The following is a 72089-nucleotide window of genomic DNA, read 5'->3' on the forward strand; positions in this document are numbered from 1 at the left end:
ACAACAGTCCAGGTCCCCTTACTTCTCTTTTTTGAACACATGCACCCATTATGCATACACACATAGTAGTATAGAAGTAGATCATACATAGTATGTACATACATACATACATACATTCATACAAATGAAGTAGAACTTCCATACAGTAGAACAGCCAGTCACTGCAGCAATTATGGTAGGCTTTCAAGATAAATGGGAATGCTACAGAGAACACAATTGCAAAGGTGTCCTCTCTGCTGGCTCAGGAAAAAATAAACAGGAACATCAGAAAGCTAGGAAAGTACTGGCTATTGGAAAGGGAACTGAAAACCATAAGGCACACCAACAGAGACAGTATGTCATGTCAGGGCGAAATTCTGCTGGTTCCGCCTCACCACTTCTAACTTGGTGTATAAGAATCTCTCTCGTTCATCTTCTCTTGCCTTCCTCATTATATCCAATGGCCTCCTCCTGACCTGTGGGCCTCCAAGGCAGTGACTTCTCTTTCTTACCCTTTCTCTCCATCTTTCCTATCTCCACAACCTCCTCCCCAAGTGCCTCTTCCATTAACTCCCCCATGTCTTAATTTAAAACACTAGGGACACATTTTAAACCCGAGGGACCCATTTCTTCAGCCTACGGCATGTTCAGCACATAGCACTGAGTCTGGTATACAACCTCTGCCATGATCTGAATGTTTGTGTCCTCCCAAAATCCAAGTGTTGGAATCCTAATGCCCAGTGTGATGGTGGTAGAAGATGGAGCCTTTGGGAGGAGATTAGGTCATGAGGGTGGGGCCCTCATGAATGGGATTCTTGTTCTTACAAGAACATCCCACAGAGCTCCCTCCCCTTTCCCACTCTGTGAGGACACAGTGAAAAGGCACTGGCTATGACCCAGGAAGAGGGTCCTCACCAGAACATGACCCTGCTAATGCCTTGATCTTGGACATCCAAGCCTCTGGAACTGTGAGAAGCAGATTTCTGCTGTTGATATGCCACCCAGCCTGTGGTATTTTGGTATAGCAGTCCAAACAGACTAAGATAGCCTGTTAAGAAATATTGGTTGGATAGATGGATGGATGGTTGGATGGATGGATGGATGGATGGATGGACAGATGGTTTTAAGTGAAAGGGTACAACTTTAAAACCTACATGAGTTCTGATAGAACTTTACTATGACATTGAGGGATCATTTGCCAAAATGGTAAAAACAACCACTAAGCATAAGAAGGGAAGAAAATGTCAGAATGGAAAGATGATGGGCACTGGGCTGTGACAAACCTGAATGCAAGTCTTGACTCCACCATCTTCTAGTTGTGTGACTTTGAACAAAGTATTTTAAAAATTTCATCTATCCCATGTATAAAATGGGGATAATCATATCTACTATACAAAGTTGTTATAAGGTTAAATTAAAGAACATATTTAATTAAGAGTCTTAGCACAGTGCTTGACACATACGGGGCACAAAATATTATAATTTTTATTATATGAATATATGTATTATCATTAAGAAATCTCTGGAGAGAACCCAGGAAGTTATGGTTTACTTGTGAAATAGGCAAACTAAATACTTAAAATTAACTTAAGAGAAGGATGACAAAATGGTATCTCTCTTTTTTTTTTAAATTTGAGAGAGAGAATGAGTGGGAGGAGGAGCAGAGGGAGAAGCAGACTCCCTGCTGAACAGTGAGCCCAACACGGGGCTCCATCCCAAGACCCTGGGATCATGACCTGAGCAGAAGGCAGACAACCGACTAAGCCACCCAGGCGCACCAGACAAAATGGTATCTGTAAGGGCCTACTTAGCCAGAGCGAGCCATTTTGTTGTTTATGCAGTAAACTTAGATTGGACCTGCCCCTTCCCCCCAAGAGAAAAGCGCTTAGAAACAGAACTGGCAAAATATGACTGACCAGCCCCTGATAACGGAGCCCACATACAAGGACGAGTCTGGCCAGGTGGAAACATCCAATCAGTAAAAGTGCACCTATTACCTTCCTACCCGCCAAGGATGAACCAGGCCAGGTGGAAACGTCCAATCAAGGGAAAGCGCACGTATTACCCACCAAGGAGCGTGAGCCCCGCCTATTGGGCACCAGACAAAGGCGCCAATTCTAGCCAAGGTCATAGGCTGAGTTAGGCAACTATCATGGGGTAGAATGTAATTCAATTGGCCACCTGTGTGTGGCCAGGCTCAACCACATGGCCTTTACTCTATAAAAGTTAGTCTGTGAGACTAGGAGGGGTCGCCTCTTTGCAAGAGACAGCCCTGGCCGGTCAGCTTGATTCTCGATGCTTGGCGCGAAATAAAGCTTTGCTTGACCTTCACTTTTTATCAGTCTCGTCCTTTTGTCTACGGACCCTTTCAGTATCTTTAAAGGGAAAACTTACTAAATTAATTTACTTAATTTTTGAGGAAGTAAATCACATATAGGTAAAAGAGAACTGCTTGATATTATCTACCTGAACACCTTAAGAAAACCTTGGACAAGGGCACCTGGGTGGCTCAGTGGGTTAAAGCCTCTGCCTTTGGCTCAGGTCATGATACCAGGGTCCTGGAATCGAGCCTCGCAAGGGGTTCTCTGCTTAGCAGGGAGCCTGCTTTCTCCTCTCTCTGCCTGCTTGTGATCTCTGTCTGTCAAATAAATAAAATCTTAAAAAAAAGAAAAGAAAACCTTGGACAGATTTCCAAAGGAAAGCCTGAGATAAAAGTCCCGGAAAACTGGAATGTTTCGTGAGGCAATGAGGAACTAAGCTCAGAAACAAAAACAATGGGTGGAGCCTCCTGATTCCAGCCAGGGGAGGGAACTACAGGGCCCAAGTGACAGATGCTGGAAAGGCCTCTGATGTATGGCGGGCATAGTAGTTACATTTCTAATTCTGGCTTTCTCAAAGGAAACAGTGCAGTCTTCCTCAGGAAGGCAGAGTCCTGTGCACTGAGGGGATCTGACGTAGAGGCATCAGACAACTCTGGGATTGACATCCATGAGAGGAAGTGGGGCAGGGGCCCATTAATCTAATAGTAACCAAAGCAAGCCAGGTGCCAGTCACATTATCTCATTTATATCAACACAACCCACTGATGGCAACTGTTGTCTCCATTTTACAGAGAAGGAAACTGAAGCTCAAAGAGATCTTATAATTCAAGTTCTCTCTGCTAGTAAGGGAAGGGGCCTGTTATCAAGAACAGTGCCTGCCTAATAAGCTAAGGTCTGCTGTGGCTCTGGTTCCTCTGTTTAACAGATGCTTACTAAGCACCTGCTATGTCCCAGGCACAGAGTCAGGTGCAGGAGATAAGACCCTCCCCACCCAAGTCTCACGGAGCAGAGTCTAATAAGAGAGTTGGAAGCAGCCATTAGTCAAATAGTGCCACTAATGAAGATAAAATTACAAAGTGAGACATGAAGACACGTCATAGATGTGTCTAGACTTGGGATGGGATGGGTGCCATGGGGAAAAGTGGTTCTAGACTTCATCTAGAACTAATGAGGGTAAACAAGTGGTGAAGAAAAGCATTCCATTTAAGACTATTGCCTATTATAACTATGCCTATCATAGCTATGGTCTGAGCCCCCAAACAATGCAACTTCAGTGTGGCTACAGCTCAGAGGGGCTGAACTGAGGGTGTGGGGAAGTGTGGGCATGCGATCCGATTTCCATTCTGTAAAGTCCAAGGTATTTAAACAAAAGCCACTGGCACGCTTGGGCAGCTCCAAACCGACCTCTCTAATGGGTTCTGGGACCCCAGCTACATTCCAGCTGTATGAAGACAGTTGGAATGTCCAAACGTTGCTGCCTTAATAGACATTGGGAAGCAGAGATTGATGGACCCAAGTAAAGAGACTGACTCCTCAAGCATCTTTGCTAGCAAGGGGCCCTCTAAGATATGTATATGTGATCAGGAGGGGGCAGTGAGCAGTAAAATCTCCAACAACACTTCTATCTAGTGATGGGTTAGATCAGGGTCAGCAAACTACAGCCCACAAGCCAAATCCAGCCTGTGCCTATTTCTGGGCAGACCTAGAGCTAAGAATGGTTTCTATATTTTTAAACGATTTTATTTTTAAAGGAAAAGACAACCAATACTTTGTGACATGTGAAAAGCATATGAAATTCACATTTCAGTGCCCATAATTAAAGTCATACTCATTCATTTATCATTTGTGCTGCTTTCACAAGAGCAGAGTTGAACAAATGTGACCAGCACCAAGGTGTGCTGCAAAGCTGAAATTATTTATTATCTGGTCCTTTATAGAAGAAGTTTGCCAATCCCTGGGCTAGTCAGAAGAGCCTATAAATTTGACCATGTAGTCAGACAACTGACAAATGAGCTTTAGTGGGAATGAGTGCAAAGTAATGCACTTTGGGATAAAAATATCCTAACTATTTATAAAATGAAAACAGGGATCTGAGCTATGAGGTCACAACTCAGAAGTCAGCACAACTGGGAGGACTAAAGGCAGCAACAGTAATATTAAGTGAACTTCCTGCCCTAGATGATAAAAATCAAACACAATGGCTAGAGTTGGTTATCTGAAGACTTCACCAGATGGGGGCCTGGGGAATGATTTCAGAAAGACTAAACTGAAATTCAACTAAGAAGAAAGCTTTTTACTTTTCACTTTCACTTAGAAATTACATATAGATATTGATGAAGGAATACAGGCAAGCCAAGGACAAAGCAGAAGCTGACACCCCACAACTCTGTTCCCACCCCCATATATGTGACATTCCTTAGATATATCTGGCTTCCCTAAAGCTAAGGAAAGGAAAAACAAATAGTTAATTTATAGAGATCACAATCCTACAAGAGTTGAGTCTTCCTCCGCTTACAAAAAAGTCTTAGCAATTTACAAGAACAAAGCATCTCTATGAATAACTGAGCCGCCAGAAGGAAATGTAGACACAATGCCTTATAAACTGTGGCCCTGACAGATCCTAGGAGCGGGTGGTGTAGTGTTCCTCCAAGAAAGCTCCCAGCTATCTTCATGTTAATGCCTTGCTAGAGAGAAAACAACCTTAACTAGACAAGGGCAAGGCCTCCAGTAGCCTGTGGGTCATCTTTAGCATTTGAAAGTCCTATTGGACATTTGCTTTTTCCTTACCTCCTCCAACTCCCAAGTACTTAATCAGCCACCCCTCACAACCCCAAGCAGCACTTTTTCTGCCCCCAGGTCCTGTCCCGGTGCTTTAATATAACTACCTTTTGCACCAAAGACATCTCAAGAGTTCTTTCTCCGCCATTGGCTTCAGACCCCACCCCACCAAATCTTACCTCTATCCCCAAACCACATCAGCTATCAACAGTCTATATGTAATCTGGGGAAAATTAATAATAAGGAATTAGAATTTGTGCTGTGTATACAGGACTAATCTGGGATGGGTTATCATCTAGACTTTGTCTATTTAATTCTATAGTTCCAGTGCCTACTTTAGTGACTAGCATATGATAAACAGTATTTGTGGAAGGCAGACAGGCAGGAAACAAAGAAAGAAGGGAAGGGGGGAGGAGGGAGGAGGGAAAGGAGGAGGGAAACTGGGCAGAATCTATGGGGTTTGAAAGCTAGATACCATTTAGCCAGATACCAAGAATGAAGAAGAACATCCCAGCAGGGAACCAGGAGCACAAAAGGCCAGGAGACACCATGAGGCCTATAAATAATGTCATTAAGATCCGCAGTCACCTTTGTTCTAGCTGTAAGGTAACTTGGTTTCTCATATTCATTGGTTTTGTGAAGAGGACATCCAGGGCAATAAGAGAGTTGTAGCCCCAGGAGATTTAAGTAATCAACCTCACAGTAATTTTGTCAGTCTCCTGGGGCAGCTGGGTATACACTTATTTCCCCAGCCTCAGGCATCATTTCCATACCTGCAAAGCTACGAACTGATTTGGGGCCTCCGTGGCTCTAACAGGTTCTGGTGTCTTGGGGCCTCTGCCTGGCTGTGGCTGGTCTCTCTCTTGGACACCTCTGACCTCTTCCATTTCACTGTGACAGGAATCACACCCAGAGAATTCTGGAGAACAACCAGCCCAGTGTGCCACTGAGCCCAAAAGGAACAAGGTATCCTTCCCAAGGAAGACACTCTCCCTGCCCAGCAATATCACGGTTACAGAATCTATTCTTGCCACAAGGTAAACTCACCCCAGTACACCAAAAGTTCCGGGTCTTGGGAATCCCTTCCATCCCAAGTAAACTGGGACAGTTGGTCACCTGCCAGATGGGTTTCTCATTTACAATGGGCTTCTTGTCCTGCTCTTCCCCAGACTCCACCTGGGCCGGCTCCACTGTTTCTGCTACCATAAGCCCAGTGTAAAGTCCACTTTTAGGCAACAGGCTTGAGCAATGGAAACCTAAGTCAGGTAAAAGGGCCCACAGGGACCACCAAGCTGAATGCAAACAGGCCCATCAGGGGACCCACCTCCAAACAGCCATAAACCCTAGCTGACTTAAAGAGAATTCTATCTGTTCCCACACCTCCTCACCTTCCCCCCCATAACTACAGCCCCATACCACAGCCCCCTGGGCAGACAGTCTTTCCTTTGCTGTCCTGCCCATTTGTATTCAATGAACTTCTATCTCCTCTGTTCTGCCATGGGTGAATTCTTTCACAGCCCCCACCTCCAGCTTCCACCCAATTAGGTGGCCCCACACCCACCAATCAATATTCAGAGAGCTCCTTCTGGGTCAAGGAAGGGAAGAGTAGGGGCTGGGTGGGTCAGTGGGAACAGGATTAAGATCACAGACCTGGAGACACCGCAGAAGGGGTTCCCAAGGAACCTCGGAGATGGGGGAAACAAAGGCAGAAGGAAATGTAGGTACAATTAAATGTCCTCAGAACCTGCAACCCATTGACAAATACTTGATGAAGGGAGAGTACACGGTTCCTCCAGGAGCCTCCCAACTGTTAACGCCTCTCTAGTCGGAAAACAACCTTAATGTGACAATAGCAAGGTGCCTTCTTTAGCATATGAAAGTCCTTTTGGTTGCCTCCTCACTTTTACCTCTCCCAATCCCAAAGTCTATAATCACAATCCCAGGGTACTAGGCAGCAGCGGCTGCAGCCCTTCCCTCTTTCTGCCAAGGTTTCTGTCCCCGTGCTTTAATAAAATCACTTCTAGGGTCCGAGGGTGGCTTGGTTGGCTAAGGGATGGCCTTTGGCTCAGGTAATGATCCCAGAGGATTGAGTTCTGCATCCGGCTCCCTGCTCAGTGGGGAGTCAACTTCTCCCTTTGCCCCTCAGCCCCTCCCACGCATGCTCTCTGTCTCTCTGTCTCTCCATAAAATCTTTTTTTAAAGAAATCACTTTTTAAAATTTTTATTTTATTTTATTTATTTGAGAGAAAGACTGTATGTGAGAGAGAGCACAAGCGGGGGAGCTGCAGAGGGAGAGGGACCCCCTGCAGAGGGAGAGGGAGAAATAGTCTCTGAGCCTGCAAAATCTGAGCAGGCAGCCAGATCTTGGGGGTGGAGGGGTGGGGAGCTTGATCCCCGGACCCTGAGATCATGACCTCAGCCAAAGGCGGACGCTTAACCAACTGAGGCACCAGGCACCCCAATAAAATCACTTCTTTTGCACCAAAGATGTCTCAAGAATAATTTCTTGGAAAAAAAAAAAATCCTTCTTGGCAGTCGGCTCTGGACCTTACCTACATTCCAATACGACATCATCAGCTGCTGGAGACTTGGTCGTTAAGACTCCTGTCTTTCATCGGTGACTGTGTGTTTCTGTGCATAGAAGGAAGATTAGACTGTACCTAGTAGGAAAATCCCTCATCATTTCCAGAGTTTGGAGGTGAGGAAGACCTACTAAAGGGAAGGCTGCCTTAAACCCCATCTGTAAGTGAGCAGAATGTGAGTTAGTAAAATATAAATAACAAAAAGGAGGGTAAAACTTTGTGGGTCAGTATTAAACAGCTGTAATAATTATAGTAATTTATATCTAATTACCATGGGGCATTGTGATTAGGAGGCATTATTGTGTCATGTAAATCATACACCAAGATCTTTGTGATTAGGGTACTAAAATCTGCTCATCCATGTGTGCTCCCACGGTCAGTTTAAAACCATTAGAGGATCATCTAGGTTGGCTTAGTCATGGGGTTTTTTTGCTTCAGAGAATACAGGGAGTTAAATAGCAGGTGAATTTGCTACATTTGATTCTGGGAGGACCCATATAAGGATACTTTAAAAAAAATTAATGCCATCTTTATTTATAAAGGAGTTCTGGGAAAAACTCAAAACACTTTGCAGATTTTAATCTAATTAATCCTCACAATAACCCTAGGAGGGAGCTCTTACACAATGGCCTTCGTTGTTTAAAGTCACCAGTTGTTAGAGGCCACAGAAGAGTCACTTGTCTGCAGTTGCTTCTCTTAGTTTTAATTCATAAACGTTATAGTGTTCTTTGAAATAAGTCTTGTATAAATATAAACTGAGTATTAGTGTATTAATCATCTCCCGATCAGTATGAGACAGACTAAGCTCACCACTAAGAATTTCTTAGAAATTATAGACCAGCTTCAAGAAATAAGAATGTTTGGGCGCCTGGGTGGCTCAGTGGGTTAAGCCGCTGCCTTCGGCTCAGGTCATGATCTCAGAGTCCTGGGATCGAGTCCCGCATCGGGCTCTCTGCTCAGCAGGGAGCTTGCTTCCCTCTCTCTCTCTCTCTGCCTGCCTCTCTGCCTACTTGTGATCTCTCTCTGTCAAATAAATAAATAAAATCTTTAAAAAAAAAAAAAAAGAAATAAGAATGTTTGAGTGGAATTTAAAGTTATGAATGAACTCTCTATGATTAAGACATTTTTGCATATAAATCCACATGAATTTACAAGGCTTCTGCTCTGAGCACAATGTTAGATGCCCTGGACACAAAAACAACCTAGGATACAAATGAAGTAATAGTAACAGTAATGCGTGTGGTTGTGATCCAGAGATCTAACAAAGTCATAATATGCCCTTCACAAACCAAGGAGTTTCTGGAGTTTCACTCTCCTAGGAAGGGACAGATACCAGTGGAGGCTTCTGAACAATCAGCATTTGTCTGTACCCATGTTTTGCATTTTGGTTCAGACGGCATGGCCTTTAAGAGCTGTAAAGTAGGTAAGGTAAGGGAATGTTTTCACATGCGAAATCTCACTGGATTCTTACAGTGTTCTAGGAATTAGGTAGGACAAGTACTGTTTTCCACTTTGCAGACAGAAAGTAAGTCCTGAAACAGTATGCTGCGAGGGATCATAGTGAAAAGATGGCAAAATTAGAGATGCCGAACAAGCTTCTCTTGTCTGAGGAAGGATTCCCGAAGCACATCCAAAGTCAGCCTTCCACGCTCACACCATCAGCTCCCGGAGCTTCGCTGCCACCTCCAGGCTCCAGGGCTGGTGTGCTTATGTCTTTAACCTGTCCCAGCATCTATTCCCTCTAGTTTTAGCCAGACACGGTCAGAGAAATTCACAGGTGCATTTACTTCCAAAACTAAGGGAAGATAAAAAACAAAGGTGTGAAAACAATGAACTTGTTTAGTGTAGGTTTTGGCTCCACATGTTGGTTTGCCTGGCGGGATATATTGACTTGGCTCTCTCCTTTACGTCCTCTTTGTCCAAGAAGGAAACTTCCCTCTCCTTGGGCAATTCTCTCCAGCTTCTCTGTTACCAGAGCAATCCACAAAAAGAAGAGATTATTAGACTCCCTGTAGTTGTGTGTCACATCACCAACCCTTGTCCATATGAAGCTGACAGCTTTCATCCCCTCCTGAAAAAGATGAGGGGTCACATTCCAAAAACATCCTTTGAGAATCTCCTACAACCACCTATTCCAATGGCAAAAGGAGTTCTCAGGAAGAAGAATATGCAACATTTGAGCCTGTCAGTTAAGTGGCAACTTTCCCCATATTTTCATTAAAAAAATTTTTTTGAAGATTTAATTTGAGAAGGAGAGAGAGAGAGAGCAAAGCAGAGCAGGAAGGAGAGGCAGAGAGAGGCAGGCTCCCGGCTGAGCAGAGACACCCCCCCCCCAAAACAGAGCTTGATCCTGGAACTCTGGGATCATGACCTGAGCAGAAGGCAGATCCTTAACTGACTGAGCCACCCAGGCACCACCCTCTCATATTTCCATTTTTGAAAACTTTTCCACTCCCACCCCCTTCCTTTCCAAGAAGGATTTCACAGGGTGATGCTGAAGTCTGGAGGTGATGGCAAATCTTTGGTGTATGGAATGGGAATTTCTTCTAGCGTACTTCAAGGTGTGAAGTACATTTCTGTTGATCATTCCATTTGTGTGTGGAAACAGACTGAGAGGATAATGTAGGCTAATGGTTGACAGCATGAGTGGGGAGGAAGGGGAGAAGCAGGTTCTCTGGGATCGTGACTTGAGCCAAAGGCAGATACTTACTCAACTGAGCCACCCAGGTGTCCCTCTACTTTAAAAATATTAATAGTTGGCATTGATGGATCACTTACTATGTGCCAGGAACCATATATGCTATGTTGTTTTTTAAAAATATATTTTATTTATTTGTCAGAGAGAGAGAGTGAGAGAGTGAGCGAGCACAAGCAGGGAGAGCGGCAGGCAGAGGGAGGGGGAGAAGCAGGTTCCCTGCTGAGCAGGGAGCCTGATGCAGGACTCGATCCCAGGGCCCTGGGATCTTGACCTGAGCTGAAAGCAAACGCTTAATTGACTGAGCCACCCAGGCATTTCTGTATATGCTGTTTTACATACTTTATGTGCATGATCTCACTGAATCCTTCCGATAGCCCTGGGAAGTGGGTACTCTCATCAAGCGCCTTTTATAGGGAAGAAAATTGAAGCACAAATTGCTTAAATGGTTTGCCAGAGATTATATGACTAAATGGTGAAACCAGCATGCACACACATGCAGTCAGACTTCAAGACCCATGATTTGAATCATTAACTTCCTCATAGTGATGGTCTAAGGATTAAATGAGCCGATATAAATCACGTCTCTTGCAGAGGTGCTTGGCACATAAAAAAGCCTCAAGTAAATGTTAGATATGGTATTATTTTCAGCATTGTCATTTGTTCTGAAAAATGTCTGGGCCAGAAAACAGGTTTTGACATGGGATATTGTGGGGCTACTCTAGTTGACTGCCAGAGGTAAGTGTCTTTTAAACGTCAGACATCTACTATTACCTAAACAATTTGTGTATTATGAGTTGCCTAGTTAAGAGACGGGACAAATGGTTAGCAACTTTATCTATTTGCTCATGCAGAAAAGTTCTCCGTACTGGAAAGAACTATGAAGTCTCATAAAAGAATGGCATATTGAGCAATAGCTGAATTGTAGGCAGGACCAGATTATAAATGATTATGTTTCAAAAGTTCATTTGTCTATTGTCATAAATTCTGAATACATAGAAATAAGGTTGCCAATGGTGGTTACATGCCAAGACTATTCACAGAAGTCTATTCAGCCCATTTTAAAGTTCAATGCTAGAAATCATGCCACTAGCTCAAGGCCAAGCCTAGGAACAAGGGCCCATATGATAAAATAAAAAGTGTATTTCCTGGTACAGAGGCAAGTTGAGATTGAGTGTATTAGTTATCTATTGCTCTGTAACAAATTATCCCTAAACTTACTGCATTAAAATAATAAACAAGGGCGCCTGGGTGGCTCAGTGGATTAAGCCGCTGCCTTCGGCTCAGGTCATGATCTCAGGGTCCTGGGATCGAGTCCCGCATCCGGCTCTCTGCTCAGCAGGGAGCCTGCTTCCTCCTCTCTCTCTCTCTCTCTGCCTGCCTCTCTGCCTACTTGTGATCTCTCTCTGTCAAATAAATAAATAAAATCTTTAAAAATAATAATAATAATAATAATAAACAATATCTCACAGTCTCTGTGGGTCATCTGGGAGCAGCTTAGTTGGCTGGTTCTGTTCAGGATCTCTCTGGGGTTTCAGTCAACATCTCCTGGACTACAATCTGAAGGTTTAACTGGGGCTGGAGGATCTACTTCCAATGTGGCTCATTCACATGGCTCTTGGCAGGAGCTCTCCATTTCTCATCACCTGGGCTTTTCTTTGGGGCTGCTGAGTTCCCTGCGACGTGGTAACCCTGACTTCCTCAGCACAGCTGATCCGAGAGAGAACAAGCAGGTAGCTGCAGTGCCTTTTATGACCTAGTCTTTTAAGTCATACATTGTCACTATTGTCATATTCTATTCATTCTAGGCCACATGGTATTCATTAAGAGAAGCTCACATTCAGTGGGAGGGAGATTAAGCTCTATTTCTGGATCAGATGAGTATCAGAATTTGTGGACATACATTAAAATCACTATCCATTTTTTTATCTCCTATCACTCTGTTTAGATATCCAGTGATATAAAATAGTAAAAATAAATTGGGAAGTAGAACTGCAGCCCTTCCCAACAAGGCTTGCCATAAATATCCAAAACAATCCATGTTCTGCCTCAACTTTTCTTGAAAACGTCTATCCCCTTTCCTTGAATGGAATTTTATTTGAACAATTTATACCAAAGAAAGAGCAATCACATTCCTGACATATTTGCTTTATTTAAGTGTATTTCTCATTAGCAGAATTTCAGCCAATGAAACAAACTGAAATGAAAAATAAAAATAATTTACTCCTGAGCTGGATGGATTAAGATAGTTGGGGTTAGGAAAGCAAGGCTTAGTAAGCACTGTCCCTTCAGCTGATAATGACCTGAGCTCTCTGGTTATTGAATATCCTAGGCAAGGCTGCCCTCCTTGGTCATGGGAACCATGGCATCTCTGATCCAGGTTTCCTGATCTGACTCCCATGGCTGCAGCTCTGTAGGAGTATGGGTCGAATTAAAGACTGACGGATTGCTGGGGAGTCCAAAAACATTTGATGCTCTGGCACCCGTGGGTTGCAAGACTCTACAGTACCGTCTGAATCTTCAGAGGAAAAGGATGCTCCATGTGACTTTTTATTGTGTATTTTGTAACCTGAAACTTGGTAATCCATGTAGACTACTGTCAAAATACAACATCTATTAACACAGGGTAACTAGGAGTTTCACTACAATTCAACACCAACTGTTAGTTAGCTAGGGACTTGCTCTATGAGTTCCCCTGACAATGTTGCAGTTTTAAATCTTAAAATTTGTGTCTTAAACCCTTTTGAGAATATAAAAGCAAAGGGACTTAATTCAAGAAAATACATATAAGCCACGATATTTTGCACATGAGTTTAAGGCCTCCAGAAGCCCCTAAAACCTATCCAAGGAATCTGGATTAAGAATCTCTTAAGACTTCAAGGGAGAAGAGGAGTGGGGAGGCTTATTGCCATTCCATTTCACGATTACAGCTTAGATCTAAATCAGCAGCTACTACTCAGAACTCAGTTCTAAATTTGTAGTTGTTAATAGGACCAAAGGCCAAAACGGAAACCCTTAGATTTTGTGCTTGGGTTTAGTCCATGTTATAAATGGAGGGGAAAAAGAACATGGCAGCGAACAACACACAGGACAACACATATCTGATGAAAAGCAATCGTAAATACAAAGGAGTTAGAATTGCTGACGACCTTGAGAGAGCCCTGCCCTCTCGAAGTTGACCTGACAGTGCAGCAAATTTTGCCAACTTGCCAGAGAAGCAACAACTCGAGGAGAGAAAGCCGGTTGGTTTCTCACTTGGCGAGAAAGAGCTAAAATCGTTTTCTGCTGCGGACCCGCAACCGAGGTCCTGACCCAAGATTCCAGAGGCCCTCCTCGGGTGGAGCGAGCGAGCTCCGGCAGCAACGCCCAGCCCCGGGCGGGCGGGACCGTTCGAATCTACCCACTTTGTCCGCAGGCCCTGCTTCATCCGCTCCTGCTTCTCCGCCTGGGGAGGTGGCAAGGCTGCGCGGGAGACAGGGGTATACCTGTGAGTGCCCCTCGGGCAGAGGCAGGCGCGCGGGGCTCCGCTGCCGGGACTGGGGGGGGACGGGCGAGGGCTGCGGCGAGCGCGCCCCTGCCCCTCCCCTCGCGGGCGCCGCAACCCTGCGCAGCAGGCCTGCGTGTGCTCCTGCCGACCCCTCCTTCGCGCTCCTCGCCTGCGGCCGCTCCGGCGCACGCGCGCGGCCTCGCGCAGGGCGGGGAGAGGCGGCCGCCCCCCGCGCCCGGCCCCAAACCTGTCAGACCCGGGTAGCCGGCCTGGAGCTGCGGGCGTGGCCGGCACGAGGACGGCGCCGCTCCCCGCGCGGCCCCGACCCGAGCTGCGCGAGTCGGCCCCGCCGAGCCGGCCGGGGGCGGGGAGATGAGCGGCGGCCCCGCGGCAGCGCCCCAGGTAGACGCGCCGCCCCCTCGCGGAGCCCCGGAGCCTCCGGGCCAGCCTGCGCCCCCGCCGCCCGGGGCTTCGGAACTTGGGGGCAGTGCTGGGCGCCTTTAATTTACAACGTGTTTCGTTTTCCACAGCATGGGGAGGGACGCGCGGCTGTGCCATCGGGAACTGGCGCTCCGGTGAAGTAGGGGCCGCGGGAGCCGCCGGCCGGCCGCCTGCACCGAGCCGTTCCGTGCGGCGGCCGCTCAGCCTCTGCCATGGCCGGATCCGGCGCGTGGAAGCGCCTCAAATCTCTGCTACGGAAGGATGACGCGCCGCTGTTTCTAAATGACACCAGCGCCTTCGACTTCTCGGACGAGGTGGGGGACGAGGGGCTTCCTCGGTTTAACAAACTTCGAGTTGTGGTGGCCGACGATGGTTCTGAAATCCCAGAAAGGCCTGTTAACGGGGCGCACCCGGCCCTGCAGGCCGACGACGATTCCTTACTGGACCAGGACTTACCTTTGACCAACAGTCAGCTGAGTCTGAAGGTGGACCCCTGTGACAACTGCAGCAGACAGCGAGAGTTACTGAAGCAGAGAAAGGTGAAAACCAGATTGACCATTGCTGCCGTTCTTTACTTGCTTTTCATGATTGGAGAACTTGTAGGTGAGTTGTGTTGCCAACTCACTTTCCATTTACCTTGTCCCGAGAGTTATTGTCCAGCTTTAGTTACACATGATTTGAGGTTGAAACTTTCTTTTCGGGAAGTTTGTTATTTATCGAGATATTGATCCCGTGATAGGAGGAATCCACACAGTTCCAAAGTGCAGGTCAACATAAGTAAGACAGAAACTTTCAGAGATAACTTGGACTTTTTCATCTGGTTCTCCAAACACTGTGACATCTACTGTAAAGTTAAGGACATTAGCTTCACTGTTTATCGTGTAACTTCCTCTTTAAAAAGTTCTGATAAAACAACCAGGTTAGTTTTTGCATCGTTTAAAATAGTAAATGATCCAAGCGTAGAATCATAAAATTTTACAGTGTGAAGTGACCTTACTGAACACCTGCTCTTCCTTCTTTTTCACACATAAGGAATCTGAGGGCCCAGAAAGTTAAATAAGTTGGGAGGACACTTAGCTGGTTAGTGGAAGAGCCACATCCACAGTCTCCAGCTGCTTACTTTTTTCTCTGCATTTGACTTAAGTGGGCTCTTCATACTATTTCTTTTTGCATTTACATCCAAGAGATTTGCAAAATTAAATACTACTGACTTAAAGTTTTTCATTATAGTAAGGATCTGAAAGGAACCAGAGGGCTCCCCCAGGGTTCATGAACTTGTTTTCGCTTTTTAATTATTCAAGTAATACATTGTCACTCTAAATACATTCTTAGAGGTTAATTTCACAGTCACATTAGTGTAACTGCTAACTTCTCTTAATAACAGTTTACAAAAGTGACATTAAAACAGGGAGATAATTCTGCCTTGTTGTTTCTTAACGATGAACCATTAGAAACAGAGGTGGCAGTCCAGAATAAGATACTGGCCAGAGATTATATGTAGGAAAATTATATACATTTCCTACCTCATTTTATACGTCTCCTCCCCAGTGCGCACTTCTGCCATGCTGGCCTTTCTCCCTATGACTCACAAAGCTCTTTCCAGTCCATGAGGCCTTCAAACTGGCTGGTTCCTCCACCTCAGTGGCTTTTAAATTTTCTTGACCTAATTATAGTAAAAACTACGCTTAACATTGTGACCCGGGTAGGCATGCATACATACATATGTATGTATGGATGTACACACACATACATATATGTGTAAATATATGTATAACTAAAACAAAAGTCCGATTTCTTGTGTTGCATTCTAGTATTTTTTCGGTACGGCCCCAGCCCACTTAATTGATTTTGTGTTCCACAAGTAGATCAGAGCCTGCAGTTTGAAAAACTGCTTAACCTGGAGTGCCTTTTCCCAAATATTCTCTTGGCTGGTTTCTTGACATTCATATCTTACCCCAAAAGATACCTCTGAGAGACCTTTTCTGACGGACTGAAGTAAGTAGCTCATTTCCCCTATTCTCTCCCCAACTTTAAAATCTCTCAGCATCTTGAAATCATCTTGTTTGTATATTCACTTGTTTGATATCTGTCATCTTCCACTAAAAATAAAAGCTACATTCCCAGGAACAGAATAGACCTTCAATAAACTTTTATTGAATTAATTTTTATTGTGATAGAGAATTATAAATGCTTAAGCTATAAAGAAAGTAAAAGGCAGGCGTGAAATTGTGGCCAGGTAAGACATAGCCTCTACAGACTAAGATTCAATGACTTGCTCAAATTCACATAGCTAGAGTATTGAGTCAGTCAGACTTAGTGATTCTTTTTTTTTTTTTTAAGATTTATTTATTTGAGAGAAAGAGAGCACGTGCACACACATGAAGTAGGAGGGAGCAGAGGGAGAGGAAGAGAAGCAGACTCTCTGGTGAGCAGGGAGCCCTACCCTTGGCATCTCCATCCCACAGTGGCTGGCTGACTCACCCAGGTGCCCCAGACTTAGTAATTCTTGAAGTTAATATTTTGTATTTGAAGTTAAAAATCATATTAATCACAGTTGTCCCCCTTAAAATTAATTTACTTTATTTTACCTAAGAAAAAATTATTAAGATAAAATTGTCCCGACATACCATTTTTGAAATCTCTTATTTGGTAAATGTTGTTTTGTGAAAGCCACACTAAGTACTTTATTTAAAATATTGATTTTATTTTCAAAGATAAGAATCTTTTGTTAAATAATACAGAAAAGCTAATGGAGGCACCTGGGTGGCTCAGTCTTTAAGCCTCTCCTTTCAGCTCAGGTCATAATTCCAGGGTCCTGGATTCCAGCCCCTATATCACATCCCACTGGGCTCCCTGCTCAGCTGAAGGCCTTCTTCTCCCTCTCCTGCTCCCACTGCTTGTGTTCTTGCCTTCCCTGTCTCTCTCTCTCTCTCTCTCTCTGTCAAATAAATAAATAAAATATTTTAAACAAAATGCTAATAGGATAAGCATTAACAAATATTCAGGATGTTACATAGAATTAAATTGTATATAGTAGAGCATATATTAAAGTGTATCAAAAGCACTTAGAAAAAAGGCATCTTATGTAGAAAGTATGGAATAATTTTTAAAATGAAATAATTTAAAGATCTGAAAGGGAAGACTTGATTTTGAATCTTGGCTTTGCCACTAACTTGTTTTGAGACTTGAGATAGGTCCATTCTTTTCTTCTTTTCATTCAGCAAGTATTTTTTGTATACTTGCTCTATGCCAGGCACTATATTAAGTATTTGGGCTATAAAATTGCAGACAAAACTATTATGAAATCTACTATCTAAAGCACTTAGTTTAATGGAGGGCACAGATGTTAAACATATAGACAAATAAATTTAAAATCCCTATGGCCTTAAGTGTTATGAAACAAAAGAACAAGGTACTATAAGATAGAGTAACTAGTGGGACATAGTTTATATGTGAGCCAGATGCAATTAAACCAAAAGGTAAGAGTTACTCAAATAGAGGAGTGGAGGAGTATTCCAAGTGAAGAGAACAGCCTTTGCAAAGGTCCTTCAATTCTTTAAAAGGACCTAAAAAGAAGGCAGGTTTCACTGGAATATAATAATAAGTAAGAGGGAAAGAGCCCAGACCACCAGTCAGCCAGTTCTGATAGACCATATTATGAGTATAGTTTTTAGGTCTAAGTACAATGAATAGCCAATGAAAGCTTTTAAGTGGAGAGCGATATGATGGGATTTACCTTTTTAAAAGATTATTCTGGGCCTTTTGCGGAGATGGATTGGAGGGTGCAAGAATGGAAGCAAGTAAACTATTGCAGAGGTCTAGACAAGAAATCATGGCTTGGACTGATGTGGATGGAGAAAAATGTACTGACTGAGAAATATTCTAGAGGTAACATTAACAAAATTGACTATTGGCTTAGATGTGGGGGTTGATTCTGAAGTTTCTCACCTAAGAAACTGAGTGTATGGAAATGCATATCATCTGTTAGTCAGGGAGAAAATACAAAGCAGGATTTAGGCACGGGCTCAAGGGTTGTTTTCAACATGTTCATTATCGCATGTACATAAAATAGCCAGTAAACATGTCTCGTGAGCTTTAGATATGAGTTTATAGTTCAAAAGAAAGGTCAAGTTAAGATACAGTGTGTAGTGCTATCGGAATGGAAAAAACATCTAAAGAGTCTGTTTTAAGGAACTCCAACTTTAGAAGTCAGGCAAAAAACAAACAGGTATTCCAGAATCTAAGAAATTAAAGTATTTCCAAGTGAAAATAAATAAGTTAAAGCTGCTAAGAGGTCTAATGAGATGAGAACTAGACTATCCTTTGGATTTAGTAATAGTTATTGATTAACAATTGCATTTTTATTGGGAGTGAAAAAGCTTGAAGAATGAATGCAAACAGACTTCGTGATAAAGATGGCAAATGAGCTCCTATATCTAAATGTACTTTTTCCTGAAGCCTCTCAAACTACAATAAAGGGATTTCTAAAGGTATATATGTTTATAGCCATATATCCATCCACATATGAGTCTGTGTATGTGTATGTATGTCTGCATAGATGGGGAAAACTGGAGAGGAAATAATAACATAAATTTGGCAAACTAGAAAGGAGATAGATAAAAGAAATAACTGACTTAATAGACCTAAGAAAGCCCCCTCGTAAGCAAGTAGTTGGGAATGCCAAGAATCAACCCAGTTTACACTAATTCATCAGAAACACCTAGAGAATTTATTAAAACACACATTGTTGGGTGAGAGCTTCAAATTAAGTAAGTCTGGGATACGGCCCGAGGATTTGGGGATTTCTAAGTTCACAAGGGATGCTGATAACCAGGGACCATACTGAGAACTACTGCACTTCAGAATCCTAAGTAGGCCCAGAATTGTTTGCACCTGGTACCCCTAGAAATGTGGGTGAAGATGAAAACTAAAATAAGGAAACAAGTTAAACAGATACAATAATTACATAGTTAGTATCCACAGAAATAAGAGATATGTATCTACAAGAATAGGCTGTTTTTAAAAAAATTCAAAATAAAGAGCTTTTGAACAATAAAAACAAAAAACAATTTGAACTCCATAAAAAAGTTATAAGATGAACTAAGGTAATCTCTCAGAGTAGAGCAAAACAATAAAAATAGATAATAGGAGAAAAAACACAAGAAAATTAGCGTATCAATCTAATCTCCAGGTAATAGGAATTTGGGAAATTGAGAAAACAGAAAAAAGAAATTGTTAACAATATAGTTTAAGAAATTTCCCCAGAACTGAAGGATTTACCTTTCCAGGTAAGAAGAGTAAACAAAAACCCAGCAAAGTGGGCGAAAATAAAGCCATACTGAGGTACATCCTTGTGAAATTTCAGAATACAGGGAGCACATTGTTATCTATTGCTTCAGGCAACTGCAGTGTTAAACGTTTCCCTCTGATTGTTTTTTGACAAACATTTCTTAGGGTTTGCCTAAGGCAGATCCCCAAGTCAAGTCAAAACAGCCTTACTTGTATGATTTTCCAGGGAAGTACCAGGCAGATCAAATAATGATAGTTCTTTGGGAATGGGGCTTGTAAGGAGCTCTAACCACATTTTAACCTTGCAGTGGCTGCCAGGCTAGTTTTCACTATGGTTGCTGCTTGTTGGTTTTCAGGTCAACCACAGAGCAGGAGAGAGGGAGATGGGTCCAAGGCTACAGAATGTTCACTGTTCTGATGAAGATTCAGTTGTTTTCCTTGAGTGAATACTACCTATAACAGCCTCTGGTTAATTTCCAGAGTTCTAAAAAAGTTGATTTGGACCATTTTCCCTAGGTTCTCATTACTTCCATAGAGGAGATGATTTTCAGAGGTCCTTACTCTGCTGTTTTTTGCTGATGATTATCAAAACATGGCTCTTTAAATTTAGGTTAACTAAAATTGAATAAATCCCTCAGTTGCCTTATCCATATTTCAAATGCTGAAAAGCTACTGTGACTAGTGGTTCTTCTGGACAGCACAGATAAAATATTTCCATAATCTCAGAAACTTACTGGACAGTACAGCTGTAAGGTGTTATCTTTATTTTATAGATAAGGAAACTGAGGCTCAAAAGTATTAAGTAACTTTCTAAGAGAGTCTCAGAGAGTCCAAAACCCCATGTTATTAGTCACCAACTTACATTTTTCTCAGTGATTTCCAGCTCTTTAATGTCAAGGGAATACATTAGAAAAAAAAAACAACTGGTATTTGTATAGAGCACACTGGAGTAAATGGATGTGATTATAAGATCACTAACTCGGTCTCCTGCGCTCTTGCCTCTGCATATCATGCCATTAAAGAGGGGAACAACAACTCAGCACACTTACGTGTCATAATACCCTGGTCAGGAAGTTAATTCTAACAGTGATGCTCAAAATTACCAAGACCAGAAGCATCCACATCACCTTGGGAACATGTTAAAAATGGAAATTCTCCTTAAAAAAAAAAAAAAAAAAGTAAATTCTCAGGCCTCATCCAGCCCTCTGGAATTAGAAATTCTGGGAGTGGGGGACCTAGGGTGGCTCAGTGGGTTAAGCCTCTGCCTTCAGTTCAGGTCATGATCTCAGGGTCCTCAGATCAAGCACCGCATCAAGCTCTCTGCATAGCAGGGAGCCTGCTTCCCCCTTCTCTCTGCCTGCCTCTCTGCCTATTTGTGATCGCTCTCTCTGTCAAATACATAAAATCTTAAAAAAAAAAAAAAAAGAAATTCTGGGAGTGGGGCAAGCAATCTGGTGTGTTGAACCAGGCGATTCTGATACACATAAAGTTTTGTTATAAAAAGCTTATTCAGTGAATGGTGCTAGGACAATTGGTTAACCAATAGTAAAATGACATACACACACACACACACACACACACACATACACAAAAAGAATTTTATATATTATATATACATATAATGCCTGGAAAATCCACATTAAAAATTTTATTCTAAATACCACCTTTAATCTCTCTGAGAAACTGCTGTCTGTACCCAAGGGAATCCGTTAATCTTTATCCTTCATTTTGAACTCATGTACTTTTTTAAAATAATTTTTTAATTTTTTATTAACATATAATGTATTAGCCCCAGGGGTACAGGTCTGTGAATCACCAGGTTTACACACTTCATAGCACTCACCACAGTACATACCCTCCCCAATGTCCATAACCCATGTACATTTAAAAAATTTCTTCAATTTAATTTTGTGGTCAAACCTTCACAAACAAGTATCTACCTTCAGCCTTCTTGTAATATTTAGATATTACGGTCATTAATTTCACTAATAGTAGGATTAGTAGGTTGAGTAAAAGCTGCAGTGCTAAAACAAAATTTCTATGTGTTAGAGCCCAGTTTAATGGCTTTTAATTTTTTTCAAGATTTTATTTATTTATTGGAGAGAGAGAGAGCATGAGCTCAAGCAGGGGAGGCAGCAGAGGGAGAGGGAGAAGCAGATTACTCGCTGAGCAGGGAACCCGATAGGGGCTCGATCCCAGGACCCTGAGATCTTGTCCTGAGCTGAAGGCAGACAGTTAATCAGCTGAGCCACCCAGGTGCCCCGGTTTTTAATTTTTTTAAGGTCATCAACTCTTCAGAGAATCTGTTTATAGAAATGGACATCTTCACCACAAAAATACACACATATTTAATGTTTGGTATAAAATTTCAGGATATCTTGATTTAATTGTAATAGGATAAAGATTTAGTTAAAAGCTGATGTTTTGTAGGATGTTACATATTTTTGGTTTGCTTATGTTTATTATTTTAAACATTATTCTAATTATTCATTATTTTAACTTATTCCTTCTTCCCTCTCACCTTTACCCCAAGGTGGATACATTGCAAACAGCCTAGCAATCATGACAGATGCGCTTCATATGTTAACTGACCTAAGTGCTATCATACTGACCTTGCTTGCTTTGTGGCTTTCTTCAAAATCACCAACCAAAAGATTCACTTTTGGATTCCACCGCTTAGGTAGGTAATTGGGAGTTTCTTTCGGTTTATAAGATTTCATAGTAAAACCACAATGAACTGTAACTAGCCTCTGAGTAACTGAAGTCTTTCTGGTGATAACCTATTTGAATAAAGCAGATGAAAATAGATAAACATGATTTATTCAGATACATATACTCCAGGGTACATTCAGTCTAGTCAGCTAAACAGTTTACACATACCCAATAATACAGTAATCACTAACTGTTGTTCCCTATTTCCTGAAGATGTTAACAGAAAAAAGTTTACCTTATAGTTTATTCAACTAGGCAAAACCACATGGGTTTATGCTAATGTGTATTAGCTTCTTTCGCTACACTTTGGGTATTCCAACCAAAGCTACAGAGCCCAGATCTTAAGCAGTATTATATGTTTCACATATACTGTGTGGCTAAGCTTCATTGCTACCATTTTATCATCATAATTCTGTAAATGCTGATAAGGATTCTTTGCTTGACCAAAGTTTAGTCAGGAAACTAAACCTCCCGAGCCCATCTGTGCACTTCCTTAAATAATCCTGTTTTAGCAAGAACCCTGCTAAGTCAGTTGAACGGAACCACCACTCTCAGTATCTGGTAGGTCATCTCAGAGGTGATATCTCATTGCACTGACCTGTCTCTAGTGAAAATTCTCTTAGGTCAGTTTAGCCAGAATCCCCCTCAATCCTTATGTTTCCTCTTAGTAATTTTCCATCCACTGACTTGCCAATAGAGTATTCAGAGCTGAACCCAATCTCTCCCCACCCACTGCAGAGTTCTATTGCACTGGTCCTGTACCTTTCTTCATAGCTTCCCCTCTTGAATAAAGTCTTCTTTACCATGTGTTGACAAGTGTCATTAATTTTTTTTCTTTAACAATGTACACGTTTTTATTTTCCTATTTTGAATAAATATTTGAGAGGTTAAAATCATACATTGTTATCCATACAACTCTTTCTCTGTTACTGTGTTTTTAGATTTTTTTTTTTACTTATTTTAAAAATATGTATGAAACAATTTACTTGAACTAGTATGTGAAATGCCATATGTTCAGATGTCATTTGATTAGAATCCAGAAGTTGACATTTAGGTAGCTTTAATAAAACCTGTCTTAAGATCCAGAATTAACAACGTGCAGTTTAATTTTGTAGAGACACTGACCTTCTTGGCTAATACATGAGTAAGTTCCTCCCCTTCTTGGTTACTTTTTAGGCTCATCATAACTCAGCATCTAGGTCTTCTAAAATTTAGTCACTGGGCCTTCTATGTAAAACTCCATTGTGCCTGAAAGGCTCTATGTCAAGTAGCTATCCAGATCATCAGATTGGGACATTGTCTGGCACCCCACCTTCAGCACTCTGAGTTGCTTGCTGTACCAGAGAGCTAATGCCCTGATGTGTGTCTGTGATTTTTTTCCCACTTCACAGTGCACCCACTGCTTACCAATGTACTGTACAGTCATTTCTCACCTGATTGCGTTGGGCTTTTTGAATAAATTCAAGATTACTTTCAAACTTTAATTTCTTGTGATTTAAACACCTTCAATTTAAGATCTAACACTCAAATATAGCATCAAGGAATGGGGGTTTTACCTTCCACCACTGTTTTGAAAGAGTGTTTCATTTTGTCCTGCAGCTCTTAACCTTTTAGGTTATAGACCCCTTGGACCATTAATGAAAGTAGTAGAATTCTCCCCCCCCACCAAAGAAACATTCAATAACAGAACATAGAAAGTCCTACATATAATAAGAACACATAATCATGAAAATCCTATTAAATATCAAAGAAATACTTTATCTAGTCACTTCATTTCTTCATACACAACAAGCATTGTGAAAAGAGAGAAAATAGGACTGACTGTTCCTGTTTATCTCTGCAAGTTTCTGTAGAAAGTCAAATATACCTTTTCCCTTAGAAGTACAAAGTTTACAATTATGGATTAGATACCAGCATTTTACTCATCTCTTCTGAGAGTTCATTCAAATAAAAACAGCAGAGAGAAGCAAGTCACCAATAAACACCTTTCTGGAAGTTAGAAGATAGATGGGAGGGGGCCAACGGAAGAAACAAGCCAGGAAGTTGCAGCCCAGTGCACACTGAGCCAGGAGCTGACAGCCCCACACTTCTCCATAGAAGACTCAGGGATAGAGCTGAGCAATAGTGAGGACTGGGGCTGAAAACAAGAACAGTTAATTGAATGACTGTAAGTGGGAAACTGCTCACACTTGTCCATTCTGTTCCTACCTTCCTATCCCCACTCAGGTAGCCTGCATTTTCCCCCCCATGCAAAATGCCATATAGTTCTTGAAAGATCTTGAACAAAATGTCTGGGGAGAGCTGAGGCTTGTAGTGTGGAAGTTGATGTTCCAAAATAATTCTTTTTCATATTAGAATTCAGGGTTTTGAACATGTAATGTGTGGTTCCCCTCCTCCAAAGTAATACATTTATTTTAGTCTGCCCTGCCTTGCACCCCTTATTAGTAACCATTTTAATTAGTTTATGGCTTATCCTTCCTTATTTTCTTTTTGCAAAGAACCGTTTCCCTGTCCTTCTGCCCTAAATGTAAATGGGCAACCAACGACCTTTTAGCAATAAGAAAAACAGAAAAAATTAGCCCTAGAGGAAAGAAAGGTGACTTTAGAAGCAGAAGCAAATGTTTTATTTGTTAATTTTTTTTTTTTAAAGATTTTATTTATTTGACAGAGAGAGAGAAATCACAAGTAGGCAGAGAGGCAGGCAGAGAGAGAGGAGGAAGCAGGCTCCCTGCAGAGCAGAGAGCCTGATGTGGGGCTCGATCCCAGGACCCTGGGATCACAACCTGAGCTGAAGGCAGAGGCTTTAACCCACTGAGCCACCCAGGCGCCCCAAGAAGCAAATGTTTTAAATCATCTTATTAATATACTCAGAATAATAAGACAGTAAAATATTTTGAAAAAGAAGCATATAAGAAAAAGGTCTTTGAAATGTTACTGCTAAATTTTTTTTAAAAATTCAATACACAGACTAGAAAATATAATCGAAGTCTTAGGATATATAGAACAAAAAGATAAAAACGGGGAAAAGTTTAAAGCTTTTATAAAAGAGCAACTTAGGAGTTTCAAAGATTGTGCTTATTAAGAGCCTCAGGAAAATGTTAAAAAAAAAGAATAAAAGGGAGTGACTGCGTATAGGCTTCCCTTTGGTGTGATAAGCATGTTCTGGAATTAGAGGTGATTGTGTCGTAACCTTGTGCACTGAAACCCACTCATCGGTGGTGCGCTTTAAAATTATTAAACTGGAGAATTTTTATGTGGGTGAATTTTATCTAAATTTTTTAAAATTACCTTAAAAAGGAAGAGAGTTACTGAGATACAGGTGGGTGAGTATTTCCCAAAGCTAGGGAGGGACTCAAACCTTTACACTAGAAGGGCCTTATGGGATCTTCATTTTCTTTGTATTACAAAATTTTATGAGGATTTTGCAGATACAGAACTTACTTCACTTATTCTGCTCTTTGGGGAGGATTAGAGAGACAACAAGGATATGTAGAATTAAATAAAGCTGTAAATCACAGCAGGGGCTGTCTTGTGTTCCACAGAATATACTGCTCTGTGAGTATTCTTTTCAAGCTCTGTGAACCTCTAATACCAAGACTTGGGGATTCAGGTCCTAAAAAACGCTGCAGAAAAAATCCCCCTAAGAAACTTCTGGTGTTACTGTTGTTGGAATTTTGTTTTGACATTGTGGATTGTTGGGGGGAGGTTAGGACAGGAGTTAATTTTTTTCTTTGTTGATCTGTTTTGTAAATATGTAAAACTTATGTTGCAAGAATCAAAAATGAGTTATTAAAAGAAAGGATTTACTCAAGAAGCTTTATTTTCATTCTGTCCCCTCCAACCCATCCTCTAACCCCATTCCTTATTAGTAATGATTTTTAACTTGTTTCTGGCCTACCCTTCCAGCATTTCCTTTTGAAAGTATAAGTGAATACATACATATATACCGTACTACCTTCCTTATCCCATCCCCTGCCACCCTGTCTTATGCAAAAAGGCAGCATACTGTGTACCCAGTTCTTGACCTGGAAGTGTGTGTCTGTGGATGATAGATACTAATTGTACCATTCCTTAAATTTACTTCCTGTTTGCTTCTAACAGTTTATACATGCCTAATAGGATTTATCACATTTTATAGCTATTTTCATGAAACCGTATCTTGTTCTAGACCATGAATGAAGTAGGGATGGAAACAGATAATATTAAATAAACTTTTTATGTCTGGCAGTAATAAGTGTGCAACATGAGATTATTAGCTGAATTATTGCTTATGCAGGCTAAGTAAATAAGTATTATTATTCTGAGTAAATAAGGACTTGAAAACTATGAGGCAGATCATTTAATATAGCTCAGGAACCTCCAATCACTTGTGTTTAGGGTAAATTAAACCAGTTTCCAAACTAGGAATAGGGATATTTTTGAAATTTGAGGACTAAAATATCTGGGACTTGAGAACATTTACCTGTAGTTCTGAAACTGTGATCATATTCACAAACTACACTATAAAAAGTTATTTGATTCCTAACATAATGGGGTGGAACAGCCAGTCTTCTCGGTCCCTTCGACTAAGTAAGAAATTAGTTGGGAGTGTTTCCCCCAGATGTCAGTCAGGAACAGTCCTATTTGTTTTGGTACTTTCCACTTTTAAAGTTTTGGGAATAAGTTGTCTTTGGTTCAGATCTGAGATCTGCAGTTTTACTAGCTATATGACCTTTTAGAGATGACTTAATCTAAGTACAAGGTTTGGGGTTTTTTTGGTAAAATATGAATGATAATACTTGCATTGCAGAATTGTAAACAATACGTAATGTGGTAAGGTCTAAGTACCTGATGTGGTAGACCTGGCCCAGAATGAATTCCCAATAAAAGTTCCAATCTTGTTTTCCTTCCCTCTTTTGCCTGCCAGTATATCACTCTGCCCACACTTTTTGCATCTCTCAGATGCTACACACCCCAAAATTATATGTCTTCCCTCCCCGCTAATCAGAATTCTTCTCTGAGCATAACTGTCTCAGCTAGGTAGTGGGAGAAAAGTAAGGTGATTCACCCTGATGATTAATCAACAGTTTTAGAGCTGTGCTTTTAAACTCAGGTCTTTGGTAATATGTTTTTAAGATTTACTTATTTATTCCAGAGAGATAAAGAGGGGAGGTACAGAAGGAGAAGGAATCTCAAGCAGACTCCCCACTGCGGGTGGAGCTCCACATGGGGCTCAATCTCTCCACCCGAGCCAAAATCCAGAGCTAGACACTTAAGCTACTGAGCCACCCAGGTGCCCCTTTTGGTAACTTTTTTGGAAATGTGACTAAATTTATTTTCACACAAATCATTGAGTGAAGGTGAGAAAGGTGGTTTTAGATTTGAAGGGAGTACCAAATAGCTGCCTCAGGCGTCTGTTCCATTCTGGTAGTACATTCCTTTCCTTCACGTGAACTCACAGATTGTGTAAAGTCATTCAGGTTTTCCTTTTCTTTATTAAGTGGCAGCTCTTTTGTGGGAAAAGAGAGAGCAGGGTAGAAACCATATATGAGCTGTTTTTAAGTGCCTTGATTTATTTGACTGTGGGTATGTCCTCTTACCCTGGAAGTTAATAAAACCTAGAACTTAATGAAACACACTGTAGCAGAAATCCCACAGATCCTTAGGAGGAACAGCACTATTTCCCAGAAAAAGGGGAATTGCTATTCGAAAGAGAACAGTACAATCCCCTTGCTTTCTACTTTTATTCTCTGTAGATTATGAACTTAATTGACTTTTATTTATAAGGCTTTTCTTCCAGTTCTTGGGCTGAAGAAGCTTCAAGGATTAGATCAAGATAGAGATCATGTAAAAGTACTTAATAAAGAGTTGTTTGTATTTGAAATAAAAAAGCAGGATTTACATTTTGGTAGTGCAAATCATCAGCCTAGGTTAGCGAAGTAACAGTGCAGAGTATAATAAGCAGAGTGTAGTTCCACTCAGCAAAGACCTTGGCAGACATGGCTAGATGATGGTTCTACTCCTGTTGGTATACAGTTATAAAGCTAATTCTGTGTCATTTGCTATTTCACTCCCTGTTGCTAAAGGAGCAGAAAGTATTCAGCTAAAAAATTTCTCTTCCCCATACATGCAGCCATGGTTAGTCATTCATTTTAATAACGTCCTCCCACTCCTGACAAGGGTTATGCCAATTAATGATTCACATCTTAGTGAGAATTCATATCCCCTAAACATCTGGAAAAGAATAGAAACTCCTAGAAACTAGAGTTTTTGCTGAGACAGAAGGAAGACATGAGTGAGGTGGTCCATGCTGGATAGTCAAGAGTCCATTTGAGAGTGCTGGGCATCTTGGGTATGGGGTAGAGGGAGTGGTGAGAAGGCATTAGAGGGGCGCCTGGGTGGTTCAGGCATTAGGCATCTGCCTTTGGCTCAGGTTCATGATCCCAGGGTCCTGGGACCAAGCCCTGCATCAGGCTTCCTGCTCAGTGGGGAATCTGCTTTCCCTCTTCCACTCCCCCTGCTTGTATTCCCTCTCCTGCTAAGTCTCTCTCTGTCAAATAAATAGAACCTTTTAAAAAAAAATGGAAAAGATTATTTAGAATAGGAACTGAAAGGATCCAAACATGGCAACCTACTCTTGCCACCGGAATACTAGGCTAAACTGCAAAGTCTGCTTTGCAGTCTGCCACCTGGTATTCCGGTGGCAACAGTAGGCCACTAAAAAGTGATGTCTTTAGCCTAAGTGCATGCAGTAGGATTGTCTGTGGCTGAGCTGAAATACAAATATGAATTCAGAAATCCTAGGCAAATCCAGCACAGCCCACTGATTTTCCTTCTTTTTCCTTCCTATCTTTTACTGGAAGTAGGTAGAAAAGAGAAATAACATAAAAGGAAGTACAGGAGAGACTGTGTCTCCGCTCTCCTTCCCTATTCATTTTTTTAAACCTCTGAAACCTATTTTTAGATGTTTGCTCTAGTTTTTGAGACAGCAGAAAGACAAGCATTATGGAATTTAAAGGAAATATACTCATTATTGGCATCCTAGCATTAGCAAAGTTAACACTTATGATAGGCCATACATTTAGGCAGCACTCCTGAAAAACAGTATGTTTGGGCTGAGTGTGGTTTATGTAATTGAAGCAAAGGGATACTCATTCACTGAATAGGTGCTCAATAGTTACCTGTTGATTAAAGGAGTAATACTATAGATTGGGGAGATAGGTAGTAAATATGTATACAAATGCAGTGCAGTTATAAATTAGAGTAAATGCTAGGAAGCAAAGAATAAGGTACTATAATGGAGAGTAACAGGAGGACAGAGAAGGACTCAGTGTTTATCATATGAACCTTGAAAACCTCTAGTTTTGGAAATTTATAGATGTGTTAAAATATGCAATAAACATTTTTCATATTTTCTAGTACTATCAAAACTTGACAGTCATCTCTGTTTTCTCCCATTTGATTTTTTTTTCTTACCATTCATTTATGAGTCATTTAAACCAAAACTGCCTATTCTCTGGATGTGAAATTCAGGGTATATTTTGGTCTTAATAGATCATTGACCATAAACATGTGTTTATATTTCAGCTGAATTAAAAGACCTGAGTGATGTTATAATAAAAAACACATATTCACTCATCTTACTCTCTCCTCCAGTGCTCCAGTTCAGTCAGATGGAGTGATTTAATTATTTGTGTGTAATGTAGCAAAATATGTTGGAACTACTATAATAATAGATTTTCTAGAATTTCCATAAAAATCTCTTTCAAGAGTTTTTCATTTATGATAAATTTCCATTTAGTCAAGTTTATCTACAGTTACTGGGGTCCTAACTTTCACGGAAATCTAGGGTTTCAGTTGTGAAAATTCTGGGTCTTCTTTCAATGATGAAAAATCCATGCTGTTGTGTTCCCCTTTGTGTTGAAAAACTTTTTTGTATGTTATGTGACCAGAGACTAAGCCAGAGCAAGAATGAGAAGACTGGAGCAAGTCAGAATTTGGTTGTTGATGGAAAGCTTCCCTCTCTTTTAAATGTTGGGAGGCAAAAACCTTGCTTGTGTTTATCTAATTCTGTCATGTTAAAAAATACTTTGAAAGGGGTGCCTGGGTGCTCAGTTGGTTAAGCATGCAACTCTTGATCTTCAGCTCAGGTCATGATCTCAGGGTTGTGATATCAAGCCCCTTATCAAGCTCTGCACTGGTGTAGATTCTTCTTAAGATTCTCTTGCTCTGTGGGGCACCTGGGTGGCTCAGTGGGTTAAAGCCTCTGCCTTCGGCTCGGGTCATGATCCCAGGGTCCTGGGATCTGCTGAGCAGAGAGCCTGCTTCCTTGTCTCTCTGCCTGCCTCTCTGCCTACTTGTGATCTCTGTCTGTCAAATAAATAAAATCTTTAAAAAAAAAAAATTCTCTTGCTCTGTCCCTCCCCACACCACACCCCCTTCCTTCTTCTCTTAAAACAAAACCTATGAAAAGAATTATAAATGCTAATTTGTCCTATTCATGATATTTCACCAGTTTAATTTATTCACAGTGAAAGAGCTTTTATCAAAATAAATGATCATATTACTACTACTAGGATTTTTAGCTATGTAGTATTATCTGTGCCTTTTACTTCTCAGTTATAAATCTCAGGCCTAAAAATATACATAAATTTTTTCTGTTTTTGCATTTATCAGTATTCTAAGACATTTTGACAGGTGATTAGAATAAAAAATAATAGCTGAATGTCTTTGCTTTTCACCAAGGGGTTGAGACACGAGTCACATTTCTTATTAATTGCTGGAAAAGGGATATCATTGATATCAGCATCCTAATATGTCAGTTTGGCAGTTTCTAGGAATCAGCTGAATTCCATTACTATTAACTATGGGTAGACATTGGGATCCCTTTTATGCTACTCACATGGCTAAAAACTGGTGTGGAAAACTGCAGGCTGCAGGTGTCTAGTGGGCCTTCTAAGTGTGGGAATCCTCCCTGCCGAGGATCTCTGTTCATGCTTTAGTGTGACTTTCATTTTATTTTATTTTGAAATAAGATAATTTTATTTTATTGGTTTTGCTTTATATAAAAGTTCACTAAAAGGTGATTTTAAGTGTTTAGGAAAATTATCACTAGGATATGGAGTTGCCAGATTTGGGTGTGTGGCCTGGGAGGGCACACACACATTCTTGCAGGAATCCCAATATGTCTGAAATATTTCATGGGACATACTTACACTAAAAAATTATTCATCTGAAATGCAAATTTAACTAGATATCCAGTATTTTATCTGGCATACCTACTATTGTAAGTTATCATTTATCATCCAAACCAGCACACTTTTGAGAGTGAAGTAGGGCTCTTTAAATAATTATGCCAGGACAATGGTATAATTAATTAATTGGGGCTATCCCAGGAAAACTGTAAAGTATTATTAACTTAATTATAGGGAGTTTTGAAAGAATTTTTAATTATTGGTTTTAGATTTCATAAATAATCACAACTTAAAGACAAAGTTAATGGCATAAACTTATATAGCCATGAATTTTTATAAGTAAAGCGTATTGCTTTATAATTTTATATTAATAATTTGATTAAGTCATCTTTTTTTTTCAAGATTTTATTTATTTCTTTGACAGAGAGAGATCACAAGTAGGCAGAGAGGAAGGCAGAGAGAGAGAGGGAAGCAGGCTCCCCGCTGAGCAGAGAACCTGATGCGGGACTCTATCCCAGGACCCTGAGATCATGACCTGAGCTTAACCCACTGAGCCACCCAGGCACCCTGATTAAGTCATCTTAAAAACTATCTGACCTCATTGGTAGCTTCAACCTTGACACATGATTAAAGTTCTCTTTTCTGGGAGGGTAGAGGGGAAGAGTTTGAGAAGAAGAATTGTTTTTTTTTGTTTGTTTGTTTTTGTTTTGAAGTAAATTCTACTCCCAACTTAAGGCTTCAACTATCAACCCCCAGATCAAGGGTTGCATGCTAGCCAGCCAGGTGCCCCAGAATGGTATTTATTAAATACCAATTTTAAAGGAAAGTTCTCTTAACCTTGGGAGTAAAGTGAAGCTACCACTAGTACATGAACTTCACAGTTTAAAAATATTTTATTTTTTTTAATATATGTGTTCTTTACCATCAGCAGTTATAACTTAAGAGGAGAAATTCCATGCATTTTCTGTCTTGTATTTGGCTTAATACTTCTCTTCTAACCAATTTACTTATATTTTTTGGGATTTAGTAAATAATCTATTACTTATATTTAGCCTACCCTTCTTAATTGTATAGCCTTTATCATCTCCCCTTGTTCAACCTACCTAACCTCATTCAGCAAATCCATCCATCAGTATTTGCTACATGACAACCACTCTGTTGAATGTCACAGTACGTGTGACGTGGAATGGAACTGGTCCTGTCCTCCAGCTGCTGAGAGTCTGCAATGGTAGTTTCTCCACAGCTTTGTGTATTTCAGAGTGTCCTTCCTGGGTTTTAGCCGTATGCGTCTTCTTTTTTTTTTTTTTTCCGTATGCGTCTTTTGAAGTGGGACGATTAGTATGTCAGAAATAAGTGTACCATGGTTTTGAATAGGAGCTTTATGTTGTATTATGCCAGTGTTTGTTCTGCTAATGCACAGGATTTTATTGGAGTTTTAACTACATTAGTGAGATGTGTTCAGGAAACAGCTAATAACTGCTAGATCATTTTCATTAATTTATGCATCAAAATGAAAATGTATCAAAGCTCAATATATTTGAACTGCCTGGAACCTTTGAGCAATGACTTGACTCAGATAACAGTTTCCCAGATTGTTTTACCTTTAACGAGATTACTGTCTAGTTTCTCTAAAGGAAAATTTTTCTTTAAAAGTATTTTCTTGCTTTTATTATTTTGAGTGTCAATAGTTGTTTTATATTATATATATTATATACTTTTATTTGTAATATATATTTTTATATTATAATGTTAATTATTTAAAATGTAAATATTTTTCATTGTCCTATTGTGTTATCTTGAAAAGATATAAGATTATTTCTACTATATACTTACATGGTAAAAGTTTATATGACATATAGCATATATAGTGCAGTCATCCCTGTCTCCCAGTCAGCCATTTTCTTCATAACTAGTTTTTTATCAGCATTTTGTATATCCTTTCAGAGATTGCATGTACAGATATCATGTATATATAATATATCTATATCTGTATATATAGATATATACTCCTTTTTCTTTTCACATATAGTAACATGCCATACACACTTTGCTTTTTTCACATAACACTATCTTGGAGATTACCCCTTATCAGAACATAAAAAGCTATATCCTCTTTTTAACAGCTGCATAGTATTCCGTGTTATAGGGCCCCTGCTAATCACTTTCTTATTGTTTGCTATTTTATACAGTGCTTCATGAATAGCTTCATAATATACCTCATTTTGTACATATGCAGCTCAGTTAGCATGAATGTGTGTATCATTCCAAGAAGAAGCATTGCTGGGTCAAAGTGCATTCATGAATACTTGTATGCCTTGTTTTTCTTTAGTCTAAATGTAATATGTGTTTGCGGTAAAACTTAAAACATTTCAAACATTACTGTAAAGAATAAAATGAAAACTAAGTTTCCAAAGCTCTAGTCCCACTTCCTAGATGTAACACTTTCTTGTCTTGTGTTTATCAATTTGCATGATTTTTTCTTTTTTTTTTTTTCAACATAAATGGCTTTATGATATTTCACTATATGGATATATCATATTTTATCCATTAAGTTCCTCGTTGGTGGACATTTAAGATGTCTCTAGATATTTTTTGATAATAGTGAATTTATAGTGAAAAACCTTATAGGTATATCTTTGCATATATATCATGAGTTCTATTTAATAGATTCCTAGAATCAAGGAACAAATGCATTTAAATTTTTGATTCATTTTACTAACTGCTCTCCAAAAAGATAGTTCCATGTGACATTTCCACCATTATATCCTTACTAACTATAGCTGTTAACAAACTTTTTAATATTTACCAATTTAGTAAGGGACAAAGAGTAATCATATTCTTATCTGAATTTCTTGTATTGTGATTGATTTTGATAAATTGGTTTTTCTGTTAATTTTCTGTATATTAGTATTTGTGTCCTTTATCCATTTTTGTTATGGGTTCTTCACTTTATTATTAATTTGTAAGTGTACTCTTTTACTGGAAAATTAGTCTGTGAGCATGCATGTTACCAATAATTTTTTTTTCAGTTTTTCATTTTTTACCATGTATATGGTCTGTTAAATATACACAGTTTAACCTTAAGAGATGAGGAGGAAGGTGCGGAGTGGGGAGAATGAATTCGTGGAGAATCTAGAGCAAACTACTCAACACTTTTTAAATTTAAAAAATAACATGAAAGAAATTAAATACAGTGTTTTTAATCTCTTTGGAGGAAAGATATAAATAAAAGATTGTACAATATTTAGTTTGTATGAAGTGTAATAACCATGCTACAGATATATTTGTTGTTTATATTTTTCCCTCCAGAGGTTTTATCAGCTATGATTAGTGTGCTGTTGGTGTATGTACTTATGGGATTCCTCCTATATGAAGCTGTCCAAAGAACTATCCATATGAAATATGAAATAAATGGAGATATAATGCTCATCACTGCAGCGGTTGGAGTTGCTGTTAATGTAATGTAAGCTTTATTTTAAAGAAAAGTATAAAAGCTTTATTTTTTAGAATAGTTTTAGGTTCGCAGCAAAACTGAGCAGAAGTTGCAGAGATTTCCTGTATACCTGCTGCCTTCACACACGCATAGCCTCCCCCTTTATGAACGTCCTCCCTCAGAGTGGTACGTTTGTTATAGTGGATGAACCAGCATTAACACATTACCCCACAATATCCATAGTTTACATTCGGGTCCATTCTCTTGGTGTTGTATATTCTGTGGGTTTGGACAATTTTATGATGATATGTATGTACCATTATGGTATCATATACTGTATACTGTTTTCAATTAATATTTTATTAATTTTTAATAAATTAATATTTTTAAGTTCTGTGAACTTAGAGACTATGGTACATGCATTCACTAATGTGAAGTGGTATCTTTATGTATCTTAAAATTACATGTTATGTTAATTTTTCTTATTAGTAAAACATTGATGGAATTCTAAATTCTTCATTAGTTTGCTCAGTTATACTGAAGTTTGACAAATAATTTGGAATTTAAGTGGGACAAAGTTTTTTTCTTTTATTATAATTAACAAGACTTTTTTAAACTACAAACTTTTTCCCTAAAAGCTATGAAATTTTTAGGTTACATACTTATTTGGACCAGCAGTCAGAAAACTTTTCTGTAAAAGGCCGGATAATAACTATTTTAGGCTTTGAGAGCCATGTAGTTTCTGTCACAACTGCTCAACTCTGCTGTTAGAGAACAAAAGCAGGCACATTTAATACGTAAACAAATGAGCACTGCTGTGTCCCAATAAAACTTTATTTACAAAAACAGACAGCGAGCCACATAGGGTTTACAGACTGTGGTTTGCTAATCCCTGCCCTACTGGCTTCCATTCCTATTAAAATAAATCAGTCCTGGGACGCCTGGGTGTCTCAGTTGGTTAAGCGGCTGCCTTCGGCTCAGGTCATGATCCCAGCGTTCTGGAATCGAGTCCCACATCGGGCTCCTTGCTCAGCAGGGAGTCTCCTTCTCCCTCTGCCTGCCATTCTGTCTCCTGTGCTTATTACTCTCTCTCTCTGACAAATAAATAAAATCTTAAAAATAAAATAAAATAAATCAGTCCTTACCACAGCCTTTTAAACAAAATCCTGTGTGCCTTTCTCATACCTTAGCATTCTTGCTCAGTTTATTTATTTTTAAAATTTATTTATTTATTTATTTGTCAGAGAGAGCAAGAGAGTGCGCACAAGCAGGGAGAACAGCAGGTAGAGGCGAGAGCAGGATCCCTGCTGAGCAAGGAGCCCCATGGAGGAACTCAGTCCCAGGACCCTGGGATCATGACCTGAGCCAAAGGCATATGCTTAACAGACTGAGCCACCCAGGCGTCCCTTCTTAATCACTTTAGTGTAACCACAATGGCTGTCCTGCTTTTTTGAAACACATAGAGCACATTTTCATCTAAGAGCCTTTGCCCCGGTATTCCTTCTGCCTAGAACACCACCACATGCTGCTTCCTGACTTGATCCAAGTCTCTGCTCAGAAGGAATCTCAGGCCTCTGACAGACTACACTCCCCCAGCACTCTCCATCCCCTCGCAGCGCTTTACTTCCCTTCAAAACATTTGCATTGCCTGGCAGTCTATTATGTATTTATCTGTTTACTTCTCCGCCTTCTCTACTGGAACATAAGCTCCATGGGGATAGGAATATGTCTGTCTTATTCACTGTTTTTTTGTTTTTTTAAGATTTTGTTTATTTATTTGACAGAGACAAGTAGGCAGAGAGGCAGGCAGAGGCGGGGCGGGGGCAGGAGAAGCAGGCACCCTGCTGAGCAGAGAGCCCAATGTGGGGCTCAATCCCAGGACCCTGAGATCATGACCTGAGTCGAAGGCTGAGACTTAACCCACCAAGCCACCCAGGTGCCCCTTATTCACTGTTTTGATGCCAATACCTAGAACAGTACCTAATACATAATAGGTGCTCATATATATATATTAAATGAATGAGTTCCATGTTGCCTCATTAGTGTCTGATTTGTAACAAATCCTTTTATCAACAATACTAGGAAGAATAATAATGTTTTCTTTTATTTTTGACAGAATGGGTTTTCTGTTGAACCAGTCTGGTCACCACTCCCATTCCCACTCCCTGCCTTCAAATTCTCCTACCACAGGTTCTGTGTGTAGACACAACCATGGGCAGGACAGCCTGGCAGTGAGAGCTGCGTTTGTACATGCCTTGGGGGATTTGGTACAGAGTGTTGGTGTACTAATAGCTGCATACATCATAAGATTCAAGGTAATATGACTGCTACTTTTTCTATTTTAAATTATATTTAATTTGAATATTAAGAATATTAACATAATTGTCTTTTATCAGTATACTGGATACCAAAGCCAGTCTTACTCATTTTGCATTTGGGTAGGCTTAATTGAGCCATCAGTATAGCTCTTTTGCTAGCACTAAACACAATAGTATCATTTCACAGCGTAGTTTGTCTGTAGCTGGCTTCCGGACTGCCTTCACTGGAGAACTCTGTTTTAAGCCATGTCACTGAACTGCTAGGTACTGGAATGTAAGCTGGACTAGAAATCCAGAGACTGGGGTTCTAGTCTTGGCTCTGCTGTTAATGCTTTGACCTGAGCAAGTTCCTCCTCCTTTGTAGGAGAGGCTTAGACCAGATATGTGGCTGCTAAAAGCCCTTCCAGCTCTGATATTCTATGGTTCTGGGTGGAAGATTTAGAGAAGGCACAGAAGAAAACAATAGAACAAATGATTAAACTTCTGGAAATAGGTCTTAGAGGGAAAGGCAAAAAAAAAAAAAATTTTTTTTTAAACAGTCTAGGAAAGAGTGAAGATGTTTCTCAATTGCAGTATTCAAAAATAAAAGTATTCTTTAGTCCTGGTATAGAAAACTAAAGAACAGGGGACGGAGTATTGCTTGTTTTTGCTTTACAGTCTATTTTACGTTCGTCTATATTTAATCGCACAATTTTGGTCTGTTACCTTTCAGCCAGAATACAAGATTGCTGATCCCATCTGTACATACGTGTTTTCATTACTTGTGGCTTTTACAACATTTCGTATCATATGGGACACAATAGTTATAATACTAGAAGGTAAGATCTCACTTTCATATCCCCAGTGTGGGTTTCTTACCGCCCTTAATCAGATTGGGGGTGGGGGGCACTCTAGAGTAAGAGTCATGTCTTTTCTTTTCTCTTTACTGATGCTTATTGGGCTATGGTTAAACCACTTCATGTGTATATAACATATAAGAATTGATGTACTCTGGGCGCCTGGGTGGCTCAGTGGGTTAAGCCGCTGCCTTCGGCTCAGGTCATGATCTCAAGGTCCTGGGATCGAGTCCCGCGTCGGGCTCTCTGCTCAGCAGGGAGCCTGCTTCCCTCTCTCTCTCTCTCTCTGCCTGCCTCTCCGTCTACTTGTGATTTCTCTCTGTCAAATAAATAAATAAAATCTTTAAAAAAAAAAAATTGATGTACTCTTCCCTCTGTTACCCATTTGATCCTTAAAATAGCTAAGGTAGGTAGGTAGGGTGGACATTATCCCCACTTAACAATGAGGAAATTGAGCTTCAATAGCTAAGGTAGGTAGGTAGGGTGGACATTATCCCCACTTACCAATGAGGAAATTGAGCTTCAGAGGGGTTATATAACTTGCTTACTTAAGGTAATGCTGCTAATAAACTGTGGAGTAAGGACAGAAATACAATTCTTGATTCTTGGTATAATTATATTTAGTGATTTATTCATTCTTTAATTCCCATTTAACTCGCTATTTTGTTATATTTTCAACATCCCTACTTACTGATCCTATGACTGAGTGTGTAAGTTCTCAACACCAGGTTCATCATCATTGGATATTCTCTTTTTTCCCTTTTTTTGTGTATCCTAGCTTATTTGTTAAAGGAAGTATTCAGATTTGATATTTCTTTTTAGCGAGAATGAACATTCTAAAAATTATTAACCTCTTATACATATCTTGCTTTATGTGTGCATGGTTTGTCTTAAGGTATTAAGATATTTTAAAGTGTCCATTTAAAGTGAATTTGGTAAAGCCATTTGGTTTCTTTGGGGGAAAACAAAAAGTTCTATCAGTTATGTATAACTTTCTTCCCCAAAATAAACTTTACTTATAAATGATATATTCTGAACTAACAGGTGTACCAAGCCATTTGAATATAGACTATATCAAAGAAGCCTTGATGAAAATAGAAGATGTATATTCCGTGGAAGATTTAAATATCTGGTCTCTCACTTCAGGAAAACCGACTGCCATAGTACACATACAGCTAAGTATGTTGCTGACAGTAAATGCTGGGGTTGATGGACTTTAGTATTAAACATCTGTGCTTATAATTAAGTAGGAGGACTTTTCTGCTGTAAATATTTGCTTTAAGGGGAGGGACCACGCTTTTCAAAAGGTGAGTGACAGATCATAACAACAGCAGAGCAATAATTTTTGATCTCTAAGATGAGACTTTTTTTTTCTTTTAGATGTTATTTATTTGAGAGAGAGAGAGAGAATGCACAGAGGGGCAGAGGAAGAGGGAGACTGCTGAGCAGGAAGCCTGGGAACATGACCTGAGCCAAAGGCAGACGCTTAACCAACTGAGCCACGCAGTCACCCCTAAAATGAGACGCTACAAATTGATTTTTGCCTTCAGATTAAGGCATGAAGAATATTTACCATCCTTTTTCTACATAAGAAAACCTGTTTTTATTTCTTAAAGTCATTTCGCAGATTGATGCTTTTTATTTATTAAAGTAATATGCAGGGGCTCCTGGGTGGCTCAGTGGGTTAAAGCCTCTGCCTTCGGCTCAAGTCATGATCCCAGGGTCCTGGGATTTAGCCCCACATTGGGGGTCTCTGCTCAGCAGGGAGCCTGCTTCCTCCTCTCTCTCTGCCTGCCTCTCTGCCTACTTGTGATCTCTGTCTGTCAAGTAAATAAATTTAAAAAATCTTAAAAAAAAAAAAGATAAAGTAATGTGCATATGGGTTTTTTTTTTTAAAGGCAAAAGACTTAATTGATGTCTAGTATTCTTTCTCTACCTGTGAGTGGACTGGAGGGATTGAAATATGAGAAGGCATCCTGGCTTTGGAGACTGTTGTACTTCTCTAACAGAGTAGCTTCAAGAGGGGAGAAATCAAACTAATAAAAATAGGTGCACTGTATGCTGAGCTTGTTATTCCCCTATGTCATTGTAGCTTTGTACAATGAGTAGTAATGATATTTTCTTGACATTGCAGTTCCTGGAAGTTCATCTAAATGGGAGGAAGTACAGTCCAAAGCAAAGCATGTATTATTGAACACATTTGGCATGTATAAATGTACTATTCAGCTTCAGAGTTACAGGCAAGAAGTGGACAGAACTTGTGCCCATTGTCAGAGTTCCAGTCCTTAACTTTATACATTTTGGGGACTACTGCCTTATTTATCCTGCAGTCACAGACCTGAGAGCAATAAATGCGCACACCTGAATGAGACAATGGAATCCCTGCCAGCTGTGTCCATATCAAGCACAGGTCTCTCAGAACAATCACTCCAGTGCTAATTTCTGTTTAATGGTAAAATGAGACTTCACCCTGACTTTCAGAGGAAGATGTTTCCAACACTATTTACAGAATAAGATGTGACTCTACAGATACCTCAAAGAAGACAATCCAAGACCACACTTCATTAATTATGACAGAGTACATGTCTTAAAGGAAGCATCAAGAATTCAGTATTTACATTTAAAAATCCTTTTTAAAGAACCATTTTTTATCAAGCCAGTGCTGGAAAACTGAATTTTTTTTTTTATTATGTAATCTTGACATCCAGCTTCTGGAATTTGACACCCAGCTCTCTTTTTACAGAAATTATTTCTCAGCAGATTTCAGAAAGTACTAGACGTTATCCAGAGAGTGGAATAAGCATGTATTCCCATGTTTCAGAAATGTTTTATTTCACAAATAACTTAATGTTATTATTATAGTTATACTTTATAAACAGTTTTGCCAGATGTTATGGGGTTTTGCATCTCAAACTTAACATTTTGGGTTATTTGCAATCTTGAACAGAACTAAATCTTTACATATTGTGATCACTGTCATGAGGATTATTTAGGAAATATTTTCAGTACTATTCTGAATGTCAGAAGTTCATCTTAAACTCCAGTTATGATATGATCATGTAAAACAAAATACAGGAGTAAGGATGGAGTGTGGAATGTCAGATTTAAGTCTTCCTGAAATCACTTTTATTGTTCATGGAATTATCTTTACTTAAGACTAGGAGGAGACTGCAAAATGGGAACAGTGATCCTCTGTCCTTTCAAGAACTGAAAGTTTGCTTGGTACCTTGCTTCTGGCCTCCTTATCAGTCAGTTTGTGCCCTTTCAGGGTAAAACTCTGGAGGACTAAGGGTCAGTTTGTAATGCCCATCTTTCACATGTGTATTAACCACATTCCTCCAGAGAGAGTTTTGTTTGATTATATGAGTTAGGGATTCTCCAGGGACTCCAGAAACCCTAAGATATAATTTTGAGGTTTTCCAGTAATACCATAGCAGAAATGCCCAAAGAGATAGAGAGAAGACATTATTCTGAGAAAGAAAGAAGAAAAAAGTCAAGGGTTTTTGACCTAGTGTTTGTGTTTTCTTAAAGCACAGGAATAGGGGTGGACATTCAGTCTGTGGTATGGGGAGGTTAAACATGAAACTTTCCAAAGGAATGCAACCTAATTGGTAACAGTTGTGTTAAAGAGGCAGCTATGAATATTCACGTTCCATTTTGCAACTGTTGGTTTTGAAATTATCTTTATGAACTTTAGGAGTCCATTTTCACAGGAACAGTTTAACCAAGAATGGCTGTGGCTCTCGGGTTCTCAGAGACCCAAGAGTAGCGTACAGTGTAGAACAGACAGGTTGTGAATTGAAAGCCAACGTAAACATGCCGATGACTTACAATATCAAAGAAGGATAGGAAACAGATTTCATCTTTCTACCAAGTACCTCACTATAAGTAAATCGAAGATAAAACCTGAATTTACCTAAGAGAGGATTATGAGTTGATGGTATCCCCCCAAAAAGGGTTGAGGAGGGATAATTGGATCTAATAAAACCCAGTGAGTGTTTATGGAATTGAATTTAAAATCAACTTTAGGGGATTCTTACTGTGAATCCATTTAAAAATAGTGATTTGAATTTTTCAAAATTTGGGTGGTATATAAACTGTTAATACAAATTCTCATAATAGGGAAGGCAAATAAGAATAAATGAGAAGCACTTCAGTGGACGTCTGGGCATTTATGGACTTTAGGGTACCTAGCACAAGAAGGGAAAAGAATAATCATTATATACTAATGGATTTTCATATATTTGTAGTTGTTTCTTATGTCTACTGAGCTTGTTTCTTGTAAACTTCCCTTTGTCTTGAGTAGGTATATCTTACTTTTCATATCGACCTGTCCTTGAAAATTTACTTGATAAAAGAGTCTAAAATCCACTTGAGGACTGAAAAGGAGCTTTGTGTAAAATGCAGGAAACACTGAAAATTTATGTAAATCTTAATGACTGTGTTCTATTTAAAGTGAGGTACACATGAAGTTTCCTGTCTTTGTCTTTTGTAGCAAGGATTACAGATTTTGTACTTTACTGAGTCTGTGGGACTGAGAATTGATAGATTTCACTTTTTTATAACTTGACAAAACCCACAAAGGAGGATGTGAACTCAGCAGGTACGACCAGGGGACCATGGTCTGCCTCTGATAAGGAGCCTTGTGTCTGTCGTTGAGCTGCAACCCTGAGTTACACCCCCAGCAAGCCCTCACAGGAAGAGTTCTCCACCGTCCTGTGACAAGTGGTGGGGATTTGTGGATAAACACCTAGTGTGGTTGATTTTGCACTGGGCAGTTCTTCAGTATGATCTATTTTAATTAACATTTCCAAATAATCAGAGTTAACTTATGTACTTAAAACCTGTGTTTCACAACTCTGGCCAGAGGTAGCATTTTGATTTTAGGGAAAGACCTATTTTTCATTAACGACCATGCTGCCTTATAAATCTCATGTGAGGAAGAGGGTTGAATAAAGTATCTTTCAGAGGGCTTTGAAATGCCGAATCACAAGCAAATGGAATTCTCACATACACTTTCCATTAGCTATGCCTAGTATAATGTGAGCCCAGATTTTCTCAGCTCTCAGCTCCCATCAGTATTGTTTGCCAAATCACAGGAGCTCCTGTTTTACTGTTTTCCTTACAAATTTTGGTACTTTATTTCCACTTTCTAAAATGAATTTTCCTGCTCTTAAAAGTCTCAGTATTCTGGTTCTGTCTCTTGAACCCAGGTTCTCACTGATGGTGTTTGTCTTTTCAGTAGAATTTTCCCAGACTAGGGCGCATGGGTGGCTCAGTGGGTTAAGCCGCTGCCTTGGGCTCAGGTCATGATCTCAGGGTCCTGGGATCGAGTCCCGCATCGGGCTCTCTGCTCAGCAGGGAGCCTGCTTCCTCCTCTCTCTCTCTCTCTCTGCCTACTTGTGATCTCTCTCTGTCAAATAAATAAATAAAATCTTTAAAAAAAAAAAAAAAGAATTTTCCCAGACTAGACACACGGGATTAGACACACGAGCTTCCCTTTCATGTTAATATGAGGAAAACCATCTTTCAGAAACAAAGTATCACTTATAAATGTATTTCTAGGTGAGGAAGAATGCTTTTTTTTAACAGCTGCTTGTTCCTGATCCAGATTTCTCTGCACACTGAACTTTAAAGAATAAGTATGATAGAAATAGGCTATACTAGAACCATGAGTGAAGATCATTTCTAGTAAGACGACTCTGGGTCTTGTTTCTGAAACAACCATTCTCATTACTTTTGAAGATACAGTCATTTGCTTCTGAAACAAGCACAATTAGCTAAATTTCTTTTCTTTTCTTTTTTTTATTTTTTTATTTTTAATAGCCCAGTGCAGGGCTTAATTCATGACCTTGAGATCAAGAGTCAGTTGCTTAACTGATTGAGCCCCCTGGGTGCCCTAAATTAATTTTCTTTTTATGAATTTATATAAATTGGCTCACCATAATGAATAGGGTGTTCTTACAGAATTTGAGCCCCTTTGGCATAAGGTTTTAGGCAATTCTGCTGTTGACTCTACCTACAATAAATTTAAAGTTATAGAATATGTTAATTGATACAAGACTAGTTCATTTGGCTTAGTTTGTCTTTGAATCAAGCTCAGCTCATGAGCCAGTTGGGTATTAGTCACAAATGAACAGTGACATCTTGCTGTGTGCTGTGTTGAGGGGAGGTGAGTCTCAATTCCAAATGATGTAAGTGTTATTTCTAACTACAGATCTGTCCTGTGAATCTTGCCAGACAGGGCATGATATTTATTTTACAGCTCACCAATCGGGGTATTTTTGCGATGTTGGCAGGAACGTGCAAATTAGAAGAAATTGTCGTGGGGGAAATCCCTGAGTATTGAATTGTATATGCGCATTCAGGCCATCCTGTAATTGATTTCTCGCTTACAAAGGGTTTATGCTGTTCTTCTAATCATATTGTAAGGACCAACAAACATTTTCTGATTTTTGTAAGACTGGAAAACATTTATGGAGACTTTCCCAATTAAATCTATGACAGTGTCAATTTATAATAATGTAATTAAGTATATTCTGATGTAACTGCAACACAAAATTGAAATGGCCAGTAGTATGTCAGCTTTGCACCTGGAAGATACTGTATATTTGGAAAGCTTTTGCTTCTCTAAAAAAATATATATGTTATTAAGTAAGCCATATCACAGTTTAAGAAATTGTATATACTTTTCCATTTGCCCTTTCAGAAACCAGGTATTTTGCATATGATTGATTTTGGGAAGATTTTGAAGCTGGGGTTTGCCCACGTAATTTAAGATCAAAGTATAGTATATGTATATGTATTTGCAATTTTCAAATTGTAATTTCCTATACATTTATTAAAGTATTGTTTTGCTGTGTGGTTTATTAAAAAATGAAAATATACAATCCCCCTTAAATCTCTGGGTTTTTTTTTTATTGATTAAATAGCAGTAGGCCTTAAAACAATAATAATCTTTAAAAGCATTAGACAGTGGATTATAACCTAACTAGTTTTACCAACTCCAATGGTAATGCCCTCTTAGATGTTTAAGAAAACCTGAAAAAAACCTTCCCGGTAAGGAGAAAAAGATATTAAAAGAATCTGTAACTTTTATCTGTCGTTTTTGATATCCCTGCAGCCCCAGCAACAGTGGCAGAAAGGGAAGAGCAAGGCTCCTGCTCCAGTAAGGTTGGTGCGGGCCTTTGTGAAGTCTGGGCGCACTACCTGCTGAACCTCCGGGAGTGTAGACAAGGGCTCGGTCTGAGCACTGTGCCTCATGGGCCAAGTCTGGCCTGCAGCCTGATTTGTGTAGCCCAAGGAGCTCAAAATGGTGTTAATAGTTTTTAATGGCTAAAAAAAAAGAAGAAGAATATGATGTGAAAATTAAGTTGAACTTTATATTTCAGTGTAGGGGGTTCAAACAGCTCTGCTCCTTTGATCAAGTGTCGTCTGTGGCTGCTTTCATTCTTCAATGGCAGAGTTGAGGAGTTGGGACACGTATAACATATTTGCTATCTGACCATTTATAGGAAGTCTGTCCGCCCCTGGTGTACACGCTGTTGTTCTCTTTGAAGGCTATCACTTTTGGGTGTAGCAAACTTCCAATCTGGCATGGATATTTCTGAGACTGGCTAATACGAAGGTCACCTGAGCCACTAAAGGTTCTTTCCCTCCCCTTTTTTCTTTTCTATATCCTCCTTGGAGTTTGGGGCAGAAAGAGGAAAAGAGTAGCAAGATTTCAAACATTTTATGCCATATGCCCTAAATGTTTACTAGCAAAGCAGTTTTCTACCCCAAACACCAGGATCGTTTAAGAATACTTTTCAAGGGGCTCCTGGGTGGCTCAGTTGGTTAAGCATCCAACTCTTGATATCAGCTCAGGTTGTAGTTCAAGGTGGTGAGACTGAGCCCCGCATTTGGCCCCATGCTCTGTGGGGAGTCAGCTTAGGATTCTCTCCCTTTCTCTCTGGCCCCTTTCCCTGCCCTCACCCTGCATGCCTGCATGCTCTCTCAAAAATGAGTCAATCTTTAAAAAAATATTTCCCAATATAAAGTTTTATTTACTTGATTTTTAAATTTTTACTTAAGTTATGACCAAAAAAGGAATTTAAAATGTATTTATGTCGAAGAGAAACCATAAGTGACTCTTAATCTCACGAAACAAACTGTGGGTTGCTGGGGGGAGGGGGGTTGGGAGAAGGGGGGTAGGGCTATGGACATTGGGGAGGGTATGTGATTTTGGGTAAATTGGAAGGGGAGATGAACCATGAGAGACTATGGACTCTGAAAAACAATCTGAGGGGTTTGAAGTGGCGGGGGGGTGGGAGGTTGGGGTACCAGGTGGTGGGTATTATAGAGGGCACAGCTTGCATGGAGCACTGGGTGTGGTGAAAAAATAATGAATACTGTTTTTCTGAAAATAAATAAATTGGAAAAAAAAATGTATTTATGTCGAGTACCTTATGTAGTTTGTGCCAACTGGGAGCTCACAAGTGAAAAATAATATTTTATCTGCTAACTAAGATGAAAATTGGGGAGTTCTGACTGGCTCAGTTGGTTAAGTGTCTGCCTTTGGCACAGGTTATGATCCCGGGGTCCTGGGATTGAGCCCCACATTGGGGCCCCTGCTCAGTGGGGAGACTGTTTCTTCCTCTTCTCCCCACTTGTGCTCAGTGTTGCTGTCTCTGTCGCTCTTTCTCAAATAAAATATTTAGAAAAAGAAAAGATGAAAATTGGTTATTGGGCTTTTAAAATATGTCCTCTCAATTTTCCAGTCAGGGAAAGATACATCTATTTTTGAAATATATATGAAAATAGATGAAAGATACATCTATTTTTGAAAATAGAAATGAAATATAGTTTAGGTAAGTTGTACTAGGGAGATGTTAGATATTATTTGATTACTTATCTAGCTAGAGCTATCTAAAATGTGTCAATTTTTTTGGTCCACATCAGATGCTAAAATAAATTGTAAGCTGGGGTAACAGCTTTACAAACTTTTTTTATTTATGCCAAACTTTCAGTTTTATTTACTATATCCGAATAATGTTCATTTATAATTCATTCCAACTATGACCTATTATTATTGCTGGAGGCTATGAAATAGCCTTTTTAAAAAATTAATTAATTTACTTATTTGACAGAGAGAGATCACAAGTAGGCAGAGAGGCAGGCAGAGAGAGAGGAAGGGAAGCAGGCTCCCTGCTGAGCAGAGAGCCCCATGTGGGACTCGATCCCAGGACCCTGAGATCATGACCTGAGCCGAAGGCAGCGGCTTAACCCACTGAGCCACCCAGGCGCCCCTGAAATAGCCTTTTTAAGCAGCATTCTGGTTTAAGGCTCTCATGTGACTTTTACAGAACATGAAGTTTGGTCTATGGGTATTACCCAGTAAATATGGAGATGATACTTTGTAAGTTACCAAATAGCTTCCATGTCTCCTTTCCTGACTTCTCAAAAATTCATTCCAGTTTGACTTTCAGATTCCTATTGTCTATGTTTTACTTGCCAGTTTCTGCATGTTGGTTTATGGGATTTTGTTGTGTGGGTTTTGTTGTTGTTGTTGCTTTCACACTTCTCTTCACTTTAACAAAATGTCATGGAAAAAGTGTACGGGGGTTGGTTTTTTTAACAAACTATATCGAGCTATTTCTTGGTAAGAAAGTAGAATTTTTTTAAAAAGATTTTATTTATTTATTTGACAGAGAAAGAGGAAGAGCGCACAAGCAGGGGGAGAGCAAACAGAAGCAGAGGGAGAAGCAGAGGGAAAAGCAGGCTCCTTGGTGAGCAGGGAGCCCTATGCAGAACTCAATCCCAAAAGACCCTGGAGTCATGACCTGAGCCAAAGGCAGATGCTTAACCAACTGAGCACCCTGGTGCCCCAGATATTTTCTTTACTGGAAATTTTCAGAGACCGCATGACTGCAAGGACTACCCTAGGGCAAGTGTGACTTCTGTTCCCTTGATTTCCCTAGGATTGCAGATCTGACCCCACCTTCCTCTCTTACTTTCCTCTTCTTTCTTCCCAGAGGAATCCGGCTGATAGTGTGAATTATTACAGGGATATTTGCCTCTAGACAATGATGCTAGTCGGAGCATGAAGAAGTGGGGTGAAGATGAGAGTTTCCTGGACTTCCATGCATTAAATTACAGTCACCTGGGAAGACTATGAGCAAATCCTGGTTCCAATAGGCTCTTAATCACTTTACAGTTTGGCTGGAGTTTCAGCATTATCTGAACACAAGCGCCCATTCCATCCTCTCTTTGCTTTCTTGTGTAAGAATATTTTCCAGGGGTGCCTGGATGGCTCAGTGGGTTAATCCTCTGCCTTCGGCTCAGGTCATGATCTCGGGGTCCTGGGATTGAGCCCCACATCGGGCTCTCTGCACAGCAGGGAGTCTGCTTCCCCCCCCTCTCTCTCTGCCTGCCTCTCTGCCTGCTTGTGATCTCTCTCTCTGTTACATGAAGAAATAAAAAATCTTTAAGAAAAAAAAATATTTTCCAAAGTGCAGCATATTTTTTAAAGTGCCAAGACAAAGTATTATATATTTTAGCTATATATATATACATGTATATCTGGTTTGAGAAGCATTCTCATCTTTAAGATACCATGATATTGAAATTGGGACGTCTCAAAAAGTTGGTTCAGTTGGTTGGAATTTTTTATAAGATATATATATTTTTGGAATTTATCTTTGAAGACCATGTCCTCCCTACTGAACATGTTATAGAAACATGTTAGAAGGGGCGCCTGGGTGGCTCAGTGGGTTAAGCCACTGCCTTCGGCTCAGGTCATGATCTCAGGGTCCTGGGATCGAGTCCCGCGTCGGGCTCTCTGCTCAGCAGGGAGCCTGCTTCCCTCTCTCTCTCTCTCTCTGCCTGCCTCTCCATCTACTTGTGATTTCTCTCTGTCAAATAAATAAATAAAATCTTAAAAAAAAAAAAAGAAACATGTTAGAATACAAAATTCCTAAGGATTTTTCAAATTAAACAGGAAAGGAAACAATATTATGTTTTTGGAGAGCATCTTAGGTCATACCCTCACTCCTACAAATATAAGACCAAACTCCCATTAGGGATAGCTTGAGAAACTCTAGCTGGTAGGATAAAATCCACCCTCTTGGTAATGATATACAAAATCTTTCTGATTTGGTGACTGCTCATTTCTCTACTGACAGTTCCATCCTTTCCACAACTACTACCCTACCCTGCCATGTGTCAGCCATACCAAACCACAGTCAACTTTTGGTTAATGGGGGAAATATATGTTAACACTTTTTTTTGAGATTTCAGGCACTGTACTGTGCATTTCATTAGGTAATTCTCATGATGGTATTTTGAGGAATATTATAATCATCTTACAAATGAAGAAACTGAGACCAGGAGAAGTTAAGTGCCTTGACAAAAGTTATGTAGATAGAGTCATATTGCAGAAATAGAAGCAGACAGCTCTTAAAATTAGTTATAATTAGTAAACAAGTGATACAAAAGGGATCCAGGGTAGACTACTATAGTCAAAATCACAACCAAGTTTTAGATAATAGATGTATAAAAATAATGTAAGTATAATAGTTCAAGAGCACTCAACTTTTTACAATTTATATGCATGCTTGGCCAAAAAGTAGCCAGAATTTTACTCTGTTTCTTAGCTGAGTTCTTGTTTTTTAAAGCACTAGAATGGTACTAAATCAGGTCTCAGCATATTGTTCTCAACTAGCATTTCCTCTCTTCACTCCTCAACCCTCACAGCCATGATGGGGAAGTGCTGGGACCCAAGCCACAGGGGCTGGGCTCCTCCTGGCCTTCCCTCGATAGCCCACCACTTCCTGCTCCCAGGACAGTGCACTTCCACATCCACACCTGGTCTTGTTTGTAAGGAGGAGGGGCTGTTTCATATTATAGTCAACATACATGGGGATCCACAGGTCACAGCCATCCCAAAATCTTTTTTTTTAGATTTTATTTATTTATTTGAAAAAGAGAGAGCTCAGGTGCACACACAGCTGGAGGAAATGCAGAAGGAGAGGGAGAAGCAGACGTCCCACCAAGCAGGGAGCCAAACACAGGATTTGATCCCAGGACCCCACAATTATGACTTGAGCAGAAGGCAGACACCCAGCCAACTGAGCCACCCAGGTGCCCGCATCCACCAAATCTTAAGTCAGTGCTTACATTGCTTGGGGAGAGGGAAAGGTAGATAAATCAAGGAAAAGGGGTTGTGCCCAACAATGGACCATCACCAAGACAGGATTGAAATGACCAAGAAATAGCTTAAGAAATTCTATGTTGGGAAAAAACAAAAACACAAGCCTCCAGTAATTCACAGAAATTTCCAGGAAGTCAGTGAACTTCCCACAAGCCATGGAATTATGGATTAAAGCTGATCTCATTTGGGTTGGAAGTGGGTAAGATCTAGTAGATATCTGGGTTAGTAACTAGGAAGCTCCAAACCAAAGAGATGCTTTCCCTCTGAGCTCACACAGAGGTGTGGACTCAGAGCAGGCTGTTTAGATTTCTATCCTGACCCTCCCTTCCTAACAGTGAGATTTTGGGAAAACTTACTGAACTTTTCTGTGCTTCAGTGTTTCTGTCTGCAAAACAGTAATATTAATTGTCCCTACCTCATGTGACTTTTATGAGGATTAAATGAGTTACCTTGTGGAAGTTCTGAGAATACATCATTATCATCAAAAGTTAATCTCTTCACAAATGTACTGCCTAGGGCAGCTGCGGTGGCTCAGTCCGCGGGCGTCATGATCCCAGAGTCCTGGGATTGAGTCCCACATCGGGCTCCCTGCATCTGCCTCTCTCTGTCTCTCATGAATAAATAAAATCTAAAAACAAACAAACAAACAAACAAAAAACACTGCCTTTTTTTTTTTTTAATTATTTGACTAACTGAGCAGTGCTGGTCTTGCAGCTCCCAGAACAAGGCAAATTTGTTAGCCTCACTCCTTTGCCTCTTCTTTATCTGAAAGATCATTTCCCCAACTTCTTTACCTCACAAAACTCATCTCATCCTTAAGGGATCTCCTTGGGCATCATCTCCTCCAGAAACCCTTCCTTACCCTCCCTATGTGAATTAGGAGCCCCTCCTCGGTGCCCTCCTCCCCCATTTGGTCGCTATGGGAGCCACCACTGTCTGATCAACCCACAAGCCCCTTGGGGGAGGGACCTAGGTCTTCTCTTCAAATTTCCAGTGTTGGAGACGCAAGAGGCCTGTGTGAATGTTGGAAAGTATACATCCACTAAATATCTATTTTTGTATGGAAATTTCTTAAGTAGCCCTAAGAACCCCTATCATCAATGCTGTAATCTCTTTCCTATAATGTAACTGAAACCTTAGCATAAAATGGCTCCTCTGAAAAAAAATGTTCCAGACTGGCCATCTTCCAATATCAAAGACTTAGTTTCTTTATACTTAGAGTATGTACAATTACAGCACAGCTATTCAAGAATTTCTGATTATTTTCCGTATCGTTTTAAGATTACAAGAGAAATTAGACCCTCTCCTGAAACACCCACAGATAATTGCACAATTAACTGCAACTAAATTGCTGTTAACAGCTAGCAGTTATCATCACTCCCAGAACCTGCTCATCTCCAGGAGCCCAGAGGTAGTAGCAGTTCCTGTCAGTTCCCGTCTTGCTGGTGACGGCTTGTTCCTTTAACAAAGACGCCTTATTTTTAGAAGATGAACAGCAGCTATTTTCATCTTGAAATTGGGGAACAGCTCACACTCCTTTGAAAGTCTTGATGGAGTTTAAATCAATCTTTATTCTCACTTTACAACGTTATCACCGAGCATATAGGAGCACACTGGAGCAAGAGGCAGAAGAAAAAATTCTGGTCTCAGCTCTGGAAGGCATGTCTCATTGGACATTTGTTGAGCCTCAGTCTGGCCGTCTGAATACTACTACTACTACTAATAATAATAATAATAATTATAATAAAACACTGACTGAATGTTAGCACTGTATGCGCCAGGCACTGCTCTAAGAGATTTTCGGGTATTCAGGAATCTTACCAAACAACCCTATTTTATTGCCCTGGTTTTACAGATGAGGAAACTGAGACAAGGAGAATTGAAGAAACTTGCCCCAGGTCAGCCAATAAGTGGCAGAGCTAGGATTCAAATCCAGGCAGGCTGGTCTAGCCTCCACACTCTTAGACATTCCGGCGAGATGGGAGCTTGGATGGACCTCCTGAATGAGCTCATGCAGAATTTCATGATGCTCTCGGAGCACCCACGGGGGCTGCCTGCATGCACAGCTGTGTGGATGGGATGAACGTAAGGAGGACCACAGCAGGAATGTGCCTGCTTCATCAAGAATTGGGCAACTGGGGACGCGTGGGTGGCTCAGTCAGGTAAGCCTCTGCCTTTGGCACGGGTCATGATCCCTGGATCCTGGGATCGAGTTCTGCATTGGGCTCCTTGCTCAGCAGGAGCCTGCTTCTCTCTCTGCCTCTGCCTGCCACACAGCCTGCTTGTGTGCTCTCTCTCTGACAAACAAATAAAACCTTAAAAAAAAAAAAAAAGAATTGTGCGACTGGATGGACAGGTTACCTTAACTCTGACCCCATCTCTTCCGGAACTGCCTGAAGCTTACTAACATTTTTGACAAATAGAGACCCCAAGGGGGCTATGCTCTGCCTCTTCTCTGCTGTGCTTTGTTGGTGAGAAGTTGAGAGGTGGCACAATGTGATGGCAAGGAGAAGGTTTGGATCCAGCCTGTGGGGATTCAAATTCAGCCCTGTGAACTTAATCACTATGAACGGTTATGCTGTCCATAAAATGTCTAGCACTGTGCTTGCTGGTCAATAAATTGTCATCTCCTTCCTTGGCTCCCTGCTCCGGGAGAAATCACAAATGTTCCTACTGGACATATCTACTTAGTATAACTCAGGTAGACTCTCACACCAGGGATTCATTGAAGGATGGAAAGCAACTAAATGTTATCTGAGATTTTATGTCAGGTCATTTCATACCCATCAGCCTTTTCTCAATGGAGCAGAAGTGACCCCAAGTTTATATTCAGGTTCCATCAGTATGAACTGAGGTTGATTACTTGACCTCTTTGGGATCTGTTTTTTTGTTTTTGTTTTTGTTTTTTTTAATTAAAGGGTGGTCTTAATGCTAGCTGGTCTCAGGCACATGCTGGGGGCGCACTGAATGGTGGCTGCAGCTGTCGTTATGCCTACATTGGTGTCCTGAGCTTCTCTGGCCTCACTAGAAGCTTTCCTGACATCCTAAAAACAACTCCAAAGTCATAACTTCATCACACAATGGAGATGCAGGATCTGCTCCCCAAGTGAGTCAGTCACAACCACCCCAGCACAGATCATGCTGTCAGTTCAAGGAGGACATCTTACTGCGCCCCACTGCCTTCCACCGAAATCCTGGGCTCACGGCTGCTTCTGGGCAAAGCCTCCACAGGCAGAAAATGTGAGTCATGAGAAGAATGACCTAAAAATTCTTAGGAAGATTCTTGGTGCAATACACCCACACCCACTAACTCAGGACCTAAAAATAGCATTCCTCTAGTGGGAAACATCAGTAGAGATGTGTCTATATCGCGTCAAAGTGACAGTGAAGGCTCAGATTCTAGCGAGTTCCCATGAGCTGATCACTCCCTGTAGGGCCCCCACCCTGTCCCTAGGACAGGCACAATTAGTCCTAGCACAGCATGTGTCTCCCTCTCCCTCCCCTAAGCAGCGAATGTCCCCCACTACCCAAAACACCAAATTCACCAACTACCTCCGTATTCTCCAAAAACATGATGATCCCTGTACTTGCTTCTGATTTTCACAGGCTCCATCCATAGGAGAGGAGAGGCTTCATCCTTCACCTTAATCCCACACCCCTCCTGGGATCATCCCAACAGCCTAAACAGACTTGAACAGCTCTACTTTACAATCACACTGGATTCTTCCTCTTCCTCGTCAGTGGACTTCACACACTCAGAGCCCAACGAAACAGAATCCACTAGACTGTAAGCACCTCAATGACAGGGTCCACATCCACCTTGCCCCAGCGCATCCTTAGTGTCTAGCACAATGAGAGGCACAAAGTGGGTCTCAGTAGATCTTCACTGAGTGAAAGGTGAAAGAATAAATTCTGATACTAGAGAAGGAGTGAAAGTCTCTCCCTGGTAAACACCAGAGTAATAAATACTTTCTAGAACTGTGCTGCCGAATGTGGGAGCTACTAGCTACCTTTGGTCATTTAAATTTTAATTATTCTTAATTAAATAACATAGTTAAGTTATACCTACCATATGTTCTAGCCATTCCACTCCTAGATATGGATGTAAGAAAAATGAAAGCATAAGTCCACACACAGACTTCTATAATGATGTACATAGTAAATTGATTTGCATTGCCTCAAAACTGGAGAAAAGAAGCAAATGTTCATCTACAGATGAATGGATGAAAAAAATTGTAGTGTATCCATACAACAGAATACTACTGAGTGATAAAAAGGAATGAACTATTGATATAACACGGATGAATTGCTGAATAATTATGCTGAGCAAGTAGACAAAAAATAAATATTGTATAATTCCACTTATATAAAGTTCAAACTAATCTATACTGACTGAAAGCAGTCAGCAGTTGCCTGGGGATGGATAGAACAGCATGGAGGGAGAGGTGGGGGCGCAGGGGGTGGTTGAGGGGGCTGGAATGCCTGGGTGGCTCAGTGGGTTAAGTGTCTGCCTTCCGCCCAGGTCATGATTCCAGGGTCCTGGGGTCAAATCCCACATTGGGTTCCCTGCTCAGTGAGGAGCCTGCTTCTCCCTCTCCCTCTGCCACTCCACCTCCTTATGCTCTCTCTCTCTGGCAAATAAATAAATGAAATCTTTTCTTAAAAAAGAACTGCAAAGGGCGAGAGGAGAAGATTACAAAGGCACATAAGGAGATCCTGAGCTGAGAGACATGCTCACTATCCCGACTGTGGTGATTGACTCACAGGTATGGGTGTCATACACATACCAAATATTATTAAACTGTACCTTTTAAATATGTGCAGGATATTGTTTGTCAACTATAGCTCAATTAAAATTGGATGTTAAAAAAAATTCAATGAGGGACGCCTGGGTGGCTCAGTCGGTTAAGCAGCTGCCTTCGGCTCAGGTTCTGATCCCAGTGTCCTGGGATCGAGTCCCACATCCTTGCTCTGCAGGGAGCCTGCTTCTCCCTCTGACTCTGCCTGCCACTCTGTCTGCCTGTGCTCACTCTCACTCTGACAAATAAATAAATAAAATCTTTAAAAAAAAAAAATTCAATGAAACTAAAAATTCATTTCCTAAGTCCCTTTAGCCACATTTTGAGCACTCACTAGCTTTATGTGGCTTGCGCCTACCACACCAAACAGCAAAGATATAGAACATTTCCATCATTGCATAAAGTAGCAGATTCACAATGGCCTCGGAAGCCATCAGCACAACCCGTGACCAGATCATACATCTGCTCTAAAATTCCTGGGCAGCCCCTGTGGCCTCTCCTGTCCCCAGGGCTCACCACACCCCAGCAAGATTTAGCCCCTGGGCAGAGCTCCCCAGCTCTGGGTTCCCAGCCTCCTGGCCTTTCACCCTCCCTCCCCTGCGATTCCTTCCCTTTCACCCCTTCACCCTCAGTAGATCTCTCAAATCTCTCACCAGAGTAAACCTCCCTTGATCCTGGCCCTCTAGCTACTGCCTACTTCCCTCCCTCCATCACAAGCAAAGTCAGACAAACAAGCCTCCAGTCTGTCTCTGCTTCTCCTCCTTCTCACCCGACTTTATTGGACTGGGTTTCACCGCCTCCTCTTGACCAAATATCTCCCCCAAGGTCACCAGTGCTCTTTCAAGTGACACCGTCGGAGGTATTTCAGCCTTTGAAGTTACTAGGTTTCAAACTTTCTCTGATTTCAATACATAAACCATCATAAGGTTCCAAAATTAAAGCCATACAGAAGTGACATGGCAAACTTCTCACTCTTCTGGCTCTCACTGTTCTCACTGTCCATCCTCCACTAAGTAACCACCTATCTTAGGTGCTTAGGTGTCTTCTTCCAGAACTTACCCCCACCTACCTCCACAAACGCCCCATCATCCCTCCTCTCCCCATCCCTCCACACTCAGTGCTCTGTTCAACCAGGAACTGCTCTCTCTTGAGTTTTCCCGCCCATGAGAGTGCTTCCTCAGGCTTTTGTTTAGGTGACTTATCACTGGATCTGCAACTATTTTTCTCAAGGCTTTATTCCACACCCCCCAGCAGTTTTAGGTTCACAGCAAAACTTAGTGGAAGGTACAGATTTCCCATGGACACCGCCCCCCCAACACACACAACCAGTATTAACATCTCTAGTCACAATGGTTATAATTTGTTGCAACTGATGAGCCCACATGGACAGACCATCATCATCCAAAGTCCACAGTTTACGTGGGGCTTCACTCTTGGTGTTGTATCTTCTGTGCATTTGGACTAATTAATACTGACATGTATCATAAAGAGAAGTGTCATCCCCACAAAAATCCTCGGTGCTCCACCTCTTCTTCCAACCCTCCTCCCTCACCCTTCTCCAACACAGATCCTTTTACTATCCCCCTAGTTTAGCCTTTGCCAGAATGTCACACAATTGGAGTCATATAGTATGTAGACTTTTCAGACCAGCATCTTTCATTGAGTAGCATGTACTTAAGGTTCCTCTATGTCTTTTCATGGCTTAAGACCTAATTTCTTTTGGGCACCAAAGACTTTCCATTGCCTTGTGGTACCACTGGTTCTTTATCCATTCACCTACTGGAGGACCCTGTTTTAAAAATCTACTGTTGGAAGGCCTGAGGAAATAAGTCCTTTGGGGTCATGCTAAGTTGCTCTAAGTTATTTTGGAGGACAGTCTGGAAGTTCATGAAATAAGACATTAAAATAAAATAAAATAAAAATGTACCCTTTGACCAAATTATTCCACTTGTGGACACTCTTCCTACAGAAAGAATTCAAAAGAAAAAAAAAGGTCAAAACCGAATCTTTGCCTACAGCCAGAATTCTCAGGGAGAAAGGACTGGAAGAGGGAGCAGACTTCCCCCCACAGAGGGTAGAACCCGAATTACCTGGGGATTGTTTTATGGCCAACAGCTACATCTGCCCTGTGCTGAGTTTTTTCTGGTGTCTCCTTTCTACACTCTTGCCTCCACCGACAACTACTGGGTAAGCCAACCCCCTACACTTCCATTTTAAAATTTTTACTTTCTAACTTTGTAACTGAAATGTTAAATATATTTTTAAGTGCTCAAATCAAAGATACATTATCATAAAGTCAATACACTCCTTAAGCATGCAGGTAAAGAAACCTAACATTACCAACCCCAGAAGGCCTTCTCAAACCGGGTCCCAATCCTGGCTTCCACCCTCCACGCCAGAGGTCCCCATTATCCTGACATCTACAGTATATGCTGTTTTGTGCCTTTATACGCTTATTATCATATAGTATGCATTATTTTATGCCTCACTTCCTTTGAAGTCCAGTTTTTTGCTTGTTTTTGTTGTTGTTTTGCTGTTAATTTTTTTTTTAGATAATGTGGAACAATTTTTCAAAATTGTGTCAATTTGCATTTCCTCCAACAGTAAGAGTACCTGTTGCCCCACATTTTTTGCCAATTTGGCATTGTTAACCTTTCAGTTTTAACCATTCTGAAGGGTATATGGTGATAGTTCATTGTGGTTTTAATTTGCAACTCCCTGATGCAAAGTGAGGTAAAACCGCCCCCCACCCCCGCAATGGGTGAAATCTGAATTACTTGGGAGGTGTTTTTGGTTTTTGTTTTGTTTTGTTTTTTAGTATTCGGTCTTTCACTGTACCTCTCTTCTTCCCCCAAGAGTCTAAGAATAAGAAACTGACCATCTTTCATAAACTCATTGTCCATTGCATATCTTCTTTCATGAAACGTCCCCTTAAAAGTCTCTAGCTCAATTTTCTTTTTAAAATGTATTTATTTACTTGAGAGACAGAGTGAGATGGTGGGGGAGGAGCAGAGGGAGAGGAACAAGCAGACTCCGTGCTGAGCACAGAGCCCGATGACGCTGATCCCTGGACCCCGAGATCACTATCCAAGACAAACCAAGAGTTGCTTAAACAACTGAGCCACCCAGGCGCCCCTCTTGCTCATTTTTCTACTGTATTCTTTATATTAATTTCTAAGAGTTCTTCATGGAATCTGACACAAATCCTTTGTTAGTTACACCTGTTGTCCCACACAGCTTTTCCGCCTTTTAACCTTCATGTTGACTCAAAATTTTCAAATGTATCAACAGGAGGCTCAATGCAAGCTCCAATTTGTCATACTCAGAAGTGACCAGTAGATGGCAACATAGTCCCACATCTGAGCCTTCTGACGGCTATGCCTGAATTTCACCTAAATCTCCCAAAATATTTTTTAAGTAAGCAGCATTAAAGGGTGAGAAATTAAACTTTAAACCATTATGCAGCTACATAGAATACAAACAGGACTGGGTTTCTTAAAGGGAACAACACATTAATCTTTTTTTGCTCAGAATAAAGGAATAAAACATTCTTTACCAGAAGGCAGAAAAGCAGGGCTGAGGCTGTCCTCAGGCAGGGCTACACTGAGCAGAATCCATGGAAATACCCTCTGAGAGTAACCTGTAGGCAGACTGAAAAAAAGAGAATAAGTACCATGCATGGCATTGGGATACTGTTTCACTCTTTACAGAAATCAGGTACCCTACTAGTGCAGGGTCTGAGAGGACAGCAGAACTAGGATTGTTGAAAGAGTAGAGAGATTTTCCCACCTCCTCTTCCTTATTACTTTTTTCATTAGATATATCTTAATGCTGCAGAAAACTGCTGTGGTGGGTCTCAGAAATTTAGTGGGAAACCAGCCCACTCACTTTGATGGTAATGGCGTTTGTAGAGTGAACATGTTTGAACTGTGAGGCCTTGAAAGTGATGGGTGGTCTGCCCGCTCTGACTCCACTCAGAGTGGATGCTTCCCTCTAGCTGCCTCATGCTCGGTCTTCGAGAAAACTTCCATCTTCCTTCTCCTCCAACCCCCTCCCCACTGAATAAGGAAATGAATGAATGAATGAATGAGTGAATGACAAGGTCCTAGTCTTCCAGAGCTTAGAAAGCAGAGCATATAAACCCCACACTCTAAGGAAGACCCCAAGGACAATGCAGAAGCCCTATAAGTAAGAAAGGCAGCTCCTCTGAGAAGGAGCTAGGAGGGAGCCTGGTGTGATAGTTTGCCTTGTGATGGGCTGTGATTAGGGACAAGGGGAAGGCACATTTAGCTGAGTGAAAGACATCAACCAGGGACTGAGACATATTTGGGATGTGGTAGAAGGTGACCTCTTTCTTTCAGTTTCCACAATGGACAGGGACAGGAACAAGGAGCATCAAACCAGAGATCCAACTCATTTCCTGGGGTAGCCAAGACAAAGTTTTCATTGCTGTGTGTCATCACCTCTGACATCACCAAAGACCTAGTGCAAAGAGTGACGCATTTAGAATGTGTCCACTGAATTCCTCGGTGCTTTCCATTCTCCCTGTTGCAAAGTGAGCCCAGGTTGAGTTAGCAGCCCTGAAGTTCTCTTGGGTCCCACATCCAGTCAGATCTAGCAAGGACCTGCCTCACCCTGCAGCTCTTAATAAACAAACAAAAGGAAGCTCTATTCTCTTTTGTTTTCTTCATTGCCCAGAAAGCAGGCTTGCCCCATCATCCCCAATGTGGAAGTTCCAACCCTCACCTTCAAAGACAAAGGGCACTGTGTCTCTCAAGCTTCCTGGCTCTGGGCTGCCAGGGTAGGGGTCCAGAGACTGGGGTCTGGGTAAGCACAGGGCTCAGGGGTCAAGTATTAGGAAAGCCCACGTCTGCAGGAGGGAGGGGTGCCCAGGCTCTGCTCCCCCTGGGTCTAACTATAAACAGGGATGCTGAGGCCTGCTGCCCATCACCTGCCGCCCAGACTGACGGGTCCCACAGACGGATAGGGAGAGGATGCCAGCAGAGATCCACATCGGTGGAAATGTCACCCCTTAAAATTTGGGGTTTGGAGAGTCCCCCTTTTCTCCTGGCCCAGGGACCACTCACTGGTTTCCTGGGGCCATTCTGTGCTGCTTGTAAGACCTGTTAAATTTACAGGAATTTGGTAAACCAGTTGTTAAACAGCCATTATTTTAAAAAATTAGATTATAAAAACTTCTGAGAAAATAAGTTATACTTTTAAAAAGCAATAAATAGAGGTGCCTGGGTGGCTCAGTGGGTTAAAGCCTCTACCTTCGGCTCAGGTCGTGATCTCAGGGTCCTGGGACTGGGCCCTGCATCAGGCTCTCTGCTCAGCGGGAAGCCTGCTTCCTCCTCTCTCTCTGCCTGCCTCTCTGTCTACTTGTGATCTCTGCCAAATAAATAAAATCTTTTTTTAAAAAATAAAAATAATAAAAAGCAATAAATACTCAAAACTCATTTCCTGGGTGCCTGGGTGGCTCAGTGGGTTAAGCCGCTGCCTTCGGCTCAGGTCATGATCCTAGGGTCCTGGGATCAAGTCCCGCATCGGGCTCTCTGCTGAGCGGAAAGCCTGCTTTCCTCTCTCTCTCTCTTTCTCTCCCTGCCTCTCTGCCTACTTGTGATCTCTCTCTGTCAAATAAATAAATAAATAAAATCTTTAAAAAAAAAAAACTCATTTCCTGCTTAATTACAGGTCATAATCACACACGTTCTCGAGGCCGTCTCCACCTCTCGCGTCTGCACGGTGGGGGTATGACAGGAAAGCGTAATACTACATACTGTACGCTGCCCGCCTCCTCCCGGTTCCGCGTTCAGCGGCATCACGTTGGTAGCCGAAATTGGTCACGGCAGGAAGTTACCCACAGAAATCGATAAATGGCATCCATCGTGGCATTTTGTCCCCAGTGCCCGTTAGACACTTGCTGGCGCCCTGCCGCTCCCCACCTGCAGCTTGTGGAAGCCGGGTGTGTCATGGCGGGCAGCCGGGCCGGGGCACTGCCCCGCGGCTGCCAGCCTGGGACCCGGATGTCCTCCCAGCCGGACCAGAGCAGGCAGAGGAAAGGGGCAGAAGTGGAAGGGACCCCGCAAACATCCTTGACTCTCCCCAGGGCACCGCTCCCTGGGGGACGGCCAGGACTACCTCAGGAACTCAGGAGTGTGAAGACTGTCGGGAGGGTGTGCAGCAGGAATGATACGTGACTGAGCTGAGGAGAAAGAGTCGGGCATGCCGGAGTGAATCCTGGGGAGCTGGCGTTTCAGTGAAGGCTCTACAGAGCTGGTGGCTCTCCCTGCAGTAATGGTGGGGTGATAATAATGAGGAGGGTGGGAGAGGAAGTCACAAAACACACACACACCCCCAACCCCAGTGCAGAGGAAGGAGCTGCTGGTGCCTTTCCAGCTCCCACTCATCCCTCAGCACCCTCCTCTGGAGTTGTTTTAATTTGACAGAGAGAGAGGGAGAAAGCACAAGCAGGGGGAGCAGGAGGCAGAGGGAGAGAGAGAAGCAAGCTCCCGGCTGAGCAGAGAGCCAGATGCAGGGCTCAGTCCCAGGACCCTGGGATCATGACTTGAGCTGAAGGCAAATGCTCAACCCACTGAGCCACCCAGGTGCTCCCAACCTCTTCTTTAAAAGTCCTTTTCTCTGGGGCATCTCAGCTCTCCTCTCTACATCTTGTCACACTTTTTCTTTCCAGAATCTGCAGTTGTTGGAGACACCTTAATTTCTATCCTTTTTTTTTTTTTTTTTAAAGTAGGCTCCACACCCAGCTTGGAGCTCAATATGGGCTTTGAGGACCCTGAGATCAAGACCTGAGCTGAGATCAAGAGGCGGGTACTTGGGCGCCTGGGTGGCTCAGTGGGTTAAGCCGCTGCCTTCGGCTCAGGTCATGATCAGCAGGGAGCCTGCTTCCCTCTCTCTCTCTCTCTCTCTCTCTCTCTCTGCCTGCCTCTCTGTCTACTTGTGATCTCTGTCTGTCAAATAGACAAATAAAATCTTAAAAAAAAAAAAAGAGGCAGATACTTGACTGACTGAGCCACCCAGGCACCCTACCCCACTCCCCTGCCAGCCTGCACCAATTTCTGTCACAAATCAGAAGTCCCACAGACACCAAACTCATCATCTAGTCTTCCAAACCTGCTCTAGTCTTTCAAACCAAACTGAGTGCCAGCTGCCAAACCTAAAAGGCCTCCTTTGCTCAGCACATCTCACTGACCAGGGAAGCCCCACTCCATTCTGCTCCCCCAAGTCTCTCTTCCTTCCCCAGAGTGCCTCCCGGGCCTCTGACCACTGCTCCCTAAACTTAAATGTCTTTTTCTTGCATGTGCCCCATGTTTTAAAAGATGCCTATCACGTATTTATTAAATAGTAATACCACCCACCCTTAAAGTTGTACATACAATTTTCAATCAGAATTTCATCCATTAAACGCCCACTGAGGAGGACCACATGCTGGGGGCACCGTGCCAATATGTGGGATGTGACGGTGAAGACAGCCTGGCCCTCCAGGACTCATGGCCTACTCAGGGGAGGGTCACATAAAGAGATCATAAATCGTAGCAATGCCTCGAGGTAAGGACAGTGATGGTATGCGCACATAGTCCTATGGGATGTTAGTGGTAAACCTGTCTAAACTGGCAACCTGGGCACCCCCTGCTGGCCACCTCCACCCCCCCCCATGTCCAGGTGCTCCTGGCCCCCAGAGCACATCTCCCTGAACTCTCAAGTCCGTACAGTCCCCTACCTCCACAGCCATGGCTGGATTTAGGTCACCAGCCTCTGCTGCTTGGGCTCTGTCTCCAGCCCTTCTCCAGGCAAAGCCAGAATGGGATTCCTAGAACACAAAGCTGACGGAGTTGTTCCCCTATTTAAAACCTTCAGTGGCGGGGCGCCTGGGTGGCTCAGTGGGTTAAAGCCTCTGCCTTCGGCTCTGGTCATGATCCCAGGGTCCTGGGATCGAGCCCCACATCAGGCTCTCTGCTCAGCGGGGAGCCTGCTTCCTCCTCTCTCTCTCTGCCTGCCTCTCTGCCTACTTGTGATCTCTGTCTGTCAAATAAATAAATAAAATCTTTAAAAAAAAAAAAAAACCTTCAGTGGCTCCCTATTGCCTCTAAGATAACATCCCAACTCATTAGCACAGCTTCAAAGTCCTTTCTGACTTGATCTCACATTAACACAGGAATTATTTCCCATTTACTTGTTCACTCAATACCAGCTTCGGTGAACGCTTGTTCTATATGCTAGGTATTGTGCGGGGCACGGGAATTCTGCAGAGAATATAACGTACACCATCCCCTCTCCTGGAGCTTGTAGTCTAGAGGGGTAGGGGTGGGGGAGAGATGGTAAACAGAGGCAAATATGGATAATTGAATGCAGGAGTTGTGAGGGTAGGAAAAGGAACATCTCTGTGTCAGCTGTCTGCTCCCACCACAATCAGCATCTCTGGTGCCTGCCTTCTGCCTAGGCGGTTCCTTTTCCTGAACTGCCGCTCTCCCTCAGTTGGCCAAATCTCTCTAGCTGTCCAGGTCTCAGCTCAGGGTCCTCCCCTCGTGAGTCTTTCCTGAACCTTCCAGGTGGTTCCATGGGATCCCGCTCTCACTCCTATGAGAAGGCAGAGCCCAGAGTGAGCACGGGACCCAGCCCTGTCAACTCTCAGGCAGTGTTTGTTGTGTGAACGCAAACTGCCTGCCAGATCTTTTCATCCACTCACATCTAAAAAGGTGTTTGCATTTTTAAAAAAGTAATTATAAAATTTATCTTAGTATCTATCATATATTCAGAAAAATGGTAGCATTTTGTGCCAATAAAGGTATAAGGAAATATTTCTCAAAACAAGGATAGGTGAGAACCTGAGGACTCCACGATGACTATGTCAAAGCAGGAGGCAGGGCTGGTCCCAGAGAGGCCCAGTGATGTGTCCCGCAGCCCAGCCTTGCTTTCCTCAGGCTCTTTGGCCCAGGGGCCCCGGCGACATTCCACCTCTTTGCCCCCTTGGAGCCTGGTATCTGCCCCTGGGCTTAACCCCCTGAGCTACACTTTGCTGGGGGACCAAGGGGCAGCTGGGAAAGGAGGGGAACCCCCCCCATGGGGGCTGGAGCAGCTGGACCCCAGCTGCATTCTTGCACTTTACGCTGGGCAGTCTCACCAAGGCGTCTGGACTTCTGTCTGCTGGGCCTGGCCATGAACTCCACTCCCTCACGTCCAGTCCAGGCCTTGGGGCTGAGCCCAGGTCTCCCAGCCACTCTCAAAAGCCTCCTGCCCCTCCAGGAGGCCTCGTTCTGTCTGAAAGCCCCCACCTGCAGCTGCTTATCCTTCCAATCCCAAACAGCTCTCCTGTGCTTCCTCTTTCCCTGGAATCAGAGTTGGGAGATCAATTGGTCCATGGCCTGTGTTTTATAGCTGATGAAACTGAAGGGCATCGAGGGTTCAAGGTCCCAGAGCCGGCAAGGGCAGAGTCATGCTTTAAAACAAACAGTAAGGGCAGCGTCCTGACTCCCCAGCCACCCCAGGGCCCCTTCTACAAGGCTGCCCCAGCTTTTTCAGCAGGTCTGAACTCAAAAGTTTGCCTCCACCAAATAGAAACTCTCAGGAATCATCGCTGCCCCCACCCTACACTGTCTTGCACACCCCCTCTCCTTCATCTGACCTTCTGACCCAGAAGTGGGGGGAAGCTTGCCTCCACCTGGCAGTCCTCTCCCAGGCTGGGACCAGGAGGAGGGGCAGTGGAGACACCAAGCCTCAGGACTCATCGGAGGAAGGAGTGGCTGCTGAACGGGTTTATGGAAGGAAACAAGCACAGGTGTGCTCTGTTTACCTCCCTGGCTCACAAACATGACTGGGTCCTCTCTTCCTGATGGGGTAAAGCTCCGTGTCCTCTGAGCCTAGCCCTCAAGACCTTGCCCTTCGGGCCACAACCTGCTTGTCCAGCCTCATCTCCCACCACTCCCAACCCCAAGCTCTCTCCTCTCATAGCAAACCACCCTCAGACTGCACCACACCCTCCAGGCCTCTGGCCTTGTTGATGCTGTTCCCTCTGTCTGTAATGCTCTTCCCTGCATCTGCATAGAGCAAGCTCCTCCTTAGACCCAGCTCAAAGGTCCCCTTCCCCTCCTCTGTGCTGGGAGTGCTTCTGTGTCACCTTCATAGCATAATAAAGAAAATACAAGGTCATGAATCTGTGTCCTCACTAGACTTTCAACTGCTCAGTGACAGCGCTTGTGTCTTTATCTTCAAATTCCTAGAGGCTGGCACATAGTACACATGCAAAAAAAGTGGAATAAGTGGCTAAACAAAATCTGTGTATGGACCCTGGATTTATTCCAGAGCTCTGTGAGGAAGCAAGTCTCAATGCAAAACAAGAATCCCTTGCAGCTCACCGATTCATATTTCTTGAGGACTGTTATGTGCAAAGCACTGAACAAAGTTCTAGAAACTCAAAAGCTGGAGTAGACTCAGGAATTTACAGTTTGAGGCTACAGAAAGGCAGAGCAGAGGACTAGTTGGAAGGAAATGACTGACCTGCTGGTGTAAGCTGGTGCGTGCATTTATTCCTATGCCAGCCTACAACGTAGGCACTTTTATTATTATGCCCACTTTACAGATGAGGAGATTGAGGCTTTCATGAGCAGGGAGACTTGCAACGGCATAACTGATAAGCCATGGGGGAAGGATCTGAACCCAAACACCACATGCCCAAGCAGAAAGCTCTGGTAGAAGTGTTTTATTTCCTTAATTCATGACCCTCAACACCATCTGCATCCCACAAGCACCTGGAGAGCTTTAAAGAGCACAGGTGCCCACCCTGGCTCCACCTAGAGATTTCAATGTAATTGCTGTGGGGTGCAACCTGGGCACCAGGGGTTCTGGTATGCAGCCAGGGCTGGGAATCCCTGCTGAGATGAGGGAGTGCAGTGTCCAACGGGTAAGGGAGACCCACCTGCAGCGGAGATGCTCCCGGTCAGGGTCAGGGTCCTGTGCGTCCAGACACGGAGCTTTCTTTTCCCCTTGGGAGGGCCCCCAGACGGTGCAGGCAGAGCTAGCACTTCCTCCCTGGCATTCTCTGACCTTCCTGTAGCATCGGAGTTGCCAAAGACAATTTGCTGGGGAAATTCCATGGTTTCCATGCAAAGGCGGGGGTGGGGGGGGCAGCGTGTGGGTTCTCCAGGCCACCGGTCACCTGGCTTTCAGTATGGAGGAGCCAAGATCTGGCTCAAAGCCAGCGAAGACAGCTGATGGAAGCATGCTGGATGAATGGTGTGTGGGCTGCAGGCCAGAGGGATGGAAACACACCCTGACATGTCCCAGGAGAGTGGGGAGAGGGCTCCTGGGCCCACTGTCTAACGACTGTCAGACTCAGCAGCCGCTGGATGCCCTGCATGCATAGGCTCTGAGGGGCTGTGAGGATCCCAGGGCCAGTGTTGCCAGGCCATGTGGCTGCAAGCAGCAAGCCTGGGTTTTCCCTTCTCAAGCCCAGGCAGTGACTCAGGAAATAAATACAAAAAGCAGACAATGACCTTGGCATCCTTGCCCAATGGGAGCGTGACCTTGCCCCAGAACCCTCTTAGGATCCCAGGGCCCAGTGGGATGGAAATTGGCAGCATGGTGTAGGCGTATGGAGTCCACAGGACACTGTCCACATTTTTTGGGTGCCCTGAGTCCCTTGTTCATCACACAGGTGCTGGGAGCACAATTTCATCGATCTGCCCCATAGCAATTGGGGTGCGGCTTTCAATGCAATGAGCTTGGGGCTTCCTGGAACCACACAGTGCCTTGGGCATCAGTGCTGGGCTCCTATCTGGAGGGTCCTGGGAGAATGGACTTAGACCATCTCTCCCGATGCCGAACTTTCAGCCTCTCTGGTTCTAAGTCATGATTCACGACGGCCTGACCATGAAAAGCCATCTCTTAGTGTCTGTTCTTCCAGTCTTGGGGGCTGGAATGTGCCTCGTGGCTTCACCCCACTGTGACCACATGGGAAATAGCTTTCTGGACAGGAGAACAACAGAGGGAAGGTCCAGAGCCGCCACAGGATTAGGTAGGTCTCCCCACCCAGGCTGCAATTATTCTTAAGGATAGAGATCCTGTTTTCTTCACCCTGTGTAAGCGCCCTCCTCCTATTACCTAGCACAGGACACGGCACGTGGCAGGTACTCCTCAAAGGTTTTCTGAATGACGAAACCCATTGATGAATCTTTTTGCAAAGACTCATGCCACAGTTGACCTCTGGCATACTTAACCTCAGGCATTTTAAAGTATTCATTTATTCAACAAATGTATTCAATGAGTTGCCTGCTGTGAGCCAGGCACACACCAGCTGCTAGCGATCCAATGGTAAGCCAAAAAAAGAAAAAAAAAATGTTCCTCATGGAGCTTTGTGTTTGTGGGGGAGGAAATTCGTTTCCCAAATCCACATAAAATGACACTGTGATAGTGTCATTTTAAATGACACTATTTAAAGGAAAGGGTCACAGGACTGTGGAAGTACGGGGAAGAGGGCCTGCAGAGGACTCAGAGAAGGTCTGAGGAAGAGGTCTGCACAATGATCCACCAACCATAATGGACCACGTTCCCGAGTTTGCTTAGCGAGATGCCAGGCGTCTGGTGGCTGCTTGAGTGATTTCCCAGCCACGGTCCTGAAGAACAAGAGGAGAACCTGAGTCTTCTGACCACCTTGTCATTACTCAACGCCACCTCAAGGTTTGCCGTTTTCTGGTCAAGAGGAAAGAGGATTTTTTGCTTTTTTTTTTTTTTATGCAAAGCAGCTGAAACTGAAACTGACCTCACCACGGGCGTCTGAGGTAGTTTTCGGTGACCGAGGAGGAAATGAGCCAACTTTCCAGGAACCTCAGGGCACACCCTGATTGCCCAATAGTGCAGGGCCGTGCAGCCCAGACACCTCCCAGGCCTCTTCTCCAGCCACAGGGCACTGAGGGGACCCCTGCCTCAGTGCCAGCTCCTCGAGAGCCAAAACTTCCCCAGGGGCAGCACAGGGTGAGGGCAAGGGCAGGTCTGGAGAAGTGACCCTCTTGGACCAGCTAGCAGAAGCTCAGAGGCCAGACTGTCAACGATCAGGAGATGGCTGATACCTCTATTCCCTCCGATGCTTTGCCTCTGAGGTGCTTTCATGCCTACTCAGGGCTCTTACTAGCTCATGCTTCTGATCCTACTGGCCCTGAAGGTGCTGTCCCGTCAGCAGAGCTTCTTTCTGGCTTTTTGCTCAGCTCGCTCTCTCTCTCCTGACTGGCTTCTCTCCATGTCTATTCCCTCAGTAATGTGGGGTGCCAGTGGCCCTACGATGGATTCTCAGTCTCGACTTTTCTCCTCAGGTGTATGCCTCCTGTCTATCTCTTCCTTTTAACCTCTGGAGAGGGTCTGACTGACCTCGTAAGCCTTTGCAATTCAGGCCCCCTGGGGTCTTTGAGAAGGGGGCTGGGAATACTTTGAGATCTAATCTCACCCCTTCTCCTGCTCTCTCCTTTCCACTGATTGAATTGGTTTTCCTTTTGGATGTATAGATAGCTATTACGTCTTCACAAATTCTTCCTGACTCCATGGCTTAGAGCACAAGCTCCAGGCTGTTTCTCAAGCTTTGTCCCTCCACAGAAACGCCCTTTTGTCTCCCAGCATGCTGCGTACATTCGCACCCTGGCTTTCAGGCTCCTGTCTGAGCTATGGATTTTTTAAAAAAAAATTTCATCCATTCATTCGTTTATGAGGGGAGAAGGGGCAGAGAGAGAAGAGAGAATCTCAAGCAGACTCCTCACTGAGCACAGATCCCAACACAGGGCTCCATGTCATGCCGCAGAGATCACGACCTGAGCCAAAACCAAGAGATGGAGGTTTAGTCAGCCTCACCATCCAGGCGCCCCTCAGCTATGGATTTCAAAGCCTCTTCCTTGAAACTTCCTTCTTCTAGACCAGAACTTCTCTAGCTTTAGCTGTGTGTACTAACCTGAAGAGGTTATGTGTTAAAACACAGAATCATGGGCCTCCCCGACCCCAGAGATTCAGAATGACTAGGCCTGGGGCATGGTCCCAGATGATGCCGTTCAGACTAGAGGAACCAACAGCCTGGGCAGTGGGAGGGGGGTTCGCACCTGCAGCCCCCACCCCCAGGTGAGGAATGCTCCCTACTTACTACTGGAGGAAAGTAGGGCAATTGAGAAAATAATGCAGGCATGTAATATCAAAGCAAATACATTTCTAAATATTAACCCACCCCACAGGCTGCTTCCTGAGATGAATCCCCCTTTGCAAGACAAGGTTCTGAGAAGTTAGGAAACTTGCCCCAGTCACGCAGCTCTTGGCTGGCAGAGCCTGGAATCAGGTGCTGACCAGTCTTCTTGCTCCTGGCCCACTGTGTCCGCTGGGAAGCTGCGTTAATGTGTGGCCCCATGGTCCCTCACAGAACTGCTATCATCTGTCCTGATAAGGGTGGTCAGTTGTGTCACCTCTGCAGAGAGAGGAAGACGTTCTCAAGCGCACGAGCATCTACCCACATGCTGATAATCCACTGCTTCCAGGTTAAGGGGCCCTACCAGGGTGACCGAGCAGGTGGCCTGACTGGGAGAGGCGTTCCTACCCAGGTCCTCAAGGCCTCGCCCTACCTGCTCTCCTGAGAGCAAGCATTCCACGGATGGCTTAGCACTGGGTGGAATTCCCCTATAGTTACCGAATGTCCAAGGAGCAAAGAGCTTCAACACTATGCTCAGAGTGTGGTGCCCAGACCAGCATCATCAGCCTTGCCTGGGAACAGGTTAGACGCCCAGATACTTGGGTCCCACCCCAGATATACCAAAGCAGAAATGCTGCGTTTGGGACCCGGCAATCCACATTTTAACATGCCTTCCAGAAGGTTCTGAGGTACAGCTGAGAACTACTGTTCTACTGAATTAAGCAGACTGCTAGTGGAGACTTGACCTGGTGATATGGCGGGTTCTGGGCTCCCTGGGTGAGCTCTCGCATACACCAGTGGCAGAGCAGCTGGTAAAGCATATGTTAACCCAGCTGTGAAGTCAACTGTAACTTCTCCTGTTTCACTTGGTGACAGCCTTGCCCTGGAGAGGATTTACTGCTGGCAGAGCCTCATTGCTATGGTAACTCTTGAACCCGGCCTAGGCCCTTCCTCTGTGGGGGGTAATATTTGTGTCGATTAGGCACTAGGTAAACCCAGTATCCAGACTCTGCTCCCAGGTCTCTGCACACAGGGAAGCCTCTTTGTTGTCCCTGCAGCGACAAACTAAACTAGAAGCCCTGGTCCAAGGGATCTCGCTAGCGGGTTTCTTACAATCTTCAGCAACTTCCAATTTCCCGTTCCCAGAAAAAAAGCAGATCAAGTGTAATATATAAGGTAGGGGATTACTTCATAGGGTAGTTAAAAAAAAAAAAGTCAACCTGTCTTATTTCTTGAGGAAAGATCACAGGTAAATGTGGAGCAGATTTTTATTTTTTGAAGGGGGCAATAATTCACATGTCAAATTCACCCCTTTTAAGTGTACAGTTTGGTGGAGGGTTTTAAAATATTTATATTTTATACATATATATATAGAGAGAGAGAGAGAGAGAGAGAGCACGCACGCAAGTGAGTGGAAGGGGCAGAGGGAGAGGGAGAGAGAGAATCTCAAGCAAACTCCCTGCTGAACACGGGAGTCTGATCCCATAACCTTGAGATCATGACCTAAGCCAAAATCAAGAGTCAGATGCCTTACCGACTGAGCCACCCAGGTGCCTCAGTTAGGTGGTTTTTAATTTAAAAAGTGCCACAGGGGCTCCTGGGTGGCTCAGTTGTTAAGCATCTGCCTTCGTCTCAGGTCATGATCCCAGGGTCCCAGGACTGAGTTCCACATTGGGCTCCCTGCTCGGCGGAGTGCCTGCTTCTCCCTTTCCAGCTTGTGTTCCTTCTCTCAGTGTATCTCTCTCTGTCAAATAAATAAATAAAATATTTTAAAAAATAAAAATAAAAAAATAAAAAGTGCCACAAAAAAAATAAAAATAAAAAAAATAATAAAAGTGCCACAAGAGATTGGACTGGAAGGGTAACAAGATGGTGTGGAGATGGTGGAGCTCTGTCAGCTGAAGCTTGTTGAACTAAAGCAGGTATGTTGTGCTCATGGTTTGGAGACCAAGGGAATAAAACAAGATCTCATCAACAGGCTCCAGGCATATCTTGAAGAGGAGGCAAATGAAGATGTACTGGAGAGGAAAACAGAGGAAGAACCTATCAAGGAGGGAGAACAACCACCCACCCCAAGGAAACTGCGGATGAGGCAGCAGAGAGGGAAGTGGTAAAAATTACTTCTGAGATACCACAGGCGGAGAGAAGGTAGAAGAGAGCTGAATGAGTCCATGTATCCATGAGTTTGGAGAGTAAGAAAGTTGCTCAGGCAGCGAGATTTGGCGTTTCTTCAGTTCTATCCAAAGGCCTGTCATCTGACGCCAAGACTATGGTTAACCTGGGTAAACTAAAGAAAAGAGCTCAAAGATTTCGTTTGAATAATCTCCAGAAAGTCTTGAAGATGATGAGAAGCTGATAGAGAGGAAGGAGTGATTTGGGATTGTCACAAGCTCAGCTGCAACGGGAGCCACAGAGGATACACAGGCCAAGGGCAGAGCGCTTTGCGATTTCCTGATGAAAAAAAAAAAACTCTCCCTGCTTTCTGATCTCCAATGGTTTCCATCTCTCAGACTTGTCTTGGTGATACATACACCTAAATGCACAGTCACGTGCCTGGGTCCTTGCCTTGCAATGAGAGGGCGTGGACCCTGGTACATCCAGAAACTTCAGCAGCAATTTGACTCATTGCTGTTCCAACAACTTTAAGGTAGTTGTTCTTGTGTTGTTGTTTTTTGATTATTATTTTGCTTGTTAATAAAAAACAAATAGAAAAGAAAATAATAAATAATACATACATGCATATATACACACAAATAAACAAATAAAAAGTGCCACAAGAGAACTTTCTGGGGTGATAGAAATGTTCAATAGCTTGTTTTGCATGATGACTTCATGGATATATATATACTTAACAAAACTCTTCTAACCGAACCATTAAGACCTATT

The 72089-nt window shown here is 42.3% G+C and overlaps 1 protein-coding gene and 1 pseudogene across 2 annotated transcripts; both read left to right on the forward strand.

Moving 5' to 3' along the window:
• The first annotated feature begins 14246 nt into the window (after positions 1-14246).
• Positions 14247-40940, forward strand: SLC30A4 (solute carrier family 30 member 4). 2 transcript variants are annotated; one of them, XM_044230163.1, is made up of 7 exons: positions 14248-14886; positions 22106-22252; positions 34767-34920; positions 37007-37205; positions 37921-38026; positions 39089-39223; positions 40179-40940. In XM_044230163.1, exons 1-7 carry the CDS (start codon positions 14496-14498, stop codon positions 40331-40333), a joined length of 1287 nt encoding a protein of 428 aa, XP_044086098.1. In that variant the 5' UTR covers positions 14248-14495; the 3' UTR covers positions 40334-40940. The 2 variants fall into 2 exon arrangements, with proteins under 2 accessions (XP_044086099.1, XP_044086098.1); XM_044230164.1 differs by lacking the exon at positions 22106-22252 and having other exon boundaries at positions 14247-14886.
• Positions 40941-71042: 30102 nt separating this feature from the next.
• LOC122894574 lies at positions 71043-71849 on the forward strand (annotated as a pseudogene).
• The last annotated feature ends 240 nt before the right edge of the window (positions 71850-72089 follow it).

Source organism: Neovison vison, chromosome 13 (genome assembly GCF_020171115.1).
Source record: "Neovison vison isolate M4711 chromosome 13, ASM_NN_V1, whole genome shotgun sequence".
Taxonomy (NCBI): domain Eukaryota; kingdom Metazoa; phylum Chordata; class Mammalia; order Carnivora; family Mustelidae; genus Neogale; species Neogale vison.

Coding starts and splice junctions, on each gene's coding strand:
- SLC30A4 (XM_044230163.1), top strand. CDS start 14,496: ATGGCCGGATCCGGCGCGTGGAAGCGCCTCAAATCTCTGCTACGGAAG. Junction 22,253..34,766: donor TTTTGGATTCCACCGCTTAG/GTAGGTAATTGG, acceptor TTTTCCCTCCAG/AGGTTTTATCAGCTATGATT. Junction 38,027..39,088: donor AATAGTTATAATACTAGAAG/GTAAGATCTCAC, acceptor CTGAACTAACAG/GTGTACCAAGCCATTTGAAT.